The sequence below is a fragment of the Hippopotamus amphibius genome, chromosome 5, assembly GCF_030028045.1.
Source record: "Hippopotamus amphibius kiboko isolate mHipAmp2 chromosome 5, mHipAmp2.hap2, whole genome shotgun sequence".
Lineage (NCBI taxonomy): Eukaryota > Metazoa > Chordata > Mammalia > Artiodactyla > Hippopotamidae > Hippopotamus > Hippopotamus amphibius.
The window spans coordinates 140,149,718-140,221,806 of NC_080190.1; the positions used below are offsets into that span (position 1 = coordinate 140,149,718).

Here is a 72,089-nt window from a genome sequence, read left to right on the forward strand (position 1 = left end):
GGGGTAAAGAGGCTTTGTTTCAAGGTCACAGGCTGAAAAAGGAACTCACCAGCAGAAAGAGCTGTGTGGCACAGAACCACCTGCAATTGTTGGTGTGTAATTGGGGTTGCATGGATATTACACAGTTGTTGACTCCTGTCCAGCCCAGCATCCTGGATGAGGGATGTGTGGGACCCTGAAGGGTCAGACTACTTACTGCAGCAGGCCTAAAGATAAAGTGGGGATTGGCCCATCTCTCGGAATCCAGAAGTGAGTTGAAAGCCTCTAGGAGGCCTCCTGAGATGGAAGTACCACATGGGCCAAGATTTGGGGGTATTTTGTGCACTGCTGTCCCATTGCTAGAATAATCCCTGGCCTTGAAATATCAAAACATATTTGTTGGAGAATAAATGAACAACCAAATGAATGAATGAATGAATGCTAAAGTTGAACTCACCCTCGGGCATTGCTGTGAAGGAGCCACTCTATCTGAGAGGTGCTGCGGGATCTCATGGGATGAGTAGCAAGATGGCACCTTCAATCTGAAGACTGACCAGGGCCTAGAGAGCACAGATCCCAGACAGGACTGTAGAGGGAGATTTTAAGGCAGATTAGTGATTTAATCAGACCAGTTCCAGGAGCTTACTCTGCAGCCATAATGGTGGTGGCTCAAGGGGAGACCCTGGTAGCATAGAGACTATTTAGAAACCATTGAAATAGTTCAAGTCAGAGAGAGCAGGCAAGGCACTAGAACCAGGTCTCTGGCCTGCCTCTGGGCCCCACCATGGTGTTGGGGTAGTTTGGTGTTGTAGATCTTCTGGGTCATGCAGTGTGGGAGCTCCATCAGCAGGCTGAAGCTGGAAGAGGTAAAAGGAAGTGGGCGATGGCCTTCTGAGCTGCTGGCCTAGGGGCTGACATGGGAAGAGAGGTTAAAATGTTGAAAATAAAAAGGGGCCACTCAGCTTGAAGAAACTAGTTCTGGGACAAGCTCTTGCATCTCCGGTTGCCCTCTGAGCCTGGCAGAGGCCTGAACTTGGGCGCACCTTCCCCTAGAGAACCATCTTAAAAGTGGCAAAGTTGCCACATCCCTTTGAATCTACCCTTTCCAGGCATTGCAGGTGTACCTGAGGGCTCACCTGAGGGGTGAACAGACTTCAGATGCTCTCCCCAGATGTTTCCCTCCAGAGACTCAGTGCACCTGCAGGACCTGAGGGCTGTTCACTGCACTATTCGAGATAAAAGGTTTAAAATGATTGGAAGTGGCAGACATAAAATGCTGGACAGTGTCCATTATGGTCAGACTTTTTCCAGAAGGAGAAAGGGAGTTGGAATGTTGGAATAAAAACAGGTATCTAGAAGGCAGTGCCACAGAATATTAATAAAAGCAGTTGTCTCTGTTGGAGAGCTTTCGGGTCATTTTTTTTTTTTGTCAGAGTTTTCCTAATTCATAAGAATTTTATAATAGGAAAAAACAAAGATCCCTTAACCTTGTAGGAAAAAGGGAACATAAACAAAAGAAAGCAGGAAAGCTTGAAAATGTGCTGAGGAAAGGGAGGCAGCAGAAGAAAGGAGCAGCTGCTGTAAGGGAAGGGAGTGGGCAGGCAGGGGCCACCAGGGCAGTCAAGCCAGGGGTCAAGGGTCAAGATAGTGCCCTGTTCCAAGTAGCTACAAACATATCTGTTGTTATAGGTTGTGTCCCCCTAAATTCACATGTTGAAGTTCTAAGCCCCAGTACCAAGAATTGTGAACTCATTTGGAAATAAGCTCATTGCACATGTGATTAAAGTTACTATGAAGTCATTAGGGAGTGCCCTAATCCAGTATGCTGGTGTCCCTATAAAAAGGAGAAGTTTGGAGACAGGCTCATGTATACAGGGAGAATGCCATGTCAACATGAAGACAGCTGTCTACATGCCAAGGAGAGAGCTTAGAAGGGATCCCTTCCTCACAGCCGTCAGAAGGAAATTAACTTTTACCATACCTTGATCTGGGACTTCTGGCCTCCAGAAGCATGGGACAATAAATTTCTGTTGTTTAAGCCCCCCAGTTTGTGATACTTTGTTACAGCAGTCCTAGCAAGCTGATACACATCTTAGCAGAAACTGTGGTTCTGATGGTCTTAAATAGACACTGAACATGATAGTCTTTTTATTTTACTGACTGAGTAGAGTGCTCTGCCAAGATGCTCTGTAGGGCTGATGGACCCATCCCCCAGCTACCAGCCAGCAGCTGCTGAAGGCTCACAGCTGCATTCTTCACTGGGGATTGGCTCACAACTTTGTTCATCTCTGAGAATTGCCCTCTGCCACAGGGAACTGTTTGCCCAAGGTTATGTCTCTTCACAAGATGCAGCTTGTAGCCGATGGCCGGCTGATTCTGTGATACAAATTCCCAGCCCCCACTTCTCAATGTGGTCCAACTCCGCGAAGGGCCATTCTAGCTCCAGAGCCCCCGTAGGATCAGCCAAGGACTCCATTGGATCATCAGCGTCTCCCTCTGCCCACTTCTGCCTCCCATCTCCTAGGAGCACTTCCAATCAACCTTCTGCATGCAGCTCTGTCTTCATCTGTGTTCAGGAAACCCAATCTTAGACAATGACACAGGTTTATCAAGTCCCTGCTCTGACACGTCCTAGCTGTAAAATTTGGGGACAAATTCCTTACCCTATCTGGGTCTCCATTTCTTCAGATGTAAAACAAAGAAATTAGATAAGAATATCGCTAGGATACTTTGAGCTCCATATTTGTGTGCCACACAGAGGTATCATGAGGCTGCAGAGATGCTGGTCCTTGACTAAAGGGCTTAGGCTAGGCTTTTAGTTCCACTGTCTGTGTCCTATGTTTTTGCTTTTCTTTGCTCAATTGCCATCAAACTACTGTCATTTGAGAGTGGCTTGCTAATAGTGAAGACTTGAGTGTAATCCTTTGTTATTGATACAATCTTCAAACCTACTCCCAACAGGGGAAGTAAGTCAGTTTTGAAACCGCTTCTTTCAGGGTGATTGGTGCATTAGGGGTCAATGTTAAGATAACTTGAACTTCGTGGCCCCTAATATATGAATATGCAAAATACACACTCCTCAAATATCCACCAGCTACCCCAGTTCACCAAGGGTGTAACAAGCCACACCCACACATAAGCTGGTGTAAACCTTCCAATTTCAGCCAACTCCCTTCCACCACTGCAAACTCACAAGCCACAACGCTTTCACTTCCACAAGCTGTGGGTCTTTTTCAAGTGCTACAGTGGTTGTATCATCTACGTATTTAAGGTGTACAAGTGTACAGCCATTTTAAACTGGTTACTGTCAACATTGTAATGCTGCCCTGACAGCATGAGTGCTCCCAGTCTCACATTCCCCACCACGAGATTTCACATAGTACAGTGATTTTAGGAGAGCACCTGCCAAGTTCTAGCAAAACTGACTACATAAGAGAGGGGGCAGAAGCATTGTGCCACTTGGGTAGTATTTTCCGCCTCAATGTTAACGTCTCATATGTTCTCATATGAAGCTTTACATGCCCTCCCCTGATGTCAACCTAAAATACTCTAAACCCAGTTCCTACACGAAGGGGCAACACGAAGGTAATAACATTAGCTAAACCCATTCTTAAGGCACATTTTAAGATGATGGCTTTCTCTTGGGAAGCACTAAAGTTCTCTTCCCTTTCCCAGCAAGCTCTTTGTGTTCTCTCATAGAATCAGAAAAGGAGGAAACCAAACTTCAAAAATGCCCTCACTTTCTTTAATAGCTTTAGTTACTTCTATGACTTTAAGCTGAGGGGCATTACTGAGCAGCAAAACAAAGAAATTGCCTAAGTGCACTGACTGTTTTGCAGCAACAAAAGCTCAGAGTATGTGACTAAGTGTTGCATAAATTACAACGCAAAAGCACCCCACTAAGCTTAAAAAAGAACAATTTTAGATAAATGCAGAAATTAAAGTTCTATTCCTGTATATCCTTATGGTAAAGGGATTGCTGGTACACCTATAAAATTATAAAACTTTAACCACCCCCCCCAATTTAGCTCAATGAGCAGATGGAGATAATCTAACTGGTCTCCCCAAATTTAAAGGTCTCAATTTGACTTTATGCATATAGTATATATTGAGACACGTTTACAATGGTGGACTGGAAAACATACTTGTTTCTTCCTGAACTAAGGCGAAAACTCACAAGGATGGAGAGATGAAAAAGATCAAAAGATGAAAAAATGAAGCCAGAAACTGGACAGGTTAGTAATTTAGAAACTGCACTTAACAGAATCCCAGGTTTGGGGGTGGGGGGGACAACAAAAAAGCCTTCAAATTCTAAAACGTTGCAGAGAAATTGGCAGCAGTCTCATCTGGAGGTAGGGGCAAAATAAGGATGGTCTGGAAGTCAAGACTTGAGATTCCTTCTCTCTAGAGAGTAAATGGGCCTCTGGAATAATGGACATGGAGCACTGTTGAGGGCAGGGATCTGCATACTTGAGCACAGAAGCCCAACCCCTCTTGTCTTCTAGAATGCTAGTAGAAGGCCGGTCACCCCTCAGGCAGGAGATCCAAAAAGAATACGCAAAGGCTTCAAAATAATGGCGTGAGGTTCCCCAGCTGACCCACTAAAACAGAGCACATTCAGTTGACAAACTGCACTCATGCACTGAGAGCTTCCTACTAGCTCCTTAGTCCCCCACTCAGACAGGGTTACCGCACATCCAAAGAATGCCTCTAATAATGAAAAGATACAGACCAATCCAAAAACATGGGGGAAAAAAAGACTATCTAGGACTGGCCAGGAGAGCAGGGATGGGTGGGGAAGGACTGGCTTGGGGGAACTTTCAAAAAACTTTCATGGAGACCATCAGCTTGTAAAAATTGTAGGGGTAAAAAACAGACTTGGGGGACTTCCTGGTGGCCCAGTGGATAAGCCTCCGCCCTCCCAGTGAAGAGGGCCCAGGTTGATCCCTGGTCTGGGAACTAGATCCCACATGCATGCCACGGCGAAGACCCCGTGGTGCAGCAACGAAGGCTTCACACAGCCAAAATAAATATTTTTTAAAAATAGACTTGGAATATGGAGCTGAGAAAATCTCCCATAAAGTAAACTGAGAAATAGGAAATCAGGACTTTCCTGGCGGTCCAGTGGTTAAGATTCCGTGCTTCCACTGCAGAGGGGCTGCAAGTTTGATCCCTGGTCAGGGAACTAAGAGTCCCACATACCCTGCAGTGCAGCCAAAAATTAAAAAAGAAAAAGGAAAGAGAAAACAGATGGGAGGAAATCAATGGAATGCAGAGAAGTAAAAAAATTTCTAAATTTTTAACTGTGTCCCCCCTTTCTCTGCATACTATTGCTAAAAATTGAGTGGGGACAAACTTGTAGGCACAGGCACACAGCATGAAGTCTGGCACCATCATTCAGGGAAAGCTTTAACTGTAATCTGGAACTGCATTTAATCAGAATAAGATCCTGCTAGTTTACCAAAGGATCTTTCTTCTCTTGCACTCCTATACAACCCCTTTTCTCTATTGCCAATGCACAATCACTTCCTGTTAGTCAACTGTGGATTAACTTCCCAATTTCCCTTAATTGAGCCAGTGCTAAATTTCTCACTAAGCCAACAATCGCGAAGGGTTTTGACAGGCATAAGCAGTATTATGGTAGAATCAGGATTTGAAAGATTAAAATGGAACTGCTTTTGAAACTGAAGCCAATATAGGTCAAGCAATTCATGGGTAAGAAAGATGGTGCTTACCTGCTCCAAGACAATACACAAAAGCTGGTAGCTCAACCCTTCAAGCAGATAGAGATCAGCCTACAGCAAAAACTAGACTAGAACTAGTTTCTGTTCTTACCCCCAGGCCAGGTTATTCCCCTGAAAGCCTGCGTCTGCACACTTCTATCCCTACTTCAGGATGGATGAGGCAGGGATTAAAAGTATTTGCAGGATTTATTCACTGCTTAAATACGGTAGATTGTGAAGAAAAATTTTTTTCTATTTCATACTTTTAAGCCAGTTAAGCAAGCATTTTCTACTACATTACTGGTCAAGTTGCTAATAACTACTATGAGGAAATTGAGAGTAACTACCCCATAAGAGACAAAAAAGAACTCGTGTGGCTGTTTCAACCCAAAATTGCATTCAACAGTATCAGTGACCACGTTTACTTGGAAGGAATATCTAGCTTAATTTATACAGAACTATTTAAGTTCAAAATTGTTAGGAAGCTGGTGAATGTGGCCCTAGAAAAATCTTTGTGCTCACATATATATTGGACTTTATATCGAAACCTTCATATTCCATATGTAATACCCAGAATTTTACCAGATTCAGTTTGCTACTATATGATAAAGCAAGTAAGATTCTGAAAGCCGATATGTAAAATTTCAACTCTTTCATGACAGAAGCCAAAGCAAAGCAAAACTTCATTAAGGAGGAATAAAAACATTTTATCTGTGTATTCAGAATCACACACAAGTTACCTTTACAGTTCAATTTACTATATAGAAATCATTTGGGTTTTATATTTTCAGTTAAATTCTGAACTGAGATTACAATATTGTTTAAAAAAAGATTACATTAATTCAGTACATTTTTAGCATACCAAATTGAAATACACAGTTCAAACTTCAGATTTATGGCAAACAATCTTCAAATACAACACAGACACTTCTTAGAGTTACCATATCATTCACATGTCCATACTTGCAACTCTGAGCTGTTATACACAGAATAGCTCTCCTATAAATATGGCCAAATTGACATGCCATGAAGCTCAAAGTTGTATAGTCAAGCCAAGGACTCAAAGTTGTACCATCTCTTAAAAGATTTGGCATCTCTGGACCAAAAAGCACAACACGTAAAGAAGGTTAGGAACAATTCCTCCTCCTTATTACAGTTAAAAAAAGTTGCATGGTAGTTTGGAAATTTTGCATAAAACCCCACATTATACCTTGGAAAAGTCCAAGGGTAATTAGATGACAACTGATTGGGGTCCTTTTTTTTTTTTTCAATTAATAGAACCCATAAAATTCAAATGGGAATTAGTCAAATCAAAAATATTAAGCACCTACTGGTTTAAGAGATTGAAATTTATTAGAGATTCATGATCAATTTCCTTCCACCTTGAAATCAAGGTGTAAAAACCAGCTATTAAGTGCATTCCAAACTTCTCCTATGTAGCACAGGTAGAATTTTCTGTCCATTGGCACCAAAGTGAAGTCACATTTCCTCTTGGGAGACAGAAATTCCACATCTGAACATAGAGTAAGTTAGGAAAAAAATGACCCCTATTGTTTATTACTTTTGTGATTCTGAGATCTAGGATTACTAATATACTAGCAGTGAACAACGCAAATTCCTGGCAACAACTGTCAAGTTAGTGACTCTAAACTCACTTCCCCCAATCACCATAAAATTTTAGTATGAAAAGAATTAAAACTACACTAAGCTGAACAAATGGGAAGTAACAGGAAACTAAGCGAATAGCTAAAACAAAACAAACCCTAAGTTTGAAATCACTGCAATGAGAAATTGAAAATAGGTGTGCTTCACCCCACCCCCCTCATAATTCTGAATTTAAATAGTCCGTGCAAAGGAGCATCAGGTTTCTGGATATAGATGTAGCCCTTCTTTAAGATTTAGTGCGCTGCAGAGTTTTCTGCAATTTTATTTCCCTCCCCCAAAGTTTATTCAAGGTATTTAATAGAATCTTCCATTTCAGCCAAAAGATTTGTGATTCAAAGACTTACTAAGGTACTCTATGCAGTCTATCTATACAGAAACACCTATTAATTATTACAACTGGTTTATGCAGGATTAACATTTTTGGTGTTAAAATTGTTAAACATCATGCTTACTGCACATCAACTCTCCATAATGAATCTGAACTTCACAATGATTTACCAAACATTTTACTTAAATTACTAATTAAATAACTGAAAAATGTACTGAGCCAAACTAAACTTAAATGAGCTATAAAGGAAAATAACCTTCTAAACAGTCCATATACACATCTATTTCAAAACTACCTTTGCTAGCTAGCCCCTTTCCCAAAGTTTTAGCCTGAAAAAACAGTAAAATCTACACAAAATTTTATTGCAATCATACAAGGGTTACATTAGGTCAAATACAACAAATACTATGATGCAATTTTACATTTATTAAACTACAATTCAAAGCACAAATTTACACATTCTAAATACACTAAACATATCTAATGAAGTCACACTGGTCTTCCACTGACATCCAATATATCTGGGTGAAAGACATTAACTTTACAAGACTTTTTAACACGAATCCTTAGTATAAAAACTGTGTACTTGTATGTAAACGGTTTAATGGGGAACCCAATTAATGGGCTTCCATCTCCACTAAGTCATCCATTTTGTTGCATATTTTATTTTAAACGCTTAAGGGGTAGGGCAAACTGATAAATTTAAATCTGGATACATTATCTTAATCTCCCAATTACCCCCAGTGAATTATAGATGAGAGCTGATTTCGTCTGGTCCCAAATAGCTATTACTAGTAGTTTCCAAGAGAATTAATAGAATGGGATTGTTCAAATTTTTTCCACACTGGAATGTAGACCAGACAAGCTTAACCTGCAACTTCAGATCTAAAAAAGCGTTAATGCCTGCTTAAGCTTCAGTGGAAAAGTTGTCTTCTTGGCTCAACTGAATGCAAGAAGGCACAAAGAAGAAGTTCTTCATCATTGTGTCTGAAGTAATTCCAGCATCTTGCATCTCATACCTATGTAAGAAAAAAGTAAGAAGTTTGAATTTAAGGAAAGACCACACAACCACATAACAAATGGACAATGAAATAGGACTGTAAAATTAGTGGTCTTCAAATTACTCTTAAAAGATCATTTTGCTATTAAAGTTGTGCATTCATTACAGAATTAAAATTAGCAAACATTCTGTCACCTCAAATATCCAATCTGCTTTAAAATAAAAACACCATCTTACCAATCACTGTATGACATCATGTAATAAATAGCTGGCCTCTGAAAATCATTAAAAGCAGATGGTTCATGGAAAGAATCTGCTCCCATGTTATCAAAGATAAGCCAATCTCCCACATTCAGCTCAGGAAGAAGACAGTTTTCTACAATTTGATCAAGCTCATCACAGGATGGACCCCAAAGGCTGCTTGTAAACAGAGGCTCATCTTCCTTGTATTTCTGTAGGAAAAAAAGGTTGTTTTGTTAGGCTTTTACTCAGGCAGACACTGAATGTGAAGTTGGATAAGAGCATTTTTTTCACTATTTCAGATTAAATATGCCCCTGGAAGAAAGGCCTAGAGCCAGGGGCAGTGATGCTCCTTCCTAACTCCACCTAAAGCAGCAACTAAAGGGACTCAGCCATAGAAATGCAAATCCTCAAAAAGGGGGCAACCTTCCCCCATCCTAAAATATCTCTCGAATGTATCTTAAAAATAACAGCTCATTCATAAACTGCCATATAAGCAGTTTTTAAATTATTCATAATAAAACTTGCCTTGTGAACCTCTGGAATGGTATTTAAGTCCTCACACAGTTTACTTGCGAAAGAACCATAAACACCATCGTTCATGTAATACATGAAGGTTGGTTCATCACTTCCGGTTTTTCCTACTGAAATAAAACGGAAAAGTAAAGATGAATTCATGGTAAAACATCTAAAAGACATATCAAAGTCTGAATTAGTATTTATAGAATTGACTCGAAGGTTTCACATTCCTCAAAATATAAATTAAACACTGATATATATACTGACATACCTTAAAACTGTTAACCTAAAATGCTGAACACACTTCACAGGAGGAAAACCAACAAAAACATGAAAAAAGTGCTCTACATCATGCAAGTGCAAATTAAAACTACAGTGAGATACCACCACCACATGCCTACTGGATAAAATTTAAAACATTGACCCTCCCCTCAAAAGTCAATAAAGGTGGGGAGCAACCAGAACTTGCACACATACATTGTCAATGGAGGGGTAAACTAGTAACACCATTCTGAAATCTTTGCAAACACCTACTCTATGACCCAGCAATTCTATTCTTAATCATTTACCTAAGAGAAATGAAAAATGTCCACAATACTGGTAAGTACTAGAATACAGTAACAGTACTTTTATTCTTAATAGCCAAAAACTGGAAACAATCAAATAATCAGCAGGAACATGGATACAATGAATATACAATGTATACTCATTCAGACAATGGAATATTAGCAATAAATGTAAAGCAAAATGGTTCAGACATTATACTGAGCTGTCTTAAATAGAAGACTATATATTACATGATGCCATTTATAGGAAGTTTAAGAGCGGCCCAACTAAGCTATAGTGGAAATAGTGATTATCTGGCAAGGGAACAAAACTGAGAAAAAACTTATGAAAATTATTTATATCTTGATAGGGATGACACTGTAAGCCTTCATTAACTCGTCAAATTATACATTTAAGATTGTACTGGTTCAGGTACTTCCCTGGTGGTCCAGTGGTTAGGTCTCTGTGTTCCCAATGCAGAAGGCCCAGGTCTGATCCCTGGTCAGGGAACAAGATCCCACATGCATGCTGCAACTGAGAGTTCACAGGCCACAACTAAGAGACCCGGTGCAACCAAACAAATAATAATTAAAAAAAAAAAAAAAAAGTACTGGTTCTTAAAGGGAATCAATCACTTGGGGAAGTTTATCTAAAATAAGCCTATCTCAACATCAGTATCAAGATGAGTTAGATTCAGAAAGTCTTATTATGGAATGGGACCTTGGCTAGGGTATTTTGAAAAGCTCCCTGGCTGCTGCCTACTGATGAAGACCACCCACAACTTTATAATCCATGAAATGCCCTGCAGTATATTTATACCTTAGTAGTATCTGATAAACTCATCTTCAAACTAACTGGAATTATCTACTAAGAGAAACAAAACTATAAACCTTGTAACTTACCTCCAGAGGAAAACTTATTTTCAACAACTTTCTTTGCAATGATATTAACTGCAAGTGTAAATGCAGAAGACACATAGTAGCTTCCAGGTTCAGAAATTATCTTAATGCCAGATCCTTCAGGAAAGTAGACATCCAACAAAGGGCTGATCACATGATTAACCTACGGATTTTACACCCCACATTATGGTTTTAATATTGGATTAGGTAATTCACAATACTAAGAGACTAACAGCTATTAAATTTTCTAGGAAATTAAGTAGTTGAATTACAGACCATGAAGCTTAACAATAAAGCAGGCTTTCAAGTCACCAAAGTTTATTTTCTAACTAGCAGAATGGCAATAATTAAAAAAAAAAAAAAAAAAAAATCATAACTCGCTATCTTCTCACTGTCTATTCATTTTCTTAGAATAAAATTTTAAACAATGTTACAGCTTTAGCTGCTGCAGTAAAAACTCTACAAATCTACCAGGTAAACAGTAAAGAATGAGAGATTATTCCAGTATATCTGCACACTGAACAATGTTTACCTCTTCCAATTGAAATTCAGTTCCTGTGAAGCCTCCACCAATGTCTAGTATGTTCATTGTGAATCCAAATTCTCCCTAGAGATGGGGGGGGGGGGGAAATCTTTAAATGCTTTTCCAAATTGTAATCCATATAAGGACATTAAAAAACAAACAAAAACCCTCCCAGTGAGGTAAATAATCTCTGTTCTGACCTTTAGTACAGTAAATTTTTTGCTTTCTACTAAACAGAAGCAGATTAATTCAATGTTATACATAGTCTTCCTGATGTCTGTATTCTCTCTAGACATATGCAAGTAAACTACTATTTCATCCCTTCACACCCATTTTTTAAAATGTGCATGTCATAAATAAGTATGATGAGAGTACTTCAGAGGCAGAAAACCACTAATCTTAGTCTTAAAGAACATTATGGCTTAAAATATCAAAATAATTTAAGGGAAAAACTTACAGCCATGTCAAATACACATCGAGCATCAGATAGAGCATGTACATATACTTGAGATTCTTTGCAAGCACTTGAAACATGAAATCTGAAAGAAAGAATGATAAATTTGAAGTTTCTTCAAGTTTTAGAGGCCTTTCCTATATAATTCCTTTCTCATTCACCACACTGACAAAAAATATTCATGTTAACATTACCAAATATTTACAGCATTACAAGCACAAGCCCCTAATCATCCGAGTTACAATACCAGCCTTTTAGAAAAGGCAATGTTTGGATAATACTGTAATTTTCTAAACAATTTTTTATAAGTTATCAATTATGTTTCATGACTATCAGATAGGGACATGCTTTTTATGCATTTATGGTAAAGTATCACCCAATAAAACTGGGTGATAAAACCTTTCATTTTAATGCACAATTTTATCTAAAAATATAAAAATGTATCTATTGTAAAATAAATACAAGTGAATATTAATTCAGCCAAGTAGTACTAATACTTGTTAGTAAACTCATTAATAGTGATACTTATCAAAAACTCAGACTATTTAAATTTAATTGAGGGAATTCCCTGGAGGAGCAGTGGTTAGGACTCTGCCCTTCCACTGAAGGGGGCCCAGGTTTGATCCCTGGTCAGGAAACTAAGATTCAGCAAGCTGCGTGGTACGGCCAAAAGATAATATAAATTTAATTGAAATACAGTTCTTTCTGTACCCTGTTTGTGGCAGTGGTTACAAAAATGTTAAAATTCACAGAATATATCCCAAATCAATTTTCCTGTGTGTTAACAATAAAATTTAGTTAAAATATGAGAACTCACAAATACTGTCAACACTGTCAAGTAAGGTAGAATTAAGTTTAACAGTGGTGACTCTTTATCCACCTTTATGAACAATTTTAAAATCTGGAGCACAGTGTTCCAAATTTGATTCAGATCACAGTTCCGAAACTATGATCAAAATCATTGACTTGCTGGGTCTTAGTTTCCTCACATATAAAAACTGAGAGGGTAAAATAAAGTCTGATTTTTTGAAGTGCCCCTGAGGGATTAAAAGGAAGAGAAAATGTCTTAGGACAGCAGAAAGAAAGTATGAAGGATAAACATATTTAGTTATTTTCCTAAACTATATTAAACCAAAAACTGAATCTATTAGAGTTCATGCAAATGAAATTCCAAATCAGTAAACAAAGATAATCACCACAAAATGAAATTTAAAACAAATACTCACTTAACCCCAATAATTTGGACATCAAGTTCCTTAGCACATTCCAAAAGATGCCTACAGTTCTTCAGGGTAGTGCCAAACTTCATGTTACCCTCTTCACCTCCAATATTATCTTCTGTTGCAATATGTAGTAAGACCCTAAGAGAAGGGGAAGATGATTGGGGCAGAGTTGGTTTACATCATCATCAGCACATGTGAAGCCTGAAGGTTGTAGGAAGTATGTTGATTATGTTGTCAGCACTCCAAAATCCAGCGTCGGATGAATCAAGTGAACCTAATGAAAAACAATCCTGTATAGAGAAAAAACTAGCAATTAGGGCCTAAAGCATGAAGCTTACAAGGATGGGAATTTGGGAAATGCAGGAAGTTAAGACTCTGTTGTAGCAGCAAGAGTCGGTTGGGCTCTGAAATGAAAGACGACATTACTTTCAAATGAAGTCCATCAGTCTAAATTCACCTAGAAAGACTAAATTGAATAGCAATGCCATCATCGTCTTTCAGTACAAACTATCAGGGCTTTAAACGTTTCCAATTTCTTAAACTGTTCTAGCTAGCTAATCGACCACTTATTCTGAACATTCCTCCCACTAATCTCATACATCTAACAAAAAAATTGGGAAGTTCTAAGTTATTTTACGTATCTCAACAGCAGCCAAAATTTTAGACTACTGATTCAAATCTATTTGGTATTTCCTTCCAAACCGTGACAACCAAGACAAAATGATCAAGACTGTCGGGCAATCTCCAAGTAATTACAAGCCTCTAAAAAATGCAATTACACAAAAATGCTGCTTGTAAAAGCAAAATTATTCTACCTGCAAGTAGGACCAGCTCTATCAAGAATGCACCATTCCATTTATAATGTAATACACTAAACATCCCAAATCAGAAGGTCACAGAACAGGATACCACCCCCCTCCCCAGAAGACTTCAAGAGAGACAAGTGGTTCCCTAGAATCACTTTATCCAAAAACTGGCCTTTATTAAAACAAAGGTTTTCAAAATAATAAATCCTGTCCGGATACCTTTCTAAGAATACCATTAAAGTCAATAAGAATTACCAATACAAGGAAAATATGGATATGATACACATTTTCGGCAACATATAAACATACACAATAGCTTACTAAAAAGAAAACAATTTTGTACTAATATACTTTCAGTATATTCTAAAATCCTCTTGATATACCAGTTCGTGGCAGCATTAATTTTGCCTTAAAATTTTTGCTTTTAAAAAGTGAAGTTTTTAGTTAATAAATCTTGGGATGCATGTAGGCACAAGTAAAAACATTAAACTTCCTGTTTGAAAAGAAGGGCGCTAGTAAAGAAATCCTTGGAGTCTATGGAGTAGGTTCCCAAGACACTGACACAAAGGACCACCACTCAAGAAACCACAGCTGAGGGCAGATTAAACTCTCAGCTAACCAGGAAAAACAGCTGACCGAAACATATCCAGTTCCCAATATGACAAATAACTAGCATAGTTAATGTAATTATGAAAATATAGCTGTGGCCCTAACTTGATTATCCTACCAACCAGACTCTCTTCCTTGAATTAAAGATTATAAATTCATATCCTAAAATGCCCTTATCTCATCCCAGCTCACATGAAGGATCAGAAGTAGCCAATAAAATGCTAGTAGTATTTTCTGTATAGGAACCTGACGTTACAATAATCACAACATTTACCACTGCTCTACATAAATGCCCCCTTTACCCAGGCTAAAGACAACCCCCAACCCTAGGATAATATTCCCATGTACCTAGTTTTACACTTACTTGGCATTTGGGTGATTACGTGCGATTTTCTTCAATTCAACTTCATTGTCACATGTCATGATATTCACTCCGACTTTTGCTGCATACTTTATCTGAGACACTTGCTTGCAAGGACTTATGTAAATGATGTTTTCTGGAGATACACCCAATTCTTGCACTAAAGCCATTTCAGTCTAAAAATAGATTTTTACAGTGTCATCTAAAAGGCAAGCTTTCTATTACTTTTCAATCACTACCAGATATCTTTATTTTCTGGTTAAATTCAAATTATGTAAGGTTAAATTAGGATTATGTATGTCATAGTTCATCTTCTGGTAATGCTTACTATATTACACTCTGTTAAAAACCTTTTTTAAAAAAAGGTATACAGGCATTGTCTCATTTTATTGCACTTTACAGATACTGCATTTTTTAAACTGAAGATTTGTGGCAGCCCTGTGTTGAGCAAGTCTACCAGTACCATTTTTTCAACAGTATTATTTTTTTGAGGTAGGTACATTTTAGACATAGTGTTACTGCACACTTAATAGACCACAACATAGTATAAACATAACTTTTATATGAACTGAGAAACCAAAAACTTCATGTGACTCGCTTTACTGCAGTAGTCTAGAACCCAATCTGCACTATCTTTGAGGTATGCCTGTAATTACCATCGGAGAAATCTCATAGTTTAGGATATTATCTTGCTGTCATCAGAATTAAGGTGGTCAAGCTAGCTCTAGGCTAAAAATGAGGAACAAATAAAAGTTTCTGATTAAAGATAAAAGCTTATAAAGTCTCATCCCCTGAAATGTTCCTTTCATTGGTACACTCGAAAGTCTGTAAATCTGCAATATTAAACAGCAAATTTAAACAAGAGTTAAGTCAAACTTCCTTGCAATTGTTCTCCTACTACTGTGGGTCACCAAAAGTTAGTCAATTTTAAAATGTTGCAGTTTAATAAGAAAGTAATGAAAATTACTTACTTTACTGGAACAAGCAAATCCAGTTCCTAGAGCTGCCAAAATCTCAAGTACAGCTGGAGTGGAGTTGCACTTTACGGTGTAGAATGGCTTTATCTGAGCCACTATGTTCTGCCACTGACTGTGTTTCTTCACAATCTTTCCAAGATCTCCCACAAAAAATGCATTTTTCCCTGTCTATTATGGTTACGAAAAAGAAAAACAAAAAACTATTGAAAACAGAGTATCATAAGTAGGAAAGAACTCCCTTTTTCCTCCACAAATAAGCCAAGATAAACGTTTATACTACCACATTTAAGGCTTGTTTCTTTTTAAACCTGACTGTTTGCTGTGCTATGCTGGCACGGAAAATATTCTCTCTGGCTGGGACAAAGTGAGAGAGTAAGCACTGACATATATACACTACCAATTGTCAAACAGATAGCTAGTGGGAAGGTGCTGCATAACACAAGGAGATCAGCTCGGAGATTTGTGACAACCTAGAAGAGTGGGATTGGGGGGGATGGGATAGGGAGGGTGGGAGGGAGGCTCAAGAGAGGGGATATAGGGATATATGTATACATATAGCTGATCCACTTTGTTACACAGAAGAAACTAACGTAACATTGTAAAGCAATTATATTCCAATAAACATGTATTAAAAAAGAAAATATTCTCTTCAATTAACTGTTTAAAATAAAACTACTTTAGCAGTACAGTATCTAATTTCCTACTACGGTGACTAGAAAGGAACGCTAAACAAAAAATTGTATCTCCATTATGAATTGCACTTAAAGACAGTAAAACAAGGAAACAAAAGAAACCTATTTAAAAGAAAAGAAAAGAAACCTATTTTTAAGAAGATAAAGTTGGTAGTCCATGTGCACAGAGGTGACAAAATTAAATTTAAAAATACAGAAGTACACAAATGTCAGATAAATCTGAGTAAGGATATTCTTCCCTCAAAAGAAAGAAAACTGGGGGAACTCCCTGGAGGTGCAGTGGTTAGGACTTGGCGCTTTCACTGCTGTGGCCTGGGTTCAATCCCTGGTCAGGGAAGTAAGATCCCAGGAACCGCAAAGTGCGACAAAAAAGAAAGAAAGAAAGAAAGGAAAGGAATGGAAGGAAAGAAAGAGGAAGGAAGGAAGGAAGGAAGGAAGGTAGGTAGGAAGGAAGGGAAAGAAAGAAAGAAAGAAAGGAAGGAAGGAAGGAAGGAAGGAAGGAAGGAAGGAAGGAAGGAAGGAAGGAAGGAAGGAAGGAAAGGAAGGAAGGAAGGAAGGAAGGAAGGAAGGAAAGGAAGGAAAGAAAGAGGAAGGAAGGAAGAAGAAGAAAGGAAGAAAGAAAGAAAGAGGAAGGAAGGAAGGAAGAGGAAGGAAGGAAGGAAGGAAGGAAGGAAGAAAGAAAGAAAGGAAGGAAGGAAGGAAGGAAGGAAGGAAGGAAGGAAGGAAGGAAGGAAGGAAGAAAGGAAGGAAGGAAGGAAGGAAGGAAGGAAGGAAGGAAGGAAGGAAGGAAGGAAGAAAGAAAGAAAAGGAAGAAAAGGAAGAAAAGGAAGAAAAGAAAGAAAGAAAACTCATTTTAACTAGGGGTCTGGGAGAGATCTGTAACGATTTCAAAGTTGGGGCTACCCTAGGGGTAGAGAGATGACTATGCATGTCATCCAGAGCATAAATTACCCAACGTTAGATGGCAAATAAAATAATCTTATTTAAAACATAAAACATCCAAATATTGTTTGAAAAGCCAGGAAGATATTACTGTTTTCTATAATCCACATTATTTAAAGATATACATTATTGGAACATACTGACCAAGAAACAGACATTACTGGAAAAAATGGCTTATATATGGCAGGTATATGACACTTGTACTGAAGTTACCCCATCCTTAAAAAAACATGCTGCCATCCATAATGTTCTGACCCAGGAAGTGTGTTGTAAAAGTGACTAAGACAAGTAAAAGTGACTAAGACTAATGACATGAGAGAAATAACTGTAGAATGACTTGGCTATAGAACAGACTGAATGGTAGGACAAGTGTCACTCTTCCTCACCACCCCCAAAAAGAATTCTGATGTCAGAAGAAAGAAATAACAGGATTTTGCTGGCGTGTGAGAAGACTTAAGTACATCTGTAAAGGTCAAGAGAAGGAGAAAGTTTTTTGGGCGTCCTATTACTGAACACCAGCAACATGAACACAACTCCTCAAATTTGGGGAATATGGGAAATTAGCTTCAACAAAAATTCTATCATTAAGGCAAGAAACAAAAATTATTCTATCAGTAAGTACAAAAGAAAAATGATCTTAAGTAGCAGTAAATATGATTCGATAGAAGCTGACACTTGGGGCAGTGGAGAGTAAGCATTCAGTATAAATTTTCATTCAACACACACAACCAAGATTATCTGAAATATAAATTAAAATCTACTGAAGTATGTGGTTGAGGAAAATGGGTAAGAAACCATGTACTGATTAAGTGGATAGCTGGCAACATAACAAGAAGATAAAAACATACGAGAATAGGTGCTATAAGGCACAGCAGAGAAAGGGATGTCAGGAAGCATTTTTTTTAATGTGAGCTAGAAAGAAAATCTCATCACTACTCAAGGGGAACGTGGGGGTTGTCAAGTCAAGACAACCTGGAACAAAGTACTTTCATCAGATTAAGACCTTGGAAATAAAGCACTGATGCTTCAGTTTTCAGAAATCTATAACACTATTTTGAGAAATGAGAGATGACACACTTACCAGGGTATGTTCATAAACATAGTTATCAATAACATTTCCAAGGTTTGTTCCTTCATCCAACAGGCCAACGGAGTAGTTTGCATCGTCAATAAATCCTTTCATCTCAGCCGTATTCCACAAAGCCGAAAGTCATAAACCAGGAAAAACAAGAGACGGGCCACCAAGCCTTACGTCTGGGTCCTTAGAATATGCAACAAACTGTCAAAATAGAAGTTATTTTGAAGTATTATTTCATTAGTTAAACTTAATGTATGAATTGTCAATGAGAGTGTACTAATAAGTAGTACCTAATTTAAGTGAAGAATCTGTGTGACCACTAACACTTTCAGAAACACTAGATCACTAATATCCTTTCCTTTAGTGCCCATTTTAAAGCAAATAAATGTGAATTTATACATTTAAAAAAAGAAGATTAATATGACAATTTCTTGAGAAGGTAATCAACACATATGCACAAGATATTACAAGTCAACATGGTCATCTTATTTACAGAGTTGCAGAGCCAGTCTGTTTTATTCATCTTGTTTTGTGGTTCTTCCGTAACACAGACAATTTTACTCATTTTAAAGAAAACCAGCAAAATAAATGTTTGCAACTAAGAAATCAAAATAGCCTGAACTTCCACACACTGCCAGCCACATAACACTGTGCTACCAGGTAACTGCAGATAAACATCTTCTAAGTAAAATTCTACCGTAGGTGATGTGTAGGTATCAATAATAGGAATGAGTCAAAGTGGAGGCCAACTTTAGGAGACAATCTGTAGCTTTCATACAAACTATCTAGATCCCACAAGCTAAAATGCAACTAGTTAAATCAAGTTAACAATGTAAGAGACTTATAAGGTGAGCTGACTGATGAAAATGTTACTGGCCTAGAAGTCAGAAGACCTAGTCCTGGCTGTGTCATTTAATAGCCATGCAATCTGAGGTCAACTTCAGTTAACTATTTTAACTACTTTCTCAAATGACTTGTAAAAAACAAAATTAAAATCACTTGTTTAAGTGCTGACTCAGCTAAAACTAAGTTGCCAATTGCCAGAAATGCAAAAATGCCAATAGTTTGAAACTAGGTATAAGCTAGGGACCCATACATCCTACATCATTTACTAAGAACTCTGATTTTTAAAAGGGCATCAGACTAAATCAAATAACGTTTCCCTCTTTCTCCGAATCACCCATTGTCCTCTGGAGCTGCACATCCATACCTTCTTTGCTGAATTCACTGGTCCTTAGGTTACTTTAGGCAAAAATTTCTTCTAATACGGTCCATAAACAAAACAAGTGCTCTAGACAGGATGCTACTCATTGCCTGGGACTGATTTCTGATTGCCATATTAATTATAATGGACACAGACCAGCTCTTGGCAACCTATTTTAAAACCTACACAGCTTTTCCTACATCCTTGATTCCCCCTTTCCCCTTCTTCTCCCACTACTCTATGCTAGAGTTCACCTTGGGTGACGGCCCCTGTCTTAAAAATATACTCCATTTTAGTGGTTTTCAAGTGTCAGCTTTTTGGTTGCACCAAAACAAAATCAATAAGCCACAGCATTAGTCAAATTTCATAAAATACAAGCAATATTTTAAAAACAGTAATAAATCAACTACATTCAGTTTAGCTGAGCAAATCTCTTAGACTGTTATACCAGAAATGATTTAAATTTGTGCCCAGAAAGTATACGTTTTAGACTTAAGGATATGTTTAGTTAAGCAATATAAGACCAGCTGGAATATCAATTCTAGGGGGATATTCAACTATGCACTAAAGCAAACAGAACAGATAAAAGCTACTCATTCAAAAAGGTCATTTATTCTATTAATGATGAAAAATACTTAATCAAGATCTTTAGCTAAGTATTTTTCATGGACTCCTAAGTAGATTCTACTCTCAATGCAGTATTTACCTGGGAACCCTGAGTTATCAATTATGGACCATCAGAGACAACTGCTGCCAAATGTGAAGTCTAGCTACAGGACAAGATGAGCCTCAGTTTCCTACAGCTACAGTGTTTATAGGAAGGCTAATTTTCCTCTAACATCAAGATCCTAAATAGTTACAATAACATTGGGTTCATTCAATCCAGTCTTACCTGCTGAATGCTCACACTCTTCAGAAATTTTTCTAGATTAAGTAAGGTTATGGTCATAGGGGTTAAGGATATTTTTTCCAACTGCTTTCAAACTACATAATCTACAGGTTCAACTCTAACTGACTGCTAAACTAGCCTAAATCTGAAAGCAAACTTTTTTTCAGAGCAGTGTGCCAAGTACTTGATACAATAGTCTCTTAACCCTTAAAACCACTATGACATATTATTCTGTTTTACAGATGAAGACACTGAGGCACAGAAAAACTAATTAGGCTAGCTCTAGAGATGCTGATGACCAAATTACAGGCATACCTTGGAGATGTTGCAGGTTCAGTCACAGAGCACTGTAAAAAAGTATCGCATTAAAGCACAAATTTTTTGGTTCCCAGCTCATATAAAAGTCATGTTTACACTATCCTCTAGTCTATTAAGTGTGTGTGGGGGGGAACACCCTACACACCAAAAACCCAAACGATGTACATACCTTAACTAAAAAATAATGCTGTTGGAAAAACAGCACCAATAGACTTGCTCAACTCAAGGCTGCCATGAACCTTTAATCTGTAAAAAATGCAATATTTGCCAAGTGCAGTAAAACAAGGTATGCCTGTGTGTTAAAAGGAAAAAACCTGTCTCCCCAGCAGTCCCATTCCTAGAAAACACAGGATTCCTTTTCTGGAAATTCAACAGAACTTTCAGTCTCTTTGATACAGACTCAATGACACCTCTATAATTAATTAACCATCTCTCAGACATATAAATTCCCATAGTTATTAAAACTCTGTATAATAAAGTTTATTCACATATGGTACCAAAACATCGTACCATGCCTTCTCATAGCCTTTCAAACCTTTCTTCTTACGACTAGTTTCTACATTTCAACCTTGTTCCTTCCATATTTTGTCTGAAATTCTCAGGTAAATCCTAAATTTGAATTTTTCTTTCCCTTTTTCATCTATCTTATCAACAGTTTACATGCAATAACGTACAGCCACATTGTAACTAATGTATACACCAGTGTAACCACCATTACCATAAAGATACATTTCTTCATGTCCCTTCTGTCCACCACAAGCATTTATCTGTTTTCTGTCACTATAGATTTTTGTAGAAGTGAAATAATTTTAAACAGTAAAAGCCAAACTAAAACAACTGACAAATAAATGTACTACCAACATGAATGAAAATATGTTAAAGCACGCCCTGCTCTAAAGGAAAGATTGAGTGAGTGCCTGCAGAGTGGCTATGTTACCATCACTGAAATGGAACTCTTATTTCCGAAGTAACTGTAGAGTTAGTTTACCAAAAGGTACACTAGCTGACTCACAAAAGGACTGTGACAGAAAAATAAAATTTGCTATATTGGCAGGACCTGACAAAATGGATTTGGGGACTAACACAGCCGAGACCCCTAACACAGATGTGAACATAGTATTTTTTACTTCCTTAATTATACTTAGCACTGCAATAAGAGCTGATTAAAATTACTACTAATAACATCTACACATAAAGGACGGTAAACGTTGAGATTAAGTGAGCTCTATCTTGGTTTATCCTCTCAGATGCTCCCTAGGAAACTCTTGATAGTCCCATAATTTCCTAGCCCAGAGCAGGTGCTGAGAAACAGATGGACAAAGGACAATTCTAATGGGGAGTTCTGAAACTTAAGGCTTGTGGTAAATGACAACAAAGAACTCCCTGAAGTGTATTGAAAAAGATGGTCCATCTTTCACCTCCTTAAAAGGAGCCCAAAATCTTGATACACACATGACCCACATGTAAATGCAAAGCTCACCTGTCAGTTAAAAACTAAAGTTATGCCCAGGAAAAACTAATTCCTCAAAAGAATCCACAAAACACAAATACCATCAGAAAAGAGGATTTCTAACACATTTTGAGCCAACAAACCCTCTGCTCAAATGAAATGTTCACTTGGAAGCCCAGTATTTTCAACAATTGAAAAGTAGGTGGCTAAGCGTAGGCTGTTCTTGGGTCTTTCCTTCGCCTGATCTCATTGAAAAAGTCCTAAAAAGCAGTTCATAACCATACCCTCAGAAGTCTATGCTTACAATTTTCTTAACATGTGAGCAAAAATACTTCCACTGTTGCAAAAAGGTTCATGTTCTACACTTCTGCTTTATAAGGCACTAAAGAAGTTATCTGACTAAAATGTTTTCAAGAGGCATTTAAAGTTACTTGGTGAGGATGAATTGGGAGATTGGGGTTGCCATACATACATTACTAATAAGAAAAAAATATTACACTGTATGCTTTAAATATATGCAGTTTATTGTATGTCAACTGTATCTCAATAAAAGTTCTTAAAGAAAAAAAATATAAAGTTATCTGCTGAAATCAACTGGTTTGCAAGGCAGAAACAGAGACACAGATCTGGGGACCTGTGTACATATCAAACTGTACACTTCAAATATATGCAGTTTATTGTATGTCAATTGTACCTCAATAAAAGTTCTTAAAGAAAAATAAAGTTACTTGGTGATAATGTAAAACCTGACACACAGCATGTTCTAGGGAGTCAGAATGAAAATAAGTGTGCATGTGTTGGGGGTGAGCAGAGTTTATACTGTATGCCAGAGCCACTGAGTTAATCCACACCACAGGGAATTTCCAGGAATCTCTCCATTAAGAATGCAGACTCAGGGAATTCCCTGGCACTCCAGGGACTCGTGCTTCCACTGCAGGGGGCCTGGGTCCCAGGTCAGGGAACTAAAATCCCTCCAACTGCACGGCCCCCAAAAAAGGGCGGGAGAATGCAGCAGACTCAAACCCAGGTGATGCCAAACTTCCCATGTTTCAGTCCTGGTTATAATTTCCAACAGACATTGCACCATTTCTTTCCCCAATGGCACAGAAATCAGAAACAGGACTGATTTACTGGTCCCAACATGTTATAGATCACTATATACTATAGTGTTGCTGGACACTGACTTATTTACATTAAACTTAAGAAAATCTACTCCATGTAAATATTAAGTTCTCTTGAAAATGCTTTATAATGTAAGAGCAAACCCATTTTTAATAAAAGCTCTCAAGTTCATTTTTATCAACAGACACTAGATGTGCTCTCTACTCACAAGAGCCTTTAAACTATTTTCACAACCAAACACCTTAATATACCGTGAAAGAAAGCTCAGCTTATTTTACACTAATACAATTGGTGCAATCACAATACTACATTTATAAACAAAGGAATTTCCTCTTGGACACCATAGCTGGGAAGAAAAAAAGTGTTTAACGTTCCTTATTTACACCTTCATACTGGTGTTTTTTGATAATACATTTTTCAGGAAGAGCTGCCAAGGAAAGAAAAGGCTCCCAAGAACCCCATACTGCTCCCTGGAGTCTTTCATGAGGTCATGAGTCCTCATGTCATCGAGAGGGTAGCTCCAAGAGGAGTGGTTGCAGCAGCTGGGCACTTGGCTTGTTACACACCTGCTACAAAGGCTTCTACAGTTGATTGTACTTCAGAAGAAACTGATACATCTCTCAAATAATCACAAGATAATTCTGGCAGCAACAGCCCACTTGACACCAAGCTGGATGAATATGAGTCTTGGATTTCTGAAGTGAAGACCTCCCTGGAAGTAGAACAGGGAGAGCTGAAAGTTTGAGAGTACTGTTTCAGAGACATCTAAGCAGGAAATCCAACCTTAACACACTGACCAGTTTTCTAAAAGGACTTTTACTCATTAAAAATGAGAACTTGAGATATTTTGAAATTTACACTACCACTATTACTCTGAAGAAGCCTAATGGTATTTTCACCTTTATCATTATTTTTACATAGGCATTTGATGACTTAGCACTCAGCTCACAGCTTTAAGAATAGATACAATGGGGGAAAAATAGACACAATGTGGGAAAAATAGACACAATGCGGGAAAAATAAGACACAATGTGGGAAAAATAAGACACAATGCGGGAAAAATAAGACACAATGCGGGAAAAATAGACACAATGCTGTCAAAGTCACCTCTGCATTCTACATTCGACAGAAAAATGTTACTTACCACACAGAATACCTTTAGAAATAACTGACCAGAGGAGCAGAAGGATGACAATGGCACTACAAACATGAGGTCTGGAGCAGACCTCCAGGAAGGTAGTTCCAGGAAGCTACATATCGGAACTAGTAGGTAGGAAGTTCCAAAAAATTGTGTGATAAGACCATATAAACTTTTGCCATGTTAGACCAAAAGTGATGGATAATAACAACAGCCTACACTGAGTGCTTAGGATCATCAGGACAGGGGTTGCTTTACTTGACAGTAAGAGGAAAGCCAATAATGGCAATAAACACCCTTAAGTTTATTTTTCAGGTGATAAGGTTGAAAAAAACTAACTCTAGAGGAAGAACACTAAAGGTGATTGCTGAAGAACTATTTTTTTAAAAAGAGACAAGAACAAAAATAAATAGGAAATACATGAAGGTGGTGGGGGGAATCCTAAAGGAAATGAGCCCAACAGGCTAAGTTTGAAATGCTTGGGTAAAGGCTGTCCAATGAAACGCCTCACATTAAATTCCAAAATACATCTTAATGAGAAAATGGAAATACAGGATTTTCATAGCAATATACTTCTGCAAGTCAAACTGACAAGATTAGGCGCCCTTAAAAAATGTCTTGACTATTTGATGCGAAAACTAAATTTTTTCTGGAGCAAATATGCACCTGTACAGAAGTAAAATATGTAAATCCCTATGGCAATTAAAATGTAGTAACATTACAGATAACTATTATAATACAACATGAGCAGCAGCAAATACATAACCATATTAATTTCAAGCTTTCTAGTTTTCTCGGTGCAGCACAGGGAATACCCCTTTAAACAAATTCACTTTACTATTTTGATTACCCTAGGGCAGATCTCATTGCCACCTCACCAGGAGGAAAATTTATTTTTATTATATAAAGCATGTGTGCATTACCATTGTTGCAGTAAACACCAGGTTAAGGAAGACTGAATACCTCAGAAGCCGGAACAGGTCTTTACCAGGTAGCATTGGTTGCATCTCCTCCAGAATAAGCATGTTCAGACTTTTCTAATCATCATTCCCTTGTTATTTAATCTTTTTATTCCTCTATCTGCCCCTAAAACATTGGCTTTACTGGTTTTGAACCATCAATCAAGTCACTGCTGTTTTCCTACTATGACTTCTTTTGCTCAACTTTATAATTTCAATTTCTTCACACAAATAGAATGGACTGGAGTCCATTAATTTTCACTGCTGTGTGCTATTCTTTGTAGATGTGCAACATTTACTTATTCAAACAGGACCTATGGGTTGTCCCCTTTTTTTGCTGTACTGTTTATAAACAGCATAATATAATTTCTTGCTATCATTTATGTATCCAAGTGGAGCACTACTCAAATTGTGGTCTGCAAACTAGCTGATCCACAAATGAAGGACCAACCAGTGTGCTACCTGACATTCTGGCACAAGAGTCTATCTTACTGACTGGCAGTTTAGGTAGCACCAGTCTAGGGTCACATACCTGGAGTGAAACTGCTAGGCTGTTAGTGAAAAATTGTTTTTAAGCCTTTTGCTCATTTTCCTACATGTTTTTTGTTTTTTCTTATTGACCTACAAGAGCTCTTCATGAATTTAGGACAGCAAATCTCTCTCATTTTGAGTTTTATTTATTTTACTATAGTATCCACGCTGAACATACTAGGATATCCCATCCTACTTTTGGTCATGCCAATCACGCTGAACCTAGATGATGAGCTAAGGAGAGACTATACTTATTTAGGAGCTCTTTATAAACTGGGCATCAGAGGATCTTTGCAGTAAAAAACAAGAAATAGGAAACTCCCTGGTGGTCCAGTGGTTAGGACTCCGCACCTCCACTACAGTGGGGACCCTGCATCAGATCTCTGCTTGGAGAAGGAAGATCCCATAAGCCGCACAGCCACCCCCAAAAAAAGAAAAAAAGAGAGAGAGAGAAATAGATCAAAAATAATTTAAAATCATATATTCAATGTAAACCTAATATTAAATTCAGTCTGTATGAGTACACGAAGACATCAACTATATATAGCAGGGAGCTGGATCTTATGAACATGCTGGGCAACTAAAGAATTCAACTAGAATATAAAAGTGAAAAGTCCCTACTGCTAAGGAACAGTTTTTTATTAGACAAATCTAAGGAGAAGAGAATGCATAATTCTTATGATTCTTATTAATAGATATTTTAAGATTAATACTACTAACATTCACAGTAACATTATCCTAGAGTGATACTGCCCAATGGAACTTTCTATAAACGTTCTATGTCACTGTCCAAAACAACAGCCATTAGCCACATATAGTTCCCAACCACTCAAAATGTGTCAAGCAACTGAACTGAATTTTTAATTTTATTTGGTTTGAATTTCTTTAAATTTATATAGCTACCTGGCTAGTGGCTACCGTACTGAACAGAGCAGTTCTAGAGAATGCTGTTTTCATAAGAAAATTTTAAGCTTTTAAGGATCAATTCCACACACATCACAGATTAAAAATATAAAAACAAAAACCATGGTACCCCCAAATAATTTTGCTCAAGGTAACAAAGATCAATTTACAAGTTTACAAAACTAGACAGTAAAGGAAAAAAAGGTCAAAACTCCACACCAAGTAAATCCTAGATAAATGAAATGTGTGCTTACAATGAAGAAAGATGGAGAAGTTCAGAGCAGAGCATTCCAAGAGAGTTTATCATCTTGGCTCCTGCTGCAACTCACTCAGTTATAAGCATTTAAGAGCTCATGGTGGCTGGGCATGGTTTGAGCAGGCTTAACTTCATCAGCCTAATCCTTGCAACTCAGTTTGGTGTTGTTTCTATTCATGCCATAATGTTCTTCACGTTATTCACTGGATTAGAAAAAAACGATGGCCAAATCTCTGTTTCAGTTAGCTTGTGACAAACTGCTTGATTAACTGTGCATGGATAACCCCGGAATGGAGGTGAAGGATAAAAGTATCTGTGTTTCCTAGGCCTTACCAGTATGTGAGAGCATTTCACTTGCAACAGCCTCCTTAGGCTGATCTGAACAATGGCCAGCCTAAAACAGCAGCCTACCATTTACCTAGATTTCATAGTTCATAAGATATAGTTTACACAAAATCTTATTTACTCCTAATCAGAAGAATTAAGTGTCTAAAAATGCTTTTTTTGAGGGCAGAGGAGAAAAACCCCAAACTCAAAACTCTGAAATTAAGACCAAAGGGAGTGTAATGGAATATACAGATTGGCAGTGACTATTAATTTTCTCAGCTCAATTATTTTCTGTAATAAGTGCAAGAACCATTTTATTCCCTTTAAAAGTGATCTACATTGCTTTCCAATCTATTTGGCCTTCCCAGAAAAGTCTAAATTTGCCTGAAGAAAGAATACCATGTCCCCCAAACCCTGTTTTATCCATTAACATGCTATTATTCCCATTGGGCTTATATAGAATGCTTTTTTGCTACTTTACACAAGCAATGAGGCACCACTGAATATTACTCTTTACATGCCAAGGGGATACACATACTTTAAAAACTGGTCCCTTAATCTCTATATTTCAATGATTGTTTTATTCATGTTTGTGGTCCAAGAGCACCAACAACCATTAATAAAAATTCTGTTCAATCTGCTTACACCACAGAATCTTTAAATTACCAAAACTAAAACTTCTCCATAATGGGCCAAAAACTTGCCTTTTCTACTGACAACAGTAAAACATGAAGGAATAGCACTGTGTAGTAAAATTCATAACAAGCATTTTATTTCCCCAGTTAAAATAACCCCAACCTAGGTAAGGCAGGCTCTTTTAAGGCATATGTAGGTATTAACAAACAGGAGAGAGAACACAAATAGTTAAAATTTTAGACAAATCAATTAATTGAATTCCTTTTCCATTCTTAGAAACAAAAATTAAAATGTGTATGTTAATAACTAATTCAATCTGACTTCATCACTAGATCTAATAGAAGCAGCTGGTTAGAAGAGAATTTAGTTTTGTGAAATAGTCTTTAACATTTTTCTATTAGGGTGATCTACTAATTATAATCAGAGCTCTAGCTAAAATAACTTGAAAATCTAGCCAACTGAAAAAACTACTGCAACACAGAGCCTAAGACATTTAAAAGGTATGCAAAAATTTTTCCACAATTAGAGCCCTTCATTAATCAGAGATATTACTGGCTTAAGCATTTGTTAAGATATCTTTACAATGCTTACACATTACACCACACATATATTTAAAAGAAAAAATTTTACTATGTAAGCAATGTATAAAGTTCCCAGATACTTAATGAAATGAACTACCTAAAATTTCAGATGGTTACCTGATGTGAAAACCTAACTCTGAAGCCAAATCCTAGAGTTTAGACCACCTGCACAAAAATCCTATTGGAAGTATAACACGGTTCAAATAGAGTTCATGTAAGCATACATTTTGCAATGCTATCTTTTCCATAAAGGTCAGTGTATTAATTTGACTTCCAGTTTTCCAAATAGTATTGTTGCTTCTCAGAGAAAATCTCAGGATTTCAATGCCTAGTATCACAAACTGCTACTGGTATCTAAGGACATTTCTAGAATGTAGAATTTTTCTCTTGTCATCTTTACTAACTCTGGTCAAGAAACCTTTCAGGCCAGACATCTTTCTGAATTCAAAATGTCTCAGATTTTAGAATGGCAATTTAGTACATATACATATTCTTAATATATTATTTAATGCTCTCCAGGAGGCTGAGTCAACACTCTATCACAATATTTCTGCAGCAAAATCAGGAATATCAGCACTAGATGGGATAAGTCAAAATAAAAATAGCTTCAAATCAACTCAGATTCAGGTCAACATTTTGTTCCCAAATCAGGTTAGGTCATATCAAGAAAGCTATAAATTTTTTTTTTAACTTTTGGATTTTGGAATTATATGAATAAGGGACTGTGGCTGTAACTTTATAGCAAAGCACCAAGAACTAAAGTTTCACTTAACATAATATACGTTGTACCTGGGCATAATAAATGGGTCAGTCACTTTGGCTACCAGAATCTGCAGAATGGATAGTTAGCATCTTCTATCTGTGCCTATGTATACTATACCACCACACACAAAAAAGAGGGGGAAACTTACAGACTTTCTGAGTTCTACAATATTAATTATCCTAAAGACTTTTCCCTAAGTTGGCACAATCATTTATAAATGTATAAACTTATTGATATGTTTCTCAAGTCTAAGAGGAAACAACACTAGAAATATAAAATATAATGCAAAGTTAAGTTTCCACTAAAGACCTGAAATAAAAAGTCTTGTCCTTTAATATGGTCTTGCCTAAAACATGAAGTTTGTTATTAAATTTCCATCTTAGAATCTACTCCTGACTATGGAGTCAACTATACCTCACCCAGAAAAGTTTTAAATCTCCAAGCCAACTTGGGAGAACACATCAGATATGTTGTAAATAGAACAGATGACAAAAATTAAGAGAGAACTGGCTTGGCACTGGACTGGTGGCAACTGTACTTCTCTTTAATATGCATACAAGTCACCTAGTCAAAATGCAGATTTCTGACTCAGGTCTGGGTGGAGCTGAGACACTGCAGTTCTATTCTAGATTATGCTAATGCTACTGTTCCAAAGACCACACACACTGCACTAGCAAAGGACGATTAAAACACTCAAAAAAAGAGAAACCATTGTTAACAGTTTCGGGTCAGAGGACCTGTTCTAGTTCAGCTTTATTTTATAGCTGTGATTTAAAAAATAAGCAATTTGCTCAAATTCACACAGCTAGGAGAAAACCAGTATGGGAAACCCTCCAGTCTGGGTTCCAAGTCAGTACAACTTTCAAAAAATTGTATTATTTAAACTGTTTTCCCCCCTTTCTCTTTAGACCTAAAAAAAGAAGTCTAAAATTGTAATTTGAGGTTAACAGTAAATGTGTTGAAAGGTTCATTTTAACATATTCTACCCAGTTAGATCTATTTCCTGAAATTTTCTAACGTTACCCCCTCCAAGTCTCTAGCCCACTTAAAAACATCCAAACCTCAACACCAAAACCCAAATTTCAATAGCAAGAAATCTACAAATAAATTTTAAATCAACCACGCAAATCTAGCAGCACAAGTTCAGACAACAGTTTACTGTGAAACTGCATTTTGCACACAGGTTTAATTCAAAGTTAAATCCATACACAGAAAATCAAGTATACTCAAAAACTACCCTTGAAAATCTCTTGGGAAGACAGCATGTTGAGAGATAAGCATGTTGAGAGATAAGCATGTATCATCTCTCAGTAAGTCCTTTAAAAAGAACCAGTTTTTTTCCACCATGTGAATATTATACAAAGATATTTTGTGAAAAAAAAATAAACTCTAGAAATCACATTATATCTGGCAAGATGCTCATAAACTAGAAAAACAAGAACTAAGATTGACCTCTTATATCCCATGTTCTAGGGTAGAGCTTTGGTGAGTGGAATGGAGAGCAGAATCTTTTGCTCTATTTAAAAATGACTGATTTTTTTATTTTTCTGATTTAAGCCCAAATACTTGAATCTAACAAGTTAAATGGCTGAATGATGTGATAAATTACCACCCACATCTAATTGAAAAACGGCTTCCCTGGTGGCGTAGTGGTTAAGGATCCGCATGCCAATGCTGGGACATCGGGTTCGAGCCCTGGTCCAGAAAGATTCCACATGCTGTGAGCAACTAAGCCCGGGCGCCACAACTACTGAAGCCCGCGCACCTAGAGCCTGTGCTGTAGAAGAGAAGCCACTGCAATGAGAAGCCCACGCACCATGACAAAGAGTAGCCCCCACCCACCACAACTAGAGGAAGCCCGTGCACAGCAACGAAGACCCAACACAACCAAAAATAAAATTTACAAAAAAAAAAAAAAAAAAAAAAAACCCCCCAAAACACAAACCACCTCTCCAAATTATATTAAAATCTGGATTAACAAGAGTCCCTAAAACTTAGCCTGCAGTATGTACTTAAATATAGTAATACATAGTGATCCAGTCACCAGTAAACAATGCATACAACCGAATCAACTTCAAGTTTAAGGGTAAGTGGGGGAGTTCACTGGTAGTCTAGTGGTTAGAGTTTCAGGCTTTCTCACTGCCATGGCCCAGGTTCAATCCCTGGTAGGGAAGAGTTCCCACAACTCTGCCTGGGATAGCAAAAGGGGGATAAAAGAAAGTGGGGGTTGGGGGGGAAGTGGTAAATATAATTTCAAGTTCTGGAAAAGACTAAGCAACAAGAACTCTTCCTTTACTTCTATTTTACAAGACCCTCCCTCATCCTCTGCACAGATGTGAAAATACTTACATGGACAAGTTAGGAGATGGAACCCCCCTATCATCAGCTAGGTTCCCAAGGTGGCTCAGCGTTGAAGTCAAACTGCTCTCTATACAGCACTTCTCCTAGGCCCTCTGGGTAGTTGTATACTTGGTCAGAAAGTTCGCCCTAAAGAAGAAAATGAAAGTATTTAAGTTCTATGTTAAAAAATGTTAGGTTGTGCTTTTAAGAAGGTTAAACTGATGTAAAGATTAAGTGCAGGAAGAAGTTTTAGTCTGAAGTGTTTCATTAAAGCACAAAACAATGTTTTCAAAGGGTCTGTCACAATACCATGTACTTCTTTATGCAGTAAGCATTTCCAAGCTGCCAGAGTACAGAACTGACAGAATCTGAGGTCATAGTCATCTTACCAAGTTGCTCTATCTCCTTACTCAGCTTCCAGCCTTCACCTAATTTCATTTTTGCTTTTATTTGTCTTCCAAAACCCAAATTTCTAAGTGGCCTAAAATTTTAAAATGTCCAAGTGCCCTCACCAACCTGGTATGTATGTAAGATGTTATATGTATAATATACCTAATAGTTTGAAACTACCCAGAACCCTTCTTCTACTCTCCATATTCCAAGTTCTTCGTTGCTTAAGTGTAAAATCCTACTACAGGAAGAAAAACATCTTGTGACTTAGCTAATACACTATGTATACATGTGAAATAACTTGAAACTTGCCTTACATATCTGACAAGTAACCTCTTAACCTTCTCATTTCTAACCTAAGTAACTATTCTCACTAGGAACAACATATGAATGTGAACATGCTTGGCACACTACAAAATGCTACATTTTAGAAACGGTTTTTACCTATTATGATTTGACTGGATAGACTTCTCACCTCTAACCTAAGCAACTACATCTATACTTCTATTTGTAATTCAGTGATTGCTACTTCAAAGTAATACAGATTGCCATACATACATTACCAATAAAAAAATCAAATTGTACACTTTAAATATATGTATTTATTGTATGTCAACTGTATCTCAATAAAAATTCTTTAAAAAATAAAAGTAAATAAAAATAAAAATAAAATAAAAATTAAAAAAATAAAACAAAGTAATACCACCTTCTAGTATCACTGGAAGATGAGTGATAAGAAGGGAACCAGAAAAACAATGAAACTTAGGAATTGTAAGAATCTGAGATTTCAGAAGCACTCTAGACACATCTTAAGCATATCTCATCTCAACCAGGATAGAGGCACCCTTGAAGGAAAATGTTTTTTCAATCTACTAGGGGTATCCTGCTCACATGCTCAATGACATTTATGGATAATGTAAGAATCCATACCAACACACAACAGTGACTATATCATCACATTAGATTCCAAAACAAAGGTTCCAATTCTTCCCACACTGAGGTAAAAGTAAATTAAAAGCTGACTCACGCTGGAGACAGAGACAGAGTTTATTCTTAACTATTCTAAGGAATAGAATAATTATCCTGGCTAAGACATTTTGATACCCCCCCCCCCCATACAATAGCTATTTTGCTGCTCAATGAAACCCAGGAGCAGTGCTGTGAAATGCTGAAGACATTAAACTTAAGACATTCAAGAATGTTCTTCAGCAGGATCTCTAAAATATTTCCACCTAACAAAAAAGATACTAGTAGGAAATGAAGGCTCTAAACTTTGAAAGGCACACATAAAAGGGGTACAGAGCCATTTATATACAGGATAAACAGAAGGTTCATTTGTACAGTCACGATAAAACATTAGAGGAGGTTAAACAAAAATATGGGAAAAAAAGAAGGTATAGGGAAAGATAAACTTTTCTCATTTAGAATGGTGTTTATATCAGTTGGATCATGTACAACACTGCAATCAAATTCCTTAACTGTTTGAAGAGAATGTCCCTTGCTACAGTATCTTGGCAAATAGCACACGGAGAACTAGAGTTAACTGAGTCAGCAGCTGGCCAATAAATCACCAAAAACCTCCCATCACTTTGACAGTAATTACCCAGAAACTTAGTATCCCCCTAATTATCAGTATTTCTCTGAACAATTTACATTGCCTTTACCGATGACTTCTCAAGTTGCTCTGGGCATTGGTTCCAAAAACCCAAAACCCCACTCTAATCAGGAGAAAAAACACGAGAAATTGTCCCACATCAGAGATGACTGGGGAAGACATGACAATTAAATGCAATGTGGTACCTTGGATTGGCGCCTGGACAGAAAGGACATTAAAAACTGGTGAAATCCAAGGAAAGCCTAGAGTTTAGGTGGTAGTAATGTATCAGTTTCTTAATTTTGACAAATGTACTGTCAGTACCCCTTATAGTTAGGTAAACTAGGTGAGAAGTATGAAGTAACTCTGTATTATCTTTGTAACTTTTCTTTAAATCTAAAATTATTCCAAAATAAAGTGGTTTAAAAAAAAAAATCAGGCAAGGTATTCATATAATGTACTACTACTCCGCAGTTAAAAGGAACAATTTACTGATGAACAGATGAATATCAAAAACACAAAGTCAGAACAGTGGTTGCCTCTGTGGGTAGTGACGGATGGAGTCTGAAGGGGCAAAAGAGAACTTTCTGCGTTTGATGGCAATGTTCTCATCTTTGATAAAGGTTTGGATTACATAGCTGTATTTCTGTGAAAACTCATCAAACGGTATACTTAAGATTTGTGCATTTTGCTGCTATGAAAATTTTACCCTATTTTTTAAAAAGAATACTTAAACAGTATTAAACTATTCAATGATACGTGCATACTGAAGTTGGAGGGATGAAGTATTCTGGTGTCTCCAACTTACTTTGAAATACCCGGAAAAATAAGATTGATGAATGGGTAGTGGAATGGCAAATAAAGCAAAATGTTAAGTGTTTATTGAACCTAGGTGAGGATACAGTTCCTTCACTCCCTCTGTGTTTGAAAATTTATAAGTTAAATCTGGGTGGCAGGAGGGACGGCACTATTACTTGATTACGGACCTACCACATCACCTATAATCACCAGGAGCCTATTCTTTCCCACTAACTCTTCAGGGCCTACCTGCCTTCATAACCAGCATCTACACTCTCCTATATTTGCAAAAGATATCAAAGGATTGTTACGGCCTAGCCCTGTAATTGTTAGCGGTATTTCTGCCAGGCTCGTCCACATCAACCTTTCCTTGATCACACATCAATTCTCTCCCTTAAGAGTCCTCAGGTTCCCATCCAAGCAGGGGGCTCAACGGTGGAAATACGACAGGACACAAAACATCTTAATGTACCCACGATGCAATCACAAAACCCAGTTAAATCTGCTGAAACATCATGGGGCCGTAAACTGTGTTCCCGACCATTTTGGGTTTCTGAACCAACAGCTTAGCCTGAGAAGCACGCGTTCAGGATATACACTGCGTAAGGGTTAAACCACCACCATTAACCGCCAAATTAGTACTTGAGAAGCCACCCAAGCCTACCGCTCTCCCTCTCTCTGCCCTGGAACCGCGGCGCGGCCAGGAACACGAAGCCATGGTGACTAATCCTCGGGCTCCGAGAGGCGGCTGGGGTGAGTGAAGGCGACTCGGCCCAATCAGGAGCGCCGCGGGGGGCGGAGCAGCAGCCCCGAGGCTTCCAGAAGGGGCCAAAGGCCTCTCGCCTGCTACCTGACACCGGGGCTTCCCCGCCGCCGGGCCCCTTGCGGCGTCAACTTTCCTCCAGCAGAGGGGGGTCGCGCTCCCCGCGCCCGCGCGCGCCCGTCCTCCTCCGGCAGCTGTCACAGGAGGCCGGCGCCGGGCCCGCCCCGCTCCATTCATAACCTCAGGCCGCGGCGGTCGCAACCGGTCGCGCCGCCCGCCGGGCCCCCGGAGGCGAAGGCGCGGCGCCGCTCGGGGTCTGGCGGCGGGACAGAGGCCCCCTCAGGGCTGCGCGCCGGCCCCCTCCCCGGAAACAGCAATGCACCACGGGAGCGGGGTGGCGGCCGCCCGCAGGCGACGCCGACCCCCGGCGGCGAGACCCCCCGCGCGCGCCCCCACACGCACACGCCCCCTCGCCCCGGCCGCGGCGGCTCGGGCTCGGCCCGGAGGCCGCCCGCCGCGCCGCCGCGGAGGCACCGGCCGCCGCCGCACACGCCGCCATCCGCCATGTTCGAGGCGGCCGGCCGCGGGGCGCCGCGGGGACGTCGGCCCGGCAGCGGGGGCCCAGCCAGAGGCACCCGGCGGCTCCCCGAGGCCGGCCCCGCGCCCCGGCCCCGCCCGCGCCCCTGGGGTCGGTACTCACGTGAGATAACGGCCCAAAGAGTCGGGTAAAGCGTCTTCTCTTTTTCGGCGGAATTTTTAAAGAGGGATGTGGTTACCTTGAGCAGAAATACCCAAGGCGGCCTGGGCCATAGGCTGCGGGGACGACGTGGGGGGAAAAGCGCGGCACCGACACCAGCTGTGTAGCAGCGGCGGCGGCGGCCGAAGGAGAGAAATACAACAACGGCGCGGGCAGGAGAAGAAAGGCGAGGGCTGGGTGCGGAGAGGATTCAGCCTCGTCACACTGCAGAGCACAAGAGCGAGAAAGGATGAGAAGAGGCAGAGAAGGCGGAAAGAACGAAACACCGCAGCCTAGCGAAGAGCCAGAGAGTGTGGGAAGGCGGCGCCGGCGACGCCCGTATTTATAGTGAGGGGGCGGGGCCTCGTGACGTCACGGCCGGCCTGGCCGCCGCGCGAGCCGGCCGCAGCGGGCCCGCTGCCAGGAGAGGAGGGAGCGTGCGGAAGAGAAAGGGGGACGGCGCGGAGGGAGCCCGAGGGGGCGGGGCGGGGCGACCCCGCGGTGCAGGTGCCGGTCGCCCGGTCGCCCGGCCGCTTCCTGCCCTCGGCAGCTTCCCTGCGGGTGGAGGGCCCGCCGCGCGGACGTGGGCGGGCGCGGAGAAGGGAGGTGTCTCGGACTGAGCGCTGCATCTCCCGCGCCCCCGCCGCTTGGGCGCCTGCGCTCACGCCCGAGGCGGGCCCGGGCCCTTTAGGAGCTGGGCCCTGCGGCCGCGGCGCCCAGCGCAGTTTGGGACCTTAGGCTGCGCGACGCGTGCACTGCCTGCAGAAGGTGAAAAGGAGACCTGTGCCGCCCACCCTCGGAGCCTCCCCCCTCGAGAGTGCTCCGCTTTGGGAGGGCTCCGTAGACTACGCCCGGGGACTACCCTCCCAGGGTGAAGCTCCAGCTCCCGTGGGATGCAGCGCTCCTTTTTGGAAGCGCGTTCCTAATGGCCAGGACGGCTTGGCCCAGTGTTCGGCTGGTTGCAGACGCTCGTGACCGCGTGGAAATGTCCCCAGTGCTCGCACGTTGCAGTGTGGTGCAGTAGGAATTTGTTTTAAAGGAGTGTGGCATTTATGTCTTCCTTTTTAAAAGGGTTGGTGCAGTCAGACCCAGTCCTTGTTAGTGAAGGACCATTGTGGGAGAGGGCATTACCGATGTTACGAGGGCACATTGCTTTAACCCCCGAAGTCTCGTTGCGCTTTCATTTTAATTTTGCTACTCCGTAACAAAGTTATTTTTACTGGCGAACCTAGGACGACCTACATAGCTTTTAGTTTATTCTCATCTTTTTAAAATGCCTTCGCGCTACTCATCAGAGACTGAGTCCTCCCGTGCTAACGCCTTGCAACTCAGACTCAATGAAATATGTGCTGACACACCCCTCCAAAATCTTTGCGTTAAAGACCCAGACTTTTTTCCTCTGGTACTTCCCGACTGTCTGTTTACTTTGTGAGCAGCAATGTGGTTGATTACTAAATCATGAGATAAGAAAGGAAGAGAGAGCACATTCCTGAGTGGAAAGGTGGCAATGCTGAAATGTAGGCTCTGGGGTGAAAGTATTAGGTAGAAATCAGGAGCTGTGGACTCTATTCCTGATTTCACATTTCCATATTTCACTCTACTGCCTCTTGATTTTCTCTTTCATTCCTTAAAAAAATTTTTTCGCTTGAGAACATTTATAAGCACTTTACTAGACCCCCTGGTGAAGGGAGGAAGGCTAGAAATGAATACCCCTCTTAAAATCTTGCTTACAGTCTAGCAAGGGAAATAAAACAACTACGCAAAATAACTAAATTGTTGACAGATGGATAAAATGTTGCATGGAACCTAGTGTAAGTGGGAAATGACTGCAGCTTAGTGAGAGGCTGCTGGGGAAAGGTAGAGAGAGATTTTGAGAGCAGACATTCTAGACATGGGAAATAAGTGATTTTGAGAGCAGATATTCCAGGCAAGGGAACTACATGAGAGAAGGCACAGAAATGGGCCAGTTCAGAGGACTGTGAGTGAGCTTTCTGGCTCCAACATAGGTCATGGTTGCAGATGAGATTGAAAAGGTGGGTTAGTGTGAGGTCAAAAAGGAATAAGACCCTGGACTTCATTCTGAAACCATTTAATCAGGGACCTGATATACTCAAAGATATCTTAAAAAGATTACTCTGGCATCAATGGGCTTGAAAATAGAAAGTTTGAGAGAGGGAAATAGTGAAGGAGACTCTTATAGCAGTTAGGAAGAGTACCAGGAGATTCAGAATAGCTGGGAGGGAAAAGGCAAAGAAAGACGAGAGGTAATCTTGAATATCAAGGGAAATAAGTTGTCAAATGATTTGGGGATATGGAACTATTCAAAAGGGAGAATTCTGGAATCATGAACAGAGATGGAAATAGAATGACCTAATTCGGAGGGAAGACTATGAGCCTTCCTTGAGCAGAGTTTGAGCTGTTGATGAGATATCCATGTAAAAATGGTCCAAAAGCCCCAGGAAATAGGGAGATCTGGAACCCTTTTGGCTGTGAATTTGGGGGCCTCTCCTACAGACATGATAATTAAGGAACTATTTAGGTCTACAGGAAAGGGGATACAAGCACAGGACTTAGAGAAATGCCAGAGAGAAGACAGGCCAGAAAGAGGACCAGCTGGAGGAGAATCACAGTAGTACGAGGTCAAGCCATTCAGAGAGGGTGTTCCAAGATGGAATGAGTGATCAGGATGTCGTATTCCTGAAACAGGCTGAAAGGGGGTCTGATTTGGGAAAATGGTAAGTCATTGGTAAACTCCAAACTCATGTTAAGAAGTTTGGATTTTTAATGCCAAAACGTTTCAGTCATGGGAATGATTTGAATTTTAGAAAAGGGGAGAGTGTAGGGGTGGGAAGAAAAAGGACTATACATGTGTGGCAGAGAGAACACTTGGAAAGCTATTATAAGGATCCAGTAAGGAGAATGATAAGAACCTGAAAAGAAGTTATGTGTGGGGACTTCCCTGGTGGTGCAGTGGTTAAGAATCTGCCTGCCAGTGCAGGGGACAGAGATTCAAGCCCTGGTGGGAAGATCCCACATCCCTCAGAGCACCTAAGCCTGTGCGCCACAACTACTGAGGCCGCACACCCAGAGCCCATGCTCCATAACAAGAGAAGCCACCACAGTAAGTCCACACACCACAATGAAGAGTAGACCCAGCTCGCTGCAACTAGAGAAAGCCGTGCGCAGCAACAACACAGCCAAAAATAAATAAATTAATTTTAAAAAAAAGTTATGCGTGACCTTTAACTGAATTTCGGTGGAGTGGGAGGCACAGACACATGGCATGGGTTCAAGTGGGTAGCAGCTGAAATGAAGTCAGTGAGTGTTGTCCACTCTTTCAACTGCATTAGACCCTAATCCAACATCATTTATACAATGAAGCAGCTCAACAACTTGTTATTCAAACTATGTGCCCTCATGATTAGTATTTATGTATCCAAATCTAAATAATGCTAGCTTTTAATGAATACAATAGAGCCTTAAAAACTGTACTTCAATGAACTAGACAACATAGTATGTAACTTTAATAGAATGATAGCTGCCTAATGAGAACAACATATTTAATTGTGTTTTGGATTTGCGGTTTGGGGGTTTTTGCCAAGTCAGGTTACTCATACACAAAAACACAGGTAGTGCCAGAGAAAGTATTATCATTAAATAAAGAGCCTTAAGATAAAATGATATACCATTCACACTTAGATCATCCTGGTCTATTGATTCAAACTTGTTTGCCTTTGTGCCAATAGATATAAAAGACTGAATTAATTAGATTGTTGATAAAGACAAGTCACTCAAAAAGCAATAGGTAAACCCAAAATTACCAGTCTGTAATAGAAATATCTTGTAGTCACCTATGTAAATGTGACAAAATAAAGGGTCCAATGGTAATTGAGAGTGAAAATCCTAATTTAATGGGAATATTTAAAGAGTGCTTAATAAGAATTTCTATTGCTAAGGTACATTCTTAGTGTGTGTCTCATTATGTAGAAAACCAAAATATATAGATTTTGAGTAGTTAAAACATTCAAACTTTAGTATGTTATGATATTTCAGTTGTCCACATCTTTTTGTGCACTGATCATCTTCGAAAAAGCTAACTCGCTTATCAAGAATCTAGTACTATGACTTTTACGGGACAGGTAAATTGAGTAATTACTCATTTACTTGCTTTTTATTTTTTTTAATTTTTAATTTATTTATTTTATAAATTTATTTATTCATTTATTTATTGGCTGCATTGGGTCTTCGTTGCTGTGCACAGGCTTCCTCTAGTTGCGGCGAACGCGGGCTACTCTTTGTAGCGGTGCTCAGGCTTCTTATTATGGTGGCTTCTCGTTGCAGAGCATGGGCTCTAGGCACACAGGCTTCAGTAGTTGCAGCACGTGGGCTCAGTAGTTGTGGCACGCAGGCTCTAGAGCACAGGCTCAGTAATTGTGGCTATAGGCTAAGTTGCTCCAAGGCATGTGGGATCTTCCTGGACCAGGGATGGAACTCGTGTCCCCTGGATTGGCAGGCAGATTCTTAACCACTGCGCCACCAGAGAAGTCCCCATTTGCTTGCTTTTTAAATTACTTTGCTGAGCACAGAGCTGAGCACACAGTTCTCTCTTTGAACAGAATTAATATAAGTTACTATCCTTTATTTGCTAAGAATCCGTTGTTATAATCTTTTAGAGTTGTAACCCTTTACCTAGGTTGATTTTCACCTCAGGTGAGGAATCACTTAATTTGGAAGGAGACTTTTTATTGTCATATTTAATTTTTTTTTCTCACAAAATGTGGGGATCAGGTCAGCAGGATTATGCCTCATTCCAGTCCAGGTGCCCTGCACCCCAGCACTGATTTGAAGTCACTCATGTCTGTCACCCATATCTCTGTCCACAGGACAATTTGAACTATAGAATGGTATGCCTGGCAAGCAAAGGGTGATAGAACCCAGATACAAACCCAGTTTGAGGGAAGAGAATTTTTTTTGTTTTCATTGCAGTGGCTGTGTGTGTCATTAGGTATGGGCCAGCGTATCTCCCAAGTGATTTGGATGGTTTCTAAGATAAGCAAGTCATAAGCAATACACTGATGTCTTGTATTACTTCAAGAAATAACAAATTACTCGCTGTTCATTTAAGAGGACTGTTTTGAACCCTATGTAAAAGGGCAAAGCAATAATCCTGTTTTACAAATTAAATGTAACATACAGGAATTCCCTGGCGGTCCAGTGGTTAGGACTCTGCACTTCCACTGCAGGGGGCACGAACCCTGGTCAGGGAACTAAGATCCCGCATTCCACATGGTGCAGCCAATAAATAAATAAATTTTTTAAAAATGTAACATACATGACTGGAATAATTAATGGACATGACCCATGAGTTTGCTTCCTCATATCTTTCTCTAATCCTTGGAAGTTAGGAAATCCTTGGAAAAGTAATCTCATTTTCACTTTGCTTATTATTATCTAAGTGTTTTGTTTGTTGGGGAATACATAGCAAGATAGGCTTGTACCTCTCTGTCTCAAGACAACTGCCTGGCAGACATCCTAGACTTTTTGGTTCCGGGCATATAGAAAATAGGAGCTCTGAAATCTATTCTTGTCCAGTTTGAATTATGATTTACTCTATTTTTTAAAATAAATAACCTAGCCTAGGCGCTGTCACATGAGCACCTAAATGATTGTCAATAACCATAACTGCGGGCTACATTTTATTTAATGAGAATTTTTTGTTACTTTGTCATTTAATTTGAAGTTTTGCAAGTTCTGTTATAAATCTAAATTTGCTTTACCTAGTATTAACTAAAAGGAGAAAAGCCCATGCAGTAAAGACAATAAAAGATTAGTTCCTTTTTTACTAAAATAGGGAGAAGAAACATAAATGACTTGTTTCACAAAAATATTATTTTTGTGTCATTCAACCATCTGTAACAACAGTAGTTTGAGAACCTTCATTTCATCTTGGCCCTATTTGGCTAGGTCATTTAATTCTAAGCCACCTCCATTGCTTTTATTTACTTACTTATTTATTTATTTATTTATTTATTTATTTATTTAATTTTTTTGCCTCACAGCATGCAGGATCTTCTTAATTCGCTGACCCGTGACCCCTGCAGTGGAAGCACAGAGCCCTAACCACTGGACCACCAGAGAATCCCTCTCCATTGTTCTTAGAAAATGTATTCCTCATTCCTTTGGGAGACTTTCTCCCCTGCCATACCCTGAGTTCTGCTGGGAGCTGCCACCTTCTCAACCCTCTGGCTTCCCGGGACACAGTAATGGGTTTAAGGGTTGACAGCTTCTCGCCCTAGCTTGAGGGCAGAGACAGCTCCACGACAATTGGTACATATTTGATTCAGACCTTGGTTGGAGGGAGGAGGAATGGACAAGGGAATCATTTCTTCTATGGCTAAATTCACGACAATATGAGCCAGGAGCTGCTGGGATAAGGGTCCCAAGAGAAAGCTATGTGAGAAAATGAAGCCACTACGCATCATGAAGAAGGGATAGTCAGCATTCTAGTTTTTCCCATTTTTCTTGCTCTTCAGTTATACCAACAGAAAAATTTGTTTTTCTTACTTAAGTTAGTTCCAACTAGCTTTCTGCTACTTGCAACCAAGAATCCAGGCCTCCACAAGAGAGTGAAAGGAAAAGATCTTCATTTAGGTTCAAAAAATCAATTGCACGGGAATTCCCTGGCAGTCTAGTGGTTAGGAGTCAGCACCTTCACTGCCACGGCCCGGGTTCAATCCCTGGTTGGGGAACTAAGATCCCACAAGCCTTGTGGCACGGCCAAAAAAAAAAAAAAGTCAATTGCATAAGTACAAGACAGGAGAGACCTGATTATTCATTATCTAAATAGTACCTAGAGAAGGTAGTTGACCACAAGCTTGCCATGAACCAATAAGGCATGTGTGGAATTGCTAAAAACCAAAAAAACCACAAAAAAACAAAACAAAAACAACTTGAATGCAATCATCTTGGGCATCCAAAAATTAATGTATTAACAGAAGTACAGGTCAGAAAGGAAGTAGTAGTTTGGTTTACTGTTTTGGTCAGAAACCAACTGTAGCTGTTCTGTTTGGGGGGAAAGTTTTATTGTCGTAAAGTTCTAGGTAGCACATTGTACAGGAGAATGAAAACTAGGTAGTTTGGAGGAGGATAGCTATAGAGGTGAGGTGGTCTAGAAAACAACATATTATTAGGAGTGAGAAAAATGTTCAAGATAAATCAGGAGAGAAAACCACACAAGGAAACTGAAAAAAAGGTAAAAGCAAAAGTTATGATTTTTTATACACCAAGTGGCAGGCACTAATGCTAAAGCCCCTTATATCATTATTTAATGCTTCAATAAGCTTGTCAGGTAGGTCTTACTATGCCCATTTTACAAATGAAAAAACAGAAGTACAGTGAGATTATGTGACTTGCTCAAGATCACCCAATTAAAAAAAAGAACAGGTCCAGATTCATGTCTAAAGATGTCTAATGCCCAAGACCTAGCTTCGGGCCACTCAACCATATTGCCTTTTTGGACTTGTCTGTAGACTATGTCAAGCTCTACAAGTGGACAAGAGAAACTACAGTGTCAGTCCAGACAGCAGAGCTAGGACCAGTGTGTTCCCTTGGCTAGATGTGCTATCTCCTTCCTCCCCTTGAGTTTCCATGAGACGTGTTGTGCCTTTCTATGGCCCCTTTAATTTCTTGTCTTATGTTATTGTAATTATTGTCTGAACTTTGTGAACAGGGTATTAAGCTTCTTTATGGCAAGGATTTTATTCTTATTTTTTTAATCTGATAGAACACAGTGCCTTGCACATAGGCGTCTGATTACTTCCTAACAGCATAGTAATGGCAATGCCCTAGGATGTCTCCTGGAGCAGAAAACTATCAATATCTTGTCACTGGACTCACTGAGATATACAGAGGGGATTTCTACCCTGGGGGGATGTTGGAGAAGAGAGACCCCTTAGACACTTTCCTTACTTAATCTGAAGGTAAAGGTGAAACATATTCATTACTACTCAATTATTTTTTAAAAAACCAGCAAAATTTAGCATTATTTTAACTTTAAATATGATGATTGCATATTGACATATAAATAAGTTCTGTTTCTTTAAAATGCTTTTTTTATTCATACTAAAATTAGGATGCATTTTATCTGTGATTAGCCATTATTGATTTCTCCTCTTCCCCAAAGAAATCAATAGCCTACCAAAAAAATAAATGACAGAAAGAAAGAAAATGCCTGTGTCTAATTTGAGAGAACTGAATAGTGTTTGTTTTCTTTTAATTTTAAATGGTAGTCATAAAAGTGGAGATAAACTGTCCAAGAAAAGCTGGGTTGTTTTATGTTTACTTGTGTGCCTAATTACCAAGAAAAGAGAGTTTGCTTTTCAAAGAAAGTGAAGGAATAGAAAATGAGGGACAGTATAATAGTGTAACATCAAGAATGCTTTAAAAAAAAACACACAAAATAGTCTCAGTCATTGTTCTTTGTACACAAAAACAGTGGTGCTTAACAGTGTATTTGATTCCCAAGTTAAATTTCCAGCTGCCAGCAGCAGCCCTTGAGTGGGAGATGATTTAACACAGAGGCTCTGTGTTGTGGCACGCCTCTTACTTCCCAGGCACCATACCCACTGGCAGCAGAGTTACATGACTATCAAGCACTGGGATCCACCATTTGGTTGCTAATACCACAGTAAAATGATGAACCAACTCTTTTAGTTGTTGGAGAACAGTGGTCAGAGACTCAAAATCAATATTCTTTTTTTTTTTTTTTTTTTTTTTTATTGGCACACGGGCTTAGTTGCTCCGCTGCATGTGGGATCTTCCTGGAGCAGGGATTGAACCCGTGTCCCCTGCATTGGCAAGCGGATTCTTAACCACTGCGCCACCTAGGAAGCCCCTCAATATTCTTCCAATATGATGAGCCGGTGTTGCTCAGGACCTCCCATCATTGCTTGCTCTTCCCTCTGGTTGCTTAGATCTGGGGGAAGTCAGATTAGACCGAGCCAAAGCCCGAGTGATCAGACAGCCCTAAAGAGTAATCCAGACTTGCAGGGAAGAAGTGAGTCTACCCATTCTACAGTGATAGCCGTAGTCACAAGGAGAGAAGCCCTTAGAAAAGCTACTTAACGTTCTGTCATTTTTGCTGCTTTGGGAAACTGCCAAACCAGCTTACTTGAAGTTCAGCCATACGCATAACCCTAGGTATCCAGAATACTGAATGTACAGGTGAAGAAAGCAAGAAGGTAGCAGAATGTGTGTCAACCATGGGAGCCTGCAAAACTCACAGAATTCGTAAAATCAACAATGAAAAGTAAAAGTAGAATTTCAGCTCTGTTGTAATAGAGTAATAGCATTGAAAATGGGAGAATAGCCTTTGTGTTTTTCCTAAGTGCATTCTAAATTGTAATCTTAAAGAAGTTTCTGAATTATTCCATGCAAGTTTTTAGTTGATCAGTGTGCTCATAAAAATATTTTTAGAAAACATATGAAACTTAGGAGTGCTAGTTTAGTAAAATGGCTATCAAGGTCTGGTCGACTGAGTTAAACTATTAGAATTTCTAAAGATATGTTTGAAATCAAATGATAAAATCCTGTGAATTGCTCAATGTTTTACATTTTGATTAGACTGGAGATTTTTCAAATTAGGAAATATTTTCTTCTTGCCTGCCATATTTCCACTCAGCTTTAAAATCAGTACATAAGAACTCCACAGTCCAAATTATAATCATTGGATAAACTTTTTACTTGGCCACCTTGTCTCCTGATAAACTCCTGTTTATCCTTTCAGAATGAGTGCAAGCATAATTTCCTCTCTTGAAATTTCTAAGATTTTTCCCTCCAGGTAAAACTGTCTTTTTTTGTGTCCCATGTGTGCCTGTGCCCACCTCAGTGGATTCAATATTTATTGAATTGCCAATTTAGGTGAACTAGCTACAAAAGTAAAGAAATGAGTATGAGTGTCTAAGAATATAACTGTTAGATGTTATGGCAGGCACTCGCTAAAATGGCCTTCAGTAATCCTGCCTCCTGGTATCCACACCCTTAAATAACCCTTTCCTCTTGACTTGTTTCTAATGAATAGAATTTGGCAGTGATGAGATGTCACCTCTGAGATTCGGTTGTAAGAGACCAGGGCCCTCTCTCATTCGCTCACATTCAGAGAGAAGCCCACTGCCATGTTGTAAGTGCCCCTGTGGAGAAGCCTACATGGTAAGATAGTAATGTCTCCAGCCAACAACCAAGGACCAGAGGCCATGTGAGTGAGCTTGGAAGCAGATTCTCCACCCACACCCCACCCTAACCCCAGCAAGGCTTGATATGACTGCAGTCCGAGACCCAAGGGAAGTCAATAAATTGTCAAGTTCCTGTAGCTGACAAATAGCAAAGCCAAAATTCCTGTCTCTTTTCTGCTTCTTGATTCAATTCTCTGCTGTCTCCTCCTATGTCTTTAGTCTTCTCCTCTTCTCACTCTTTCCTCCCCCTTGGATAATTCATCCATTCCTATAGAATAATTTGACAAGACTACTCCTATGACTCCAAAATTGGTATCACTAGTTTTGATCTGTCATTAAAGTACAGCTCTGAATGGCCAACTGCCTCTAGGACATCTCTTCTAGGATGTCCTGTATTATCTCAAACTCAAGATTTCTTTGTCTGTAGACTATGATACTAAGTTGCTCCACATGGTTGGATGCAAAGTCTCACTTAGCTGTAAGAATCAAATGAATGTAGGTCCCAAACTAAAGTCATCACTATATATTCCTTCCCCCCAAACTGATCCTCTTCCCCTGCCTGTGCTTGGTGTAACTCTCAGCCAAGTTCAAATTTTTGAAAAATTTCAATCCCTTCTTTTCTCTATTCCTCACATATATAAACCAAGTTCCATTTTTTTTATTTTATTTATTTATTTTTTAAGAACTTTTATTGAGATACAGTTAACCTACAATAAACTGCATATATTTAGAGTGTACAATTTGGTATTCCAATCTCCCAATTCATTCCCCCCCAACCCTCCCCGCTTTCCCCACTTGGTGTCCACATGCTTGTTCTCTACGTCTGTGTCTCTAATCTGCCTTGCAAACCTAAACCAAGTTTCATTTGTTTTTATTTTGAAATTATGGTTTTTTCTCCTTCCTAGTCCAGTCCTACACCACATCATGTTTGGATAGTTGCAAAGTCTGTGGCAAGCCCAATTTTTCCTGCCTGCATCCACTTCGCGTGGGTATTTTCCATACTAATCCTCCCTAAATGCTGTTTTCATGTCCTTCCACTGGTAAAAACCCATAATGAAACTTTGGTTCTTACAAATCATGTCTTGATGCCTCTGCTGGCTTATAAGGCTCTCCAGAACCCAGGCCCACCCTTGGGAGCCAGCCTTCTAAAGACCTGTACGAACCTTCAGCTTTGGTTTGTCTGGTTTGCTCGTGGGCCCTAAGGTTATCCATGCTCGTGTCTTCCTCTGGGACTCTGTATTACTGTTTTATTGTCTACCCAAATTCTCCTGGCCGTAGCATCCCAGCTGAAGTCCAATATCCTGTTTAGGTCCCAGGAGACCTATTCCACTGTTGCTAAACTTGACATCGCAGGTCTTTCTGGGCCTTCACAGCCACTATGAGTCACTGAACCACCTATTCCCATACCATATAAGTGCCAAATGTAAATGCCTCTGGTCATCCTGTCCCCAGGCTGCCTTGTGCCTTCCCACACTCATTCCCTAGCTGCTCCTTTCCTTCTCACACTTTTCTGTTTTCTCTAGAACCCCCATTTCACAGTGAATAAATCCTTCCACATCCCCAGTCTGTCTCCCATTCCTTGCCTTAACTGACACCTGGCTATTATATAAGAACATAGCTTCCCTTGCCTCAGTCCCCAACTGAGGGGTGTTTACTCTACCAAGCCTCATGTGCTACAGGGTTGGGAGGCAGGATTGGCCATTTCCCAGCTCGACAACACTATTCTGAAAATAAATAAGAGATTAACCCAGTTGGCCTTTGCACCCTGTAGATGCATATATCATCTGACACCTTCCTGACACTCCCACAATGACTTTTTTAAAAGAAGGCACTTAGGTCATTGTCTTCTTTTCCTAAATTAAAATTCCTATATTATAGCTTTAAGACAACTTTCATTACTCTTTCTCCTTAGAAAGGTACTATAATAATAAAATTTCCCAATAGTCCCAGCTATCCCCACCCCACTCCAGCGATGGCCACCATTCCTAGCTGGACATGTATCTTTCTGAAGTTGCAGTCTTGAATCTCCTTGTGAAGTCAGTGTCTTTGTAGCTAAGCTCTGGATCACCTTAGCCATTTTTACTGCTCAACTCCAGGGTCTGTCACCTGTACTAAACTATTCAGTATTGGGGTCTTCAATCCCAACTTTCCTTCCTCTGATCACAACCTCCTTTACCTTCTAGCTGCCTCATGCCACCCCCATACCTGCTCTTCAGGTATAATTGCCCAATTTTTTTTCAAAATCGAGCTGAAATTCACATAACATATAATTAACCACTTTAAAGTGTAAATTCTGTGACATTTAGCACTTTCAAAATGCTGTGTGACTACTACCCAATCTGCAGATTCAAATGTAATTGCTATCAAACTTTCAATGGGTTTTTTTGCAGAAACAGAAAAACCCATCTTAAAATTCATATGGAATCTCAAGAGAATAGCCAAAACAACCTTGAAAAAGAACAAAATTGGAAGACTCACACTTCTTGATTTCAAAACTTACTGCAAAGCTGTAGTAATCAAAACAATGTGGTACTGGCATAGGACAAACATATAGACCAATGGATGTGAACAGAGAGCCCAGAAATAAACCCTGAATATATGTTCAAATGATTTTTAACAAAGGTGCTGAGACCACTCAATGAGGAAACGACAGTCTTTTTAACAAACAGTGCTGGAAAAACTGTATATCCACATGTGAAAGAATAACGTTGGACCTTACTTTACATCATATACAAAAATCAGCTCAGGCTCTCTCCACCAGCCATTCAAGATGCAAAGGGAAAGAAGGCCCAGGGAAAGAAGATGGCCCCAGCTGCTGCTGTCGTAAAGAAGCAGGAGGCAAAGAAGATGATCAATCCCCTGTTTGAAAAACGGCCCAAGAATTTTGGCATTCGACAGGACCTCCAGCCCAAAAGGGACCTCACCCACTTCATCAAATAGCCCCACTACATCCAGCTGCAGTGACAAATCCTCTATAAGCAGCTGAAAGTACGTCCTGTGATTAACCAATTCACCCAGGCCTTGGACTGCCAAACAGCTACTCAAGTGCTTAAGCTGGCCAACAAGTACAGACCAGAGACAAAGCAAGGCAAGAAGCAGAGGTTGCTGGCCTGAGCAGAGAAGAAAGCTGTGGGCAAAGGGGCTGTCCCACCAAGAGGCCACTTGTCCTTTGAGCAGGAGTTAATACTGTGCTCACTTTGGTGGAGAACAAGAAGGCTCAGCTGGTGGTGACTGCACATGACATGGATTCCACTGAGCTGGCGGTCTTCCTGCCTGCCCTGTAAGATGGGGTTCCCTACCACATGATCAAGGCAAAGGCCAGGCTGGGGCATTTGGTCCGCAGGAAGACCTGCACCACCATTGCCTTCACACAAGTCAACTTGGAAGACAAAGACACTCTGGCTAAGCTGGTAGAAGCCATCAAGACCAATTACAGCTACAGGAAGGATGACATCTGCCATCACCAGGGAGGCAACATCCTGGGTCCAAAATCAGTGGCTCACATTGCCAAGTTGGAAAAGGTAAAGGTCAAAGAACTGCCCACCAAACTGGCCAGCTTAGTGTACACTATTGATTTTTCTGTACATAAAAGTTATAAAAATTCTTCTTCGGCCAAAACAAAAAACAAAGAAAAATGAGCTCAAATGAGAATTCCCTGGTGGTCCAATGGTTAGGACTCAGTGTTTTCACTGAGGGGGCCCAGGATCAACCAGTGGTCAGGGAAATAAGATCCCACAAGCCATGCGGTGCAGCCAAATAAAATAAAATGAAATAAAATAAAATAAAATAAAAATGTAGAAAAAGGCATATATAAGCTATGTATTATATGCACACACACAGAGACTGTAAACTTCATGAGATTTGGGGCTGTGTCTGGCCCCAAAGATTTTTTCCCACAGGTTTGGAACATAGTCTTGTCCCATAGGAAGTTTTCAATATATATATTTTAATTAAATGAATGAAGGCGATAGAAAGAATACTCTATTTGATTCTTCCATTAACACCAGCACTTTTTTTCTAAAATTCAGAGGCAATCGTGCCATTCTTTGCTCAGAATTCTTTGCATGAGTTCCCTCCCTGTGCCTCTAGAGTCGAGTGTGGACTCATTACACGGTGGGCGACCTCCCTCCACCTGTTCTCTGCCATCCTCCTCACCTCATCCTCAGCACAGAACAATGAGGAAACGGCTTTGGCCTTTGTGCACCTGGTAAAATAGGGGCAACAGACACCATCTCAAGGATTGCTGAAAGGATTAAATGAGATGACATCTGAAAATGCCCAGCACACACCTGAGACCAGTCCATTCATGCTGGTTTCTTTTTCTCCCTCCTGCACCCTGCTCTTCAGCCATGTTGTAGTTTTTGCCTTCTCAGAGCATACATGTAGTTTCACTCCTCCAATTTTTTGTTCATCATTTTTCCACTGCTTCACATGTGTCCTCCTGGTCACTCTATGAAAATTTAATGAACACTTCAAGACATATCTCAAAGTGCACTTACTCAGTGGAAGTTTTCTAACTCCCCCAGGAGATTTAAAACTGTCCGGGAGGAAGAAAAACTTACCTCTACCCTTCTAGGTTCTTCTGGCTGGTCTAAGAATGAAATTGACTGATGAACAGGAGAAAATCAAATTTTAATCTGTGCATATGGAAACCCCACATAAATGAGAGGTTCAAAGATGGAAAGATAAAATGAGGCATATTGCCATCCTGAGCTAACGAATGGGATAGGGGCCCAGAACTTCCAAGGACAGGAGGGCAATTTCAGGATGATAAGAAGAAGAGCAGACAACTGGGAATTAGATGTTTACTCTGCCATACAGATGGGGCCACTTAGATAACATTTGTCTCTAGCAACAACTCTTTTTCTGGGAAAAATCCCCAATTTTAATTCTTCTAGGTAGTTAAGGGAGGGGCAGTAGTTTCTCTTGAGCCTGCAGGGTCTCCGTTCCCTTTAGCAATATAGCAAAATAATGTGCCTTTAGCAAAATAATCCACATGCCAAAGCAGTACATTTTAGGGAGGCCTGTTCTTAACCCCTACAATCCTTCTTTATGCTTTCATGTAAGAAATTTTCAAAGAATTGTCTTGTATTACAGTTATTTGTGGACATATCTTATGGCATATATTCTGTCTTCAGAGCCCAACACAATATTTATGAAATTGAATTGATTTTTTTCTCCCCTTTGGCCACACCACACAGCTTGCAGGATCTTAGTTCCCAGACCAGGGATTGAACCCCAGGCCCTTGGCAGTGAAACCGTGGAGTCCTAACTACTGGGCCATCAGAGAATGCCCTTGAATTGATTTTTTTCGACCAGGAAACTTGGGTCGTAGATTTCATAACTGAAATACATCATAAAATCTTTCCAAGTACAGTCTCCCTATAAATAGCTCCTCTCTTTATGTGATAACATCCAGCCTGGCAGTTTAGCACTGTTGCCACCCACAGCTCTCTGGAAGATATAGCTGCATAAGATAATGTAAGATAATGTGACTTCTAGGGATGGGTGGTGGAGGTGATGGGGGTGGGGAAATGCACAGCTGCTTGGACCAGGGGTGAGCACACACCTGACCCAGCAGGAACCAATCATTTGCTCAGAAATGACTTGTGTGGCCCAGGTTCTCTCAGAAGGGCCAGGCTAGATTCTTCCTCCCTAAAGAACTTCAGTGTGTGTTGTCAGTTGAGGGTGGGTCCTGGAGCTTAGTGGCCGCAAGTCCAGGATGAACAGCCAGGCTGTGCCTCTTGCAGAGTGAAGGAGCAGAGAGAGAAAGGAAGGCAACATGGAGGAGTGGTGGAAGCTGGCGGAGAAGCAGAAACAGAGAGACACAGGGAAGGGTCACCCTGCTGCTGAGGGCTCCCCACTTGTCTGGTCAATTTGAACAGAGCCCAGCAATGCTTTGTTTTCTGTCCTTGGATCCTGAGAGATCTGTGTGTACTCTCAGTAAGTATCCCTTTTTACCTCAGCTGGACCGATGTGTCTCGCAGTTACGCACATCCTGGCTACAAAAAGGAAATTGTTTTGCTGAATCAACGCCAGCCTGTAATGTGTCCAGTCAGCTGAATTTATATCTCATCTTTGGCCCTCCTTTACTAGCTAATTATGACTTTTGGCAAAGTTCTTGTTCACTCCATGTCTGTTTCTTTAATAGGTGAAATGCAATAATTTCATATCACGTTTTACTGCTTACCAATTACTTACCATACACTGTCTCACATGAATTTTTTAAAAGTTCCTGGAATACAGGCAAAGAATTTCTATTCATATTTTTCAGACTTTCTCGTGATCTCTATCTACTCAGGTCACTGTCGACTTTACCTCAGAGAATATAAATTGTTTTAAAAGGATGATAAATTGTAGACTGAATGAATGAATGAATGGATACACGCTAAGATCTCTCCCATGAGAATGTTTTTTTCAAATTTATTTATTTATTTGTTGGCTGTGTTGGGGCTTCGTTGCTACGTGAGGGCTTTCTCTAGTTGCAGTGAGCGGGGGCTACTCTTTGTTGTGGCGCACAGGCTTCTCATTGTGATGGCTTCTCTTGTGGAGCACGGGCTCTAGGCGTGCACAGGGGTTTCAGTAGTTGCAGCATGTGGGCTCAGTAGTTGTGGCACACAGGCTTAGTTGCTCTGCTGCATGTGGGATCCTCCCGGACCAGGGCTCAAACCCATGTCCTCTGCATTTGCAAGTGGATTCTTAACCACTGCGCCACCGGGGAAGTCCCCATAAGAATTTTTGATGAAAAATTTTCAAGTCATTGGAAGTAACAGTGATTTCATATTCTATTTATATAAGTCCTGTTTCAAAATATATTGATACTAGGACCAATCTAGTAGGACCACTAGATTGGAGACCTATGGTTATGATAAAGTGCTATATTTCTAAATACATGCCTAATATTCCTGCCTGTGGCATGTGCTTCATGAAGGATTTCAGTTACCATCTGGAAGTTTAATTTCAAGGCTACAGGCTCAAGATCTTACCTAGACCTATGAGCAATACCTGGTACTTTCCCACTTTAAAAATATGCTATCTTCAGTCCCAAAGAACTTTCAGTACTAGGATGATGCCACACGGTCCTGTTCCCCAGAACTTCCTCATGTGTTCCCAAGGCCACGGACACCACAGGCAACTTTCTTCCTCTCCTTCCTCTCTGCCAGGACGGCCTGTCAGGCTGATGGTGCTCCGAGCTCAAAGCCCCCACGTGGCGTAAGGGGAGGCGGATCGTGCTGTGCCCCAGAGCTGCCCTGCACTGTTCCACGCAGCGCCCTGCTGAGTCACAGCCCTCTCCTCCCAGCTGCCGCCACCAGACCACGTGGCTTCTTTCTCAACTCAGCCCGAAAGAGAAGAGCACATTATGCAAACTAGGTGGGAGCACAAAAAACCGCAACCCCCTTCCTCCCTCACCCCCAAAAGCACACCGGGGACTCCTTATGTAAGGTAGGGGTTCACCAATGCAGCGTGTTGTCATTGCACCCACCTGAAAAAGAGATGGAAGGAGAAACCAGGTTTGGGGTTGGTTCCCTGCTGAAAGGGCTGACCCTCAGCTGGACATGTTCAATACAGCTCCAAGAGACGCACCAAGTGCCTGCTTGAGAAGAGCTCACAGCGTTCAGCTCTTTTGCTATCATGAGGATAGCTCTCATTATATTCATATGTAATAATGTGAGTACGATTGACCTCACATGCCACGTGAATTCCTTTATGTACATTCTGTTCATAATAGAATGCATGTAAAGCCTTTAACATGGTCCCTGTCACAAATGTGGTCAATGAATGACAGATATAGAAGTAAGGATAGTATATTATGTTATAGTGTATAATATGTTATTATTGCAGTACTAGTAGTCGTAACATTTATCCCACCCCTAAGTCTTTGCTGAGCTTTTGCTTGTCCATTGGTCTTCCCTTCAGGAAACATCTACTGAGCATGTGCTATGTATCCAGCACTGTGTTAGGCCCTGGGGACACACAGAAGAATGGGTCCATGCTCTTTCAGGCATGGGTTCCAATCCAGCTTAACCAGTATCCTTTGGGGTGGTGTTGGGTTTGCTCCTTAAGCTTTCTGAGATTAACTTTATTCCACTGTTAAATGAGTACAATAATTTCTGTGTCATAGGATTCTTGATGGGATTAGAAGCACATGCGAAGAGCTTAGCCCAGCATATTACTCATACAAGGAAAAGCTCTTAATATAATCTTAGCATCGTTTAATATGGAATTTTTATATATCACTCTTAAAAAAGAATCCTGGGACTTCCCTGGTGGTCCAGTGGTTAAGACTCTGTGCTCCCAATGCAGGGAGTCCGGGTGCAAACCCTGCTTGGGGAACTAGATCCCGCATGCTGCAACTAAAAAGAGCCCGCGTGCCGCAACGAAGACCCAGAGCAATCAAATAAATAAATAAATATTTTTAAAAAAAGAATCCTAGGAGAGAATTCCTTTTTCAGGCTCATGCAAGGATTAGTAGTAGAACTTGGGATTCAAACTCTAGTCTACCTGCAGGCCACATAATGAGCCAATGCGATTCCGAGTTTGAAATCAGGGTTTTCTGAGACACCCTGGTATATCTAGATTCCACATGTCTCCTGGGCAGATGAAGCATCAATATACATGGAAAGGAGATTTTTTAAAATAGAGGAATCTAACTAGAGCATAAATTCAAAGTTTTTAGAAATCTTCAGACACCTGGGATGACATTAAGTTAAATACAATGGTGTCCCTGTTCCGTGATGTTTCTGATGAAAAAGTAAGAAATGTGAAGTTGTAGAGCTAAACAAACCTCAAAAATCCTCCAGGAAAGAAATTTTTCTTTGTTGATTACCATCCAGAGCTAATATTTTTGGAAACTTTGAACGGAATCAATTTGCAAGGATGCAACCCTCGATCCTACCCCTCCCCACCCATACACACACTTAACTGTATCTTATACTCTGAGAACGTTAAAGTCTTCAAATCTGAATGATTTGCAGTCCCAATGGAAAAAACTAAATTCAAAACTGTTTTGGGGGAAAACAGTAACATTCTGTCTCTTTGTATTCACTCTTCAGAGCATTTTTGTATGCTTATTTTCTTAATGTCTCTTGGTTATGTGTTTTTTTCCTCTTTTGGTTTCATATAAGAAATGTTCCCTCTGTGTATTCATTTTCTGGATTTATTCCCTAGACTTTTAAGTAAAAGACCATTTGGAGCATTGTTTCTCAAACTTTTTTTTCCTCTTCAATCCACAGTAAGAAATGTATTTTACATTTTAACCCAAACACACACGTATTTACAAATATCTAAAAGTTTCATGAACTAATATCCATACTATGAGGTATGCACTATGATATTTTATTCTAATCTTTTTTTTATATAAATTTACTTATCTATTTATTGGCTGCGTTGGGTCTTTGTTGCTGTGCGCATGTGCTATCCCTAGTTGCGGCGAGCCGGGGGCTACTCTTCATTGCAGTGTGCGGACTTCTCATTGCAGTGGCTTCTCTTGTTGCAGAGCACGGGCTCTAGGTGCATGGGCTTCAGCAGTTGTGGCACACGGGCTCTAGAGCACAGGCTCAGTAGTTGCGGTGCACGCGCTTAGTTGCTCCATGGCATGTGGGATCTTCCTGGAGCAGGGATCTAACCTGTGTCCCCTGCATTGGCAGGCAGATTCTTAAACACTGTGCCACCAGGGAAGCCCTCTAATCTATCTTGTGTATAAAAAATTGAATTAGAGGCTCAGGAGGAGTGGGGGAGGGATGAATATGTGGAGCACAGGACATTTCTAGGGCAGTGAGACTATTCTGTATGATATGGTAATGATGGACACATGACATTATGCATTTTTCAAAACCCATAGAATAATATGAACAGTGAACCCTAACATAAACAATGGACTTAGTTAATAACCATATATCAATATCAGTTCATCAATTAACAAATGTCCCTTCTGTGTCATTTTTGTGTTACTCTAAGAAATGAAATCTATTTTAAAAAATCTTAAAAAATAAAAACTTGGCCGTAATTTGTAAAATTAATTTTGCTACCTGCTAGTGGCTTATTCTCCACAATTTAAAAACATATGACCTATAGGAAGTGTCCTGGCCTTCTAATCAGCTCTGTTGCTCCATGGAGCCTGTCCTTAGACAAGCCACATGATATTGTATCTTAACTTTCACATCTGAAAAGTGGGGGTTTTGATCAGAAAAATGCCAAGATCCTTTCCAGCCCTCAAATGTAAGTATAAACTCTAAGAATCTTAGGATGAAAGAAAAATCATTAAGCATGTAAATTACATATACATTATATAGGTCAACCCTATTTTTTTTTTTTTTAAGGCGTACGGGCTTAGTTGCTCCATGGCATGTGGAATCTTCCCAGGGCAGGGCTCGAACCCGTGTCCCCTGCACTGGCAGGCAGATTCTTTACCACTGCGCCACCTAGGAAGTCCCAACCCTATTTTTATAAGCATCTCACGGGCACTCTTTGTCTATTCAAAATAAATAAATGAAAAGTAATGGTTTCCAAACAAACTATATAATTGCGTTTTTCTCTGGCTTCCTGATTCAAGATCCTCATGGAAGAAGCAAATAAAGAGCATTTAGAAAAGATGCAGGGACTTCCCTGGTGGCGCAGTGGTTAAGAATCCGCCTGCCAACCCAGGGGACACGGGTTCGATCCCTGGGCTGGGAAGATCCCACATGCCGCGGAGCAACTAAGCCCGTGCGCCACAACTACTGAGCCTGCTCTCTAGAGCCTACGAGCCACAGCTACTGAAGCCTGCACGCCTAGAGTCCATGCAGTCCATGCTCTGCAACAAGGGAAACCACCGCAATGAGAAGCCCGAGCACCGCAGTGAAGAGTAGCCCCTGCTTGATGCAACTAGAGAAAGCCCGCATGTAGCAACAAAGACCCAACACAGCCATAAATAAATAAATAAAATTATATAAGAAAAGAAAAGATGCAAATGGTGCTTCTAGTGTGGGTGTTTGTCTGCCCTACTGCCATGGCCTGGCTAGAGCTTACCTGAACTTGGTTCTCAGTGGCCCCACTCAGTGTTTGCTGGGAGCCTACCATAGCCAGGCCCTGTGCTGGGGTGAGCTCAGTGCTGTCCCACCTCTTGTAGCTTGGGTCAAGAAATGGAAATCGGGCTACCTCACTCCAGATCTTTCCTGCTTTCCCTACCCCAGGACCATCATGGAGAAGGCGCAATCTGGGGAGAATGCACGTAAGCTCTGGCTCAGGCCGACCTGGGGTGAATCTCAGTGCTCAGTGCCGCTTCTCAACAGCTTTTGAACTTTAATTAAGTTATCCAATCACTCCCCTCAGTGTCCTTAAGTGAAAATGGGGTAATACTATCCCACCTCATAGGACTTTCTGAGGATAAAGGAGGGAAGGGAGCTGTCATCGTGGTCCTGCACAATACTGCAAAGCAGATGAAGATGCCCTTGGAACACCTTGCCCGTTGTTCATATTTGCTCTGCCCCCTCTCTTCCTCACCCTTACTTTCTGCAACCAACAATGTTATAGACCCTTCCCAAACACGTAGTGCTTCCCCTCACCCATTCAACATATTTGCCTTATTTTCTAAGAAAGGATGACCCTAAGCAAGTAGTGGAACAAATCACCTGTGTGTTTCCCCTCCCACGCCAAGAAGTCCCTGTAGGGGAACCCAATTGGCACTGAACTTCAGAGGCAGCCTAGAGAAGGAAAAGTCCCATCACAGGAAGAGGGCAACACTCTAGGAGGTGCAGGTGCAGTCTTCCCACTCTGTTTTAGTGGGACTGCTTTTAGGTTGATTGCACAGCAAACAATAACAATAGCATCTAGGTTATTTAATGAAAGTCTATAATTTGCTGGGCATGGCTAAACAATGTGCATAAACATCTCCGGGCCTCACAACCACCATGAAAGGCTGGGTTTTCCTTGGTGTCCCTTGAGCCTCTCCATGAAGCAGCCGCATGAGCTTGAATTCTGGGTCTATTTTGTTGAGATCAGGGAAGCCCAACCTGAGAGTGGGGTGTGGGGATGGAGGAGGGGGAGGAGCAGTTGCTTTAATAACAACCACGGAAGTCCCCCTGGAATAGTTACCACGGTGAGGGTACCAGCCAAGGGAACATGGGGGAAAGAGCAGCCCCCAGCAGGGAGGGGACCACCCCTACTGGTGACTAGAGTCCAGCAATCCCGCTGATTGGAAGTGGTGAGCCAAGCCCGAGTTGGGCCTCGCTGATGCATGGCTGGGCTGAAGAAAGAACTCATTGAATTGTTCATGGAAAAGAGTGGTGCCTGAGAGGCCAGAGCCGGAGAATGGGGCCACCTCAAGCACAGGGCTTGGCAGGACACCAGGCTGAAAGGTACAGCAAAGGCCTCCCAGAATCGGTGCTCAGAGCAGGGTTCTGCATCCCAAGCTGGCCACTGTGGGGAAGGATGCGCACTCGCAGGTCTGGCCGTGCGTCTGAGGTTCACTGCTGATGGACACGTCAGACGGTGTCTGAGCTGTGGCTCCACCTTCACGTGAAAGGGGAGACCTGGACCTGCCTGAGCAGGAGGCACCCAAAGCTAGACAAGTCAGGCTACGCCCTGGGGCTTTGTCAGCGGGCCCTGGCTTCTTGCTCCCTTGAATCTACCTGCACAATCAGGAGCCAGAGGCCTTGGTGGCCGGATAACTTGGGTCTAATTCTGGCCTGCCAGCTGAGCGAACAAGGTTGCACTGGTAAAACATTATTTACCACCTGTAAACACTCCCCTAAGCCCTTTGTATGTCTTATCTCACTCCTCGAAGCAACTCTGGGTGCTCTTATTATTCCCCATCTACAGATGAGGAGACTGAGGCAGGGGAGAGTCAGGTGGTTTGCCCAGGGTCACACTGCCAGGTACTGATGGAGTCAGGATATGAACCTGGCTGTGTGACTCTAGGAACCCTGCCTCTGATGCACGAACTGTAAAATGGGCTGAACAGCATGCTCCCTTCCCAGGGTGTGGTGATAAAGTGGGATAACCCGCTAGCAGCAACGGTACAGTGCCTGCATGCACAACAGTGTGAGCTGCTGTTGGTGTGATTCACCGGGGCCACCTGCGGCCTTGCTACTCTTTCTGTTTCTTCTCATCAGATAATTTTTTGATTGAGCTTCACAAGGCTTTCAGCTTCTTGGGTTGGGACACATTGTCTATTTGGCATGTGTGGAGGGGCCGGGAAGCAAAGTTCAAAAACCCTGTGGGATAAGTGGGGTTTCTGTGCTCACCTGAACAGTATTCCAGGAATCCTTCAAGGCTTGAAGTTCAAGTTTAGTCCTCCGAGCAAAATGTTTAGAGAAGTTCTTCTATGCCTTTGCTTAACTGTTAAAAAAAGAGAAAAAAGAAAAAAAAAAAAAAAAGAAAGGCTCCGTAGCAATAACCACAAACCTCCTGGTTTTGTTTTTTTGTGGCTCCCATACTCACAGAAAAAGAAAACAGATAAATTAAAACCACTTATATCCAAGGCTCCCATAGGTATGAGAGGGAAAGCTTTTTCCTTGTTGGGTGGGGGCAGATATGTGGAGGCGGGGGAGAGGTTTCACACCATTCTGGTGCCTCCCCTGCACTGCTAAAGCCAGGCAGAATAAGTGACCCCGGAGAAGCCCCAGGGGAGTTCTGTGCCATGGGGATTCTTGAGTCTCCCCTCAAGGCAGGGAGCCCTTCAGATACAGCCCAGCCCCTCTATAGGGAGAAGTTTCTACTCACCCACCTCTTAAAGAAGGTAGGTACCTGTTGATGAAAAATTAATCAGTGGATCTAAGGAAGAAATGGAAAATTTTATTCGAGCCAAACTTGAGGATTATAACAGGGAAAGAGCATCTCAGAAAGCTCTGAGAACTGTTCCGCCCTTTAGAAGTCACGGCACAGTTATATACATTTTTGGAGACAGAGGGCTGTACATCAAATAACGTATTATTGAGAATTTACATAATCCAGATCTAAGGGGCATCATGGTGGGTCATGTGACCCCTTACAAGATTAGGAAAGAATGTTATCTTTCAAGGAGTTGTCTTGTTGATGCTCAGAGAATGTTGCTATTTATGGCTAAGCAGATACTGCTGCCATGGGGGAGGTCTGGTTGATGTATAGTGGAGATACACAATGCACAGTTAGGGAAGAGGGGAGGCCAAAGGGCAGGGAAGTTTTGGTTTGTTTTTTTTTTTGCCAAACTGCATGGCGTGTGGAATCTTAGTTCCCTGACCAGGGATCGAACCTGTGGCCCCTGCAGTGGAATTGCAGTCCTAACAACTGGACCGACGGGGAATTCCCCCAGAGAAGAATTTTTATGTTTAAATTTTTCTTGTCTTGCCATAAAATATGTATTTTACATCTGTATATACATCTGTGTATATAATTACAGCCCCACTTAGAAATGGCACAGGGAATTTTGCTTTTTCTTAGTTTCCCATTTTCCTTTCCTCTGCCCCCTCCCATTCAACAGAAAGCTCCTGTTTGGATTCCACACAGGAAGTGCGATGTAATGCACACCAACTTTCATGAAACTGGAAGGTGGAGCTCGATGCTTCCTGCTGGGAAGGACCTTTGGGGGCTCTTGGGCCCCAAGGGCAGTAGCCCCAGGGGACTCCAGGAAGAATGATCTGGTTCACCTGTAATTAGTGGAGAGTGGCCAGTTCTGAAAGCTTACTTTCGGCAAAGAAAAGCTGGATTTGGCTAAGAGGTAAGAGTGGGCACATTTGACCCTTTTGTGCTAGGCAAAAAGAGAGAAGTTTGCCCTCAAAGAGTTAAAGACTGTTTTCCTTTGAGCTAGAGGAACCAAGCTCTCCTTATTTTGTTTCTGCCTGGAAGACAAGTAGAGCTCATTCCAGTCCTGTCAAAGGTCACCAAGTACCAGCACCCCTCGTCGGAGTAACCATGTCTGTGACAGCGTCAGAGGTCGACACTGTGCTCAATGTGAGCCAAAGACACCTGCGTTGGTGGTGGTGGTGGTGGTTTTTGTTTTGTTTTGCTTTGCAAGAGTGGGTACAACAGTCAGTTAAGGTCTGGTTTCCCTGGTGCCAAAAACCAAATCCTAATACTTCCTGCTTCTGGCTCAGTTGTCCCCAACCCTCGCAAGTAATCCAGCTGGAACGTGGAGAACAGAGAGGGACCCGATCCCCGCTTCCTGTGGGTGGGTTCCGTTAGAGTTCTTGCCCGGGTCAGCGCACTTCCTCGTGCCGACAACGGAGCCCAGCATTTGGGACCCTGCCACGGTGTCCCCACACCGGCCCCGACTCAAATTACTTCACAAAATAGCAGCAATTAGTTGCCTGGGGCAAACGGTGCCCCACGATCTGCATTGCTGAAATAGTTTGTCACAAACTGGTTTGTAATTTTAAATGTACCTGTGCCCCACCCAGATGTCAACACGTTAGTAATTACCCTAATCCTAAAACCTGGTGACTGGGAGAAAGGAGGGAGGAGGGGTGGAGATTCAAAAAGAGCAGCTGCAGGGCCTAGAATGTGCCTTCCAATGCCTGCTAATAATAGCTCACATTTATCCAGCACTCACTCTGCCAAGTATGCACTAAACACTTCTGCTTTATTTCCTGTAATCCTCACCACAGCGCTGGAAGGTACAGGTGATTTCCATTTTGTTGAAGGGGAAACAAAGGCTCTGAGAGATGGAGTCATTTGCCTAAACTGACATGGCCAGTAGGAACTGAAAGCAACTTTGAACTCTCATCTGATTCTCAGGCCCTGCGCTTTTCGGCATCAGGCTGCACTGCTGCTTCAGGCTGATAAATTTAACAAGACTGGGTGCCAGGAAATGCCAGTTGAGCCAGGAAGGCAGTCATTGCCAAAGTGTCAAAACCAGGGGTTTGAGACCTGAGAAGTGGCAGTTTGGTACCTGGAAACAGCGGGGCCAAGTGGAGGTGTTCCTGGGACACTAAGTTGGGGCGCAAAGAGCAGACCCCGCATGCCTGTTGAGGAGCATAAAAGGCAGCACCCTTGGCCACTGCCTTATGCTCACCCAGTGTGGAAGTGGCAGAGGTGTGGAGAGCCAGGGAAAGAGTTTTGAATTTGCGTTAAGCTAATCTCCCAGCCAAAGGCTGGTGGAAACAAAGTTGATATTGCTTGTCATATGCAAATATAAACTGGTCTTCTTCCAAGATGTTTGGAATGGAATGAGTGCCCCCGTCCTGGGTACCTCCCCATACCTAGCCCCTAAAGAGCCCCAGTGAGGCTTCTTTACCTTCCTAACAGCTTCCTCCCTGCACGCCGCTGAGCAGGTGTCTCCCTGTAACCGGGAGGGTAACCGCTCCTCTCCGCTCCGCTGAGCGCCAGCACCAAGGTGTGGCCCCATGCTATCTTCTCCCTCGTTGCACAGCCAGACACGCTGCTTGGTAGATCTGGGGTCACCCTCTCCATCTGTCTCTCTTTGATAGTTCCATTTCTCTTTCATACCATGTGATTAGTGGTGGATGAATTTTGAGCATTACATACATTTCTAAGAGAGTGCTTACTATACACCAGACACTGTCCTAAGTCCTGTAGATGTATTGACTCTTTTTATCCTCATAAAAGAGCATGAGGTGGTTAGTACCCTGATTTCCATTTTACAGATGATAACAGTTGGGATCCGGAAAGGTTAAGCTACTTGCTCACGTTACAGAGCTGATGAAATAGCAGAGCCCAGGTAGGAATCTAGGCCGCCTGAGCCCAGTGCCCATACTCTCAGCCATAGTGATTCTGGACTGTCAGGGTATCCGTTCATGCCTCTCTTCCTGGGCATGCCAGACCTATCTGTGGTTGTGTTTCCGCTGCCATAACTGACTCTGGGCTAGAACACTGAAATTATATCAGGTTCCCAGGTAAGCAGGATGCTATTGTAGGTGGTTAAGGAAAATGTCACATAGCATTGTCGATGCTCTGCAGAGGGTGGTGGTGAGTGATTCACCTTCCCGGGGACACCCTCTTCTCTTGCTTTGTACCCGGGCACTGTGACTCAGTTTCTAATGTCATCGGGTGTGAGTCCTGGACATCTTTGACACCTATTTGCAGAACGTGCAGTCAGCCATCCAGGAAAGGTGCAGAGCAGAAATTCACAGGAAGAACAACATTTAGGGTCATTCACAGGAACGTGCCAATTCCAGAGCTTAAGAGGAAGCTTGGAGGGAGTGAGGATAATAATAGCTAATGCTTATTAAGCCCTCACAATGTGCCATCCCTGGTCTGAGCACATTCCAGGAACTTTGTCATTTAATCCTCACCTCAGCCCTCTGATGTAGATCCTATTATTATCCCCCTTTGGCAGATGAAAAAAATGAGGCACAGAGATGTGATTTCCCAAGATCACAGGGCTCATAAACAGGGAATCCAGGATTCAAACACAGCGGGTGTCTTCAAAGACTGAGCTCAACAAGGCACTCCTGGGAATTCCCTGGCAGTCCAGTGGTTAGAACTTGGCACGGTCACTGCTGTAGCCTGGGGTTCAATCCCTGGTTGGAGAACTAAGATCCTGCAAGCCGTGTGGCGTGGCCAAAAAAAAAAAAAAATATATATATATATATATATATATATATATATATATATATGTGGCACTACAACTAACACCTAAGCCCTTGTTCTTAACTCTATTTGGGGGAGACGGGGACTTTCAGCTGCCTTATTACCAGTTCCATTGTCAGCCTCGGATGAATGAGGCCCCAGAAACAAAGTGAAAAGAAGCTTGGTCTAAAATAACTGCATGACTCCTGACTGGGAACAGGGTCCAGAGGTGAGGAGGGGGGCGGGCGGAGCTCTCTCCAGGTGGAAAATTCAGTAAGTGATGTTTCTGAGTAGGCTCTGGGAGTCAGAAGAAGCCTTCCCAGTCAAACATCCACGGCAGCAGGAAGCACAGGGAGAGAGAACCCAGGTCTTTCTCTTGACCCTCTGAGTTCCTGAAACAAGACTCCAGCTCTGGTCATCCTTGCCCTCCCACCCTGACCTCGCTCGGCTTTCACTCTTGCCACCTGTTGCCGTTGGTTGCTTGCTCCCATTTCTGAGGTGCTGACAGGAGAAAAGCGTATCTCGCAGCTGGTAACATAGCTTTCATTTTAGCATTGGAAAGCCTGGGCATCACTACTTTGATGGCTACTAAGTATAACATTACTATTTTCTTTTGGATGAAATCTTAAAAATTTTTTTAATATTTATTTATTTATATTTATTTTGGCTGTGCCGGGTCTTTGTTGCGGCACATGGGATCTTTTAGTTGCGGCATGAGGGGTCATAGTTGCAGTATGCATGTGACATCTCGTTCCCTGACCAGGGATCGAACCTGGGCCCCCTGCATTGGGAGCATAGAGTCTTACCCACTGGACCACCAAGGAAGTCCCTGAAATCTTAAAATTTTGCAAAGACATTTGCAAATTATATATCTGAAAGGGATTCATACCCGCAATGCATAAGGAACTCCTACAACTCAACAAGAAAAGAATAAACACCCAATTAAAAAATGAGCAAAGGACTTGAATAGATAGTTCTTCAAAGAAAATATACAAAGGGGCCAATGAGCACATGAAAAGATGCTCAGCATCACTAGTCATTAGGGAAATGCAAATCAAAACTACCAAACCCATTAGGATTTGGTAGTTACCAAAAAAAAAAGGAAAAGAAGTGTTGGCAAGGATATAAAGAAAGAACCCTTGTGCATTGTTTGTGGGAATGTAAACTGGTACAGCTGCTGTGGAAAATAGTTTGGCGGTTCCTCAGAAAGGTAAACATAGAATTACCGTATGGTACAGCAATTGCACTTCTAGGTATATACCCCAAAGAATTAACAGCAAGGACTCAAACAGTTGTACACCATTTTTCATAGCTGCCTTATTCACAATAGCTAAAAAGTGGAAACTATCTATCAATGCATGAATGGAGGAACAAATTGTGATATACCCACATGATGGAGTATTACTCAGCCATAAATAGGAATGACGTTCTGACACACGCTGAAACATGGATGAACACTGAAGACAATATGCTAAGGGGACTTCCCTGGTGGTCCAATGGGTAAGACTCCACGATCCCAATGCAGGGGGCCCAGGTTCGATCCCTTGTCGGGGAACTAGATCCCACATGCATGCTGCAACTAAGAGTTCACATGCCACAACTGAAAGATTCCCCTGCGACAACGAAGACCCGGCGCAGCCTAAATAAGTAAATAAATAAATTAAAAAATAAAAAAAAGAAAAGAAAAAAACATATGCTAAGTGAAATGTCAAACACAAAAAGGACAAATATCATATGCGTTTACCTGTATGAAGTACCTAGCGTCAGCCAATTCGTAGAGACAAAATAGAATGGAGGTTACCAGGAGCTTGAAGGGGAGAAGAATGGGAAGATTAATGAGGACAGAGCGTCTATTTGGGGCGATAAGTTCTGGAAGTGGACAGTGGTTATACAACATTGCAAATATACTTAACACCATTGAACTATACCTTTTAAAAGGTTAAAATGATAAATTTTGTCATGTATATTTTACTACCATTTTTTAAAAATCACCAAAAGAAGTTATACAAAAAGTTCTGTGGGGTTTCATCTCAGCAGTTTACCATTCCATTGGCAGTCACCATAACTACCCTACAGAGAAGAGTACCATGCGAAAACCACGCTTGGCTCTCCAAGCTGGAAAGAAAAACACCGCTAGCCTACTCCTTGGAGTTCCCCCAAAGTGAATCTGTCCACACATGGTTGCTCTTGGACCTTACCTGTTGCTACAGTATCACTGTGCTGTTACTAAGGAATGGGACATGTCCTGACTTTCAAAGCATTCACACAGCACATAAAACCACTCTGTTCCTTGGTATAAGGCCACATCTCCTTCAAGTACTTAAGCGTTTGGAAAAAAAAAAGAAAAAAAGTGAGCTGAGGATTTATTTGGCTAGAGTTTAAACTCCAATCATTGTTTAGTCAGGGACAGAGCCAATTGCAGTGTTTAAACTTCATCATTATTTAGACAGGGATGGAGCCAAATTTACAGAATTCTGGAAGGCAGCCTTAACCTCAGAATACCTTAACAGTCGTCCTCTGTGGCCAATCCTCGGGATTTAATTCGGAACAAAACTTTCATCCATTTATAACCTATGTTTCTTCCGTATACTGGAAACACAAAGATGAATAAGGCATAACTCCTACTCACAGGAGGCTGAGAGTCTGATAAAAGTGTGGAAATAACACCCATAGATTAAAGTAAATGCTAATAAGCATGTGTTCAAAGTGTTGTGGGTGACCAGGGTCAGGACTGGGGGCAAGAAGAGGGACCAGCATGGGTCACAGAGACAAGATGACATTTCAACCAAATCCTGGTGGAAGGATGGAGTTTTCCAGGGTGACAGAACATGAAGAGGGATTACAGGGGGAAGGCATGGCACATGGAAGGCCACAAAGCAGGACAGGATGAGCCGTCTAGAAACCCACAAGTGGCCATGTGTAGGTAGATCAGGGCGACTGGGAGGGTGGCAGGGTCCTGCAAGGACACAGAAGGAATTTAGGTGTTATCACGTGCCCCATGGGCAACTGCAGAAGGACATTAACTGTGGAGGGCTCCTGGAGGGGCACAATCAGGCTTTCATTTCCACAAAGAAATTTAAAGATTGGTGGATAAATCTGAGGGATGCTTGGCACAAGGAAGCCAGTTGGAAGGTTGTTGGAGCAACCAAGGTGAGAGACGAAGAAAGCCTAGATTCAAGGGCCATTTCAGAGGCAGCAGACACAAGATAATAATTGTAACTATTTTACTAGCTCGAGGTCCAAAACAAGGTCACATCTCTTTTCAGCTCTGCAGAGTTGAAGGGCGGCCGGTCCTCCCATGCCCCCTTCTCTTGACAAAGCTGTGGGAATGCCACACACTTGACGCGAAGGGGGTCTGTAGCTACCTCCCCCCCCCCTTTCCTCTTCTCTAGGCATCCTTGCTCAGCCTCCCTACATCATCTGAAGACATCGTTTTACTTTTTTACTATTATTTTAATTTATTTTATTTTTGACTTCAGTTTCACACATGCTTCAAAATTCGAGACAGGATAGGAAGACAATGAAGAGCGTTCCTCTCACCTCTCCCCATCCGTTCAATTCCCACCCCGACCTGCAAAGGGTAACCACTGTTTCTAGTTTCTTGTGTATCCTTCCAGAGATACTTAAAAATGTGCATTCAAGCAAATATGATGATGCATTCTTCCCTTCCTCCTTATATTTCCTTTCCTTCTTGGGGGTCCTTCTTAGAATGTGTTTACAAAACCCCAGGGGAGCTCACTGGGTCTTTTTTTGAAAAAATAAATATATTTATTTATTTACTTAAATTTATTTATCTATTTATTTTTATTGGCTGCATTGGGTCTTCATTGCTGTGCTCAGGCTTTCTCTAGTTGCAGCGAGCAGGGGCTACTCTTCCTTTCTGTGCTCAGGCTTCTCATTGCAGTGGCTTCTCTTGTTGCGGAGCACGGGCTGTAGGCGCAGGGGCTTCAGTAGTTGTGGTGCATGGGCTTCAGTAGTTGTGGCATTTGGGCTCAGTTGTTGTGGCTCCCAGGCTCTAGAGCACAGGCTCAGTAGTTGTGGTGCACTGGCTTAGTTGCTCTGGGGCATGTGGGATCTTTCTGGACCAGGGATTGAACCCGTGCCCCCTGCATTGGCAGGTGGATTCTTAACCACTGTGCCTCCAGGGGAGTCCTGCTTATTGGGTCTTTTTTTTTTTTTAATTAATTAATTTATTTATTGGCTGTGTTGGGTCTTCATTGCTGCATGTGGGGTTTCTCTAGTTGCACCGAGCGGGGGCTATTCTTCATTGTGGTGCACGGGCCCCTCATTTTGGTGTCTTCTCTTGTTGTGGAGCATGTGCTCTAGGCAGGTGGGCTTCAGTAGTTGCAGCACATGGGCTCAATAGTTGTGGCTTATGGGCTCTAGAGCACAGGCTCAATAGTTGTAGCGCATGGGCTTAGTTGCTCCGAGGCATGTGGGATCTTCCCAGACCAGGGATCGAATCCACGTCCCCTGCATTGGCACCTGGATTCTTAACCACTGGAAGTCCCGCCCCAGGAAGTCCCCCATTCATTGTGTCTTAAGGAGTCAGTCCTGGTTACCATTATGTCTACTGACAGATAAGCCCTTCTCCTCTGCAGTGGCTAAATATATAAGGGCCCCAAGCAGAACGGCATCCAGCGGGGGAGGCCTCATCTCCTCAGGAGGCCCCATCCATCCCTGGACCTACTGCAGTAACTGAGGCACGAGTGCCAGCCAGTACAGTAGTCTAGGCCAGACCTTGAACACAATACAGGATGAGGCATCGCTGAGGCCCCCAGTCTTAGGCTAAGGAAGGAGGGGCCCTGTGTGATGCTCAGTTGTGACCACTCCACAGCCAAGAGGACCCACACTCTCAGCGACTAGCTCTTCCCTTCACACTTAGCCATTTTCTCTGGGCCCACCCATGGGGTCAAGTGGCTGGACCACAGAGCACCGGCTCTGGGGATGCTCCGAGTCAACTCTCCAGAGCGGAACCCCACTCTGACCCTGAGTCCCCTCAGGGGCACTGCTGTTCTTTCCCGGCAGCCAATTGCAGCCCAAGTCCAGCAGGGACAGTGTGTTAACTTTTATATTACAAAGAGAAGCCCTAGGTCTCTCTGTTTCCTCCCAGAAAGTTCTTTGCAGGTTGCAAACATGGGTGCCTTTGGGAGGAGTATTGCGTCACTTCACACACCAAAAGCAGCTCAGCTCCAAGGGCTTGGGGACACACATAGGTTTTTGATTTCAGCGCTTGGGGCTGAGTTCTTTTTGGTGGGTAAAGTGGATTGTAATAATAAAGGAGAAGGACTGGGGAGGGCCTGGGAGATGAGATCAGTTCTGAATATATTGAGCCTATCCGTGTGACCTCTCAGCTTCCTATTATAAACATAAATCCTGATTTTAATGGAATCTCAAAGCTGCCTATCACTGAATTCCCTCGAGTCTATACATACCACCCTTCATGATTAACTTTAAGCTTCTTCTGGATCTTAACTAATGAAAGTCATATTCTGAAATCTATACAGGATAGCTGTTTAAAAAAATACACCATGCAATGCTCAGGGAATACAATTGATATGCACCAAATATAATTACAGTAGTGTTTAGTACAAAGATATTCAAGTGCCAATGAGAAGAGGAAGGGTGTATAGAGGATGAACTTAGACCTACCAGAGGCTACCATCATGCTTTGCATATAATCAGCATTCGATATTTTTACTTTAGTAATAATAGCTAACACTGCCAAGTACTCACCATAAGCCGGAAACTCATCTCATCAATTGATACGCCCTATCCCTGTGAGGAAGGTATTTTTATTATTGCTGTTGTTATCGTCATTGTATTTTCCACATTTTATAGATGAGAAAACTGAGGCTTGTAGAGATTAAGTAACTTGCTTTAAATCACAGTTACTCTATTAAGATATCAATTTTGCTACTAACAAGGCCCAAAGTAACAATGGCTTAGATAAGAGGGAGGTTTAATTCTCTCTCATGTCAGTCTCACCCTAGCTGTCCAGGGTTGATAAGGCAGCTCAACCTTGTTGGGGCCCAGGCCTCTTTCATGTTGCTCTCCCTTGTCAGAGGGGCTACCCTATTCTTCCATGTCAAAGATGGAGCAATATTACTTCTGTATCCCAACAGGGGAAGAAAGGAAATGGAGGGGAAACCTGCCCCTTTAAGGGCATGACCTGGAAGTTATGTTCACATTCCATTGGCCAGAATGTGGTCACATGGCTATACCTTGTTGCAAAGGATGCTAGGAAATGTAGTCTTCACCTTGGCCACCTCTTTCAGGGGAGAAAGAGGGAATGGATATTAGCGGACAGACAGAGATCTCTACCACCATCAGAAGGAGTAGCGGGACTCACACTCAGCAGTTTGACTTCCAGGCCAGAACTCTTAACTGTTACACATTCATTATTCTCTTGTCTAAGAAGAATTAGATGAGATGAGGAGTTGGTAGGGTCTTTCGGAGCCTTCCCTACAATTTGAGACTTTCTTTTATTGTTCTACTTTTAACATATGCACATGAGCACAGACATATAGACACAATATAGCTTATCGTTCTTCCAGTAAAGGAAGTTTTTAGATATAGTTCTCCATTGATGGGAACTCAGGTAAGGTTTCCTTTCATCCTTACCTTGTAGACTTTCAATTTTTTAATTTTCTTTTTTTCTGTCTCCTTCCTTCCTTCCTTTCTTTTATTGGTGAGTTGCCAAATGACTCACACTTTATGATGCTTGGTATATTGTACTATCATCAGTTTAACAATTTTCTCTGCCACCAGTCTGTAGGATTGGACTTGGAAATCACTCCCCACAAATTGAAATATCCCAGTCTTTCATTAGCAAGTGGGGCAAGCTTTAAAGGTGCTTAGAAAGTATGAGAACGTTCAAAATTAGGATCAAACTTCATGAATTTGCCACAATTTGATAATTTTCATTGAAGACCAGTTTTATCTCATTCATTCCCAAGTGCTCTATTTTAGGGTTCGCTCAGTAGGATACCACCCAAATCAGGAAGCTTCATAATAGCCCATGCATGTAAAATTGCACTTCTGATGCCTCTTTTCTCTCAGCCCTGTAAAAAGCAATTTTGTTTGAACCTCTCAAGACACTTGAGACATGTTTTATAAGACTAATTTGCAGTATTAATTCAACTGAGCATTCCTGGTGTGGCTCTTTCAGCTGTGTAGAATGCCATGGCCATGAGGAAATTGTTTGTTTCGGAGCAGGAGATGCCAATGTGATGACAGACATTTTTTTTAAGGCGTGTAAATGGTGGCTGTTAAATCTGCATTTCCTGACATTCATAATGGTCCATTAGCCACTGGACGTGAGCAGAAAGTTAGTTAAGAATCAGGCCTTCTTTTTGCATAGTGTGTTTAACAATGCCAAGTGCTTTTAAAGAATTATTTCATCTAATCTTAACAATAACCCGATGAGATCAGTGGGGACATCCTGGCAACATAAGAACCCCCCCAACATCATTCTCACAAGACAAAGGCCTACTCCCTGTTATTTAGAAGCACACTTAAATTACGTTATTTTCAATAAATGTTCATAGAGCCCCTCCGGTGGGCCAAGGCACCGCTAGATGTAGGGGAGCCACAGGTGAACAAGATGCAGTCCTTTCCCTCAAGGAACTCTACCTGGCAGGGGAGAGACATGAACACCAGTAACATCAGATGCTCAAAGCACCATAATCAGTGTCTTCTAGGAAAGTGTCAGAGACGTGAGATGGTTTCAGAGAATTGCAGGGGACATTTGTGCCCTGCCCTGAAGTGTAGCTAGGATTCTGCCTGGCAGGGAAGTGCAGGGAGGATATTCCAGGGAGTGGTAACAGCCTGGAAGAGGGACAGAGGCACGGGGTTGGGGGGCGGGGGCGGGTGGTGAGAGTATAAAGAAGAGGGCTGCTGAAGCCTGGGTTGGGGACGCGGGGTGGATGGAGGAGGCCTCGTTTGCTCTGCTAAAGGGTGTGGGTTCGTTCCTGCACCTCAGGAAGGTGGTAAAGAACAGCTCTGGTTGCATGTGAGTCCAGACTCCAAGGGTGTGTTGACTTGGGGACGTTACTTAACCATCATCTGTAAAATAGGGTTAGTTACTCATACTTATGGGTTAGTCTGCATGT

The 72,089-nt window shown here is 41.3% G+C and overlaps 1 protein-coding gene and 1 pseudogene across 2 annotated transcripts; one reads left to right on the forward strand and one right to left on the reverse strand.

Moving 5' to 3' along the window:
• Positions 1-6,389: 6,389 nt before the first annotated feature.
• Positions 6,390-36,587, reverse strand: AZIN1 (antizyme inhibitor 1). Of its 2 annotated transcripts, XM_057735745.1 has the most exons (13): positions 36,227-36,564; positions 31,991-32,128; positions 24,114-24,259; positions 18,568-18,765; positions 15,847-16,020; positions 14,879-15,051; positions 13,103-13,237; positions 11,880-11,961; positions 11,432-11,506; positions 10,903-11,062; positions 9,464-9,576; positions 8,933-9,147; positions 6,399-8,714 (listed from the first exon to the last, which is right to left on the reverse strand). In XM_057735745.1, exons 4-13 carry the CDS (start codon positions 18,667-18,669, stop codon positions 8,603-8,605), a joined length of 1,341 nt encoding a protein of 446 aa, XP_057591728.1. In that variant the 5' UTR covers positions 18,670-18,765; positions 24,114-24,259; positions 31,991-32,128; positions 36,227-36,564; the 3' UTR covers positions 6,399-8,602. The 2 variants fall into 2 exon arrangements, with proteins under 2 accessions (XP_057591729.1, XP_057591728.1); XM_057735746.1 differs by lacking the exon at positions 24,114-24,259 and having other exon boundaries at positions 6,390-8,714; positions 36,227-36,587.
• A 1,684-nt stretch (positions 36,588-38,271) lies between these two features.
• On the forward strand, positions 38,272-50,707 carry LOC130854301 (60S ribosomal protein L7a-like; annotated as a pseudogene).
• Positions 50,708-72,089: the final 21,382 nt, after the last annotated feature.

Excerpts from the sequence above, each read along its gene's own strand:
- AZIN1 (XM_057735746.1), bottom strand. The coding sequence starts at position 18,669 with ATGAAAGGATTTATTGACGATGCAAACTACTCCGTTGGCCTGTTGGAT. Across the intron at positions 13,238-14,878 it reads CGTAATCACCCAAATGCCAA|GGTCTTACTACATATTGCAA; the intron begins GTAAGTGTAAAA and ends CCCTTCTCTTAG. Across the intron at positions 11,962-13,102 it reads GTCCAAATTATTGGGGTTAA|ATTTCATGTTTCAAGTGCTT; the intron begins GTGAGTATTTGT and ends TCTTTCTTTCAG.